The sequence below is a fragment of the Hibiscus syriacus genome, unplaced genomic scaffold (assembly GCF_006381635.1).
Source record: "Hibiscus syriacus cultivar Baekdansim isolate YM2019G1 unplaced genomic scaffold, ASM638163v2 tig00110745_pilon, whole genome shotgun sequence".
NCBI lineage: Eukaryota > Viridiplantae > Streptophyta > Magnoliopsida > Malvales > Malvaceae > Hibiscus > Hibiscus syriacus.
This window is the reverse complement of record NW_024062847.1, coordinates 1,245,823-1,317,911: the sequence shown is the minus strand read 5'-3', so window position 1 is coordinate 1,317,911 and position 72,089 is coordinate 1,245,823. Positions and strand designations below refer to the sequence as shown.

Below are 72,089 nucleotides of genomic sequence, written 5' to 3'. Positions count from 1 at the left end.
TTGATGATGAATTGCAAGCCCTTCTACTCATTAGTTCCTTACCGAAAAGTTGGGATACACTCGTTGTTACACTTAGTAATTCAGCTCCGGAAGAAAATCTCACCATGGATACCTTTAGTGATAGTCTCCTCGGTGAAGAAGCAAGGAGAATGGAACAAGGTGTGTCTATTCATCCTGAAGCTAATATTATTGAGAATCGGGGTATGAATGAAACTCGTGGAGGTAGCAAAAGCCGATATTTGTATCAATCTCGAGGTAGATCCAAGTCACGCTCGAAGATTACATGCTACTACTGTAGAAATATAGGCCATAAGAAAATAGAATGTAGATCCTTCAAGAGAAACCAGAAGGTTAGTAATGTTAAGCCAGACCAAATCAGCCTAACGAAGAAGCAAGAAGAGAATAGTACTATTGGCGTAATATTAAAAGAAGATATGATATATCACGTTGATGAAGGAGAAAGATCGTCGGGATAGGAGACATCATCCTGACAACAAGCACTGGATGCAAGCTTATCTAAAAGATGTGAGGCATGTTCCGACCATGCGTGTCAATCTTATCTCTGTTGGGAAGCTAGATGATGTTAGTCTTATAAATTACTTTGGTGAAGGAAAGTGGAAGCTCACCAAAGGAAGCCTAATAATGGCTAGAGGAAAAAAAGAGGGGTCATTGTATGTGATGCAAGCTAAGCTATGCAAAGAAGAGGTAAACATCACCACTGAAGATGTAGAGATATGGCATAAATAACATGGGCGCATCAGTGAGAAGGGTCTTCACATGCTCGCTCGGAAACAACTCCTACCTGACGTGAAAGGTAAACCACTTGATCCTTGTGCTCACTGTTTAGCTGGAAAACAACACAAAGTTGCTTGCCAAAGATCTTCTCCGCCCACAAGGAGAAAAAACATCCTAGACCTCGTGTCCGAGAGATCAATAGGTGGTGCATTGTACTTTGTCACCTTCATTGATGACCATTCAAGGAAGGTGTGGGTGCACCTGTTAAAATCAAAGGATCAAGTACTTGACGCATTCAAAGAATTCCATTCCCTAGTGGAGCGTGAGACTGGACGAAAGATCAAGTGTGCAAGATCTGACAATGGAGGTGAGTATAGAGGTCCTTTTGAAGCATATTGCAAGAAATATGACATTAGACTAGAGATGACTCCACCCAAGACATCACAATTAAATGGACTAGCTGAGAGAATAAATAGAACTATTGAAGAAAGAGTTCATTGTGTGCTCTCTCATGCTAAGTTACCCAAATCATTTTGGGGAGAAGCTATAATGGCAGTGGCTGACATTGTCAACCTCACACCATCAGTTCCCTTGAACGAGGGCATCCTAGAAGAAGTCTGGACTGGAAAAAGGGCTTCATACAATCATCTCAAGGTATTCGGGTATAGGGCATTTGTTCACATACCTAAAGATGAGAGAGCCAAGCTTGACGTAAAGACAAAGGAATGCATCTACCTTTGTTCACCTAAGGATGAATTTGGTTATCGACTTTGGTATCTAGTCAATAAGAAGGTTGTCTACAGCAGATACATTATTTTTCTTCGAAGACCAAACAATCGAAGATATCAAAAATTCAGATAGGCCAAGATTGAGAAGAAGCAAGAACATCGAACCTACTCCAGTTCGACTTGAGGATAATAATACACAAGAAAACAATGATGCTGAAGATCATGAACCTATGTTAGAGCAAAGTAACCAGGAGACTCATGATGAACTAGCTCAGGAAGAGCCTCATTATAGCTCTCCAACAACATCAGAGCCAAGACGATCCTCGAGAGATAGAAGACCATCCACTTGGTATAATACAGAAGAATATGTTATGCTCACTGATGAGGGGGATCCTCAAAGCTATAAAGAAGCACTAAGTGATAGTCATAAAGAATAATGGAGAAGAGCCATGCAAGAAGAGATGCAATCTTGCATGAGAATCATACTTATGAACTTGTGAAGCTACCAAAAGGGATAAGAGCCTTGAAGAATAAGTGGGTGTATCGGATCAAGACTGAAGATAGCAGCTCAAAGCCTTGCTATAAAGCTCGGTTGGTCGTCAAAGGATTTAGACAAGAAAAAGGTATAGACTTTGAAGAAATATTCTCTCCCATGGTAAATATGTCATCTATCCGAATGGTCATTGGCTTAGCAGCCGTACAAGATTTGGAGATTGAACAACTTGATGTCAAGACGGCATTCCTACATGGCGATCTAGAGGAAGATATTTACATGGAACAGCCTAGGGATTCAAAGTTCAGGCAAACAAAAACTAGTGTGTCGTTTGACTAAGAGTTTATACGAGCTTAAGCAAGCACCAAGGCAATGTGTTGAGTTAATCGATCGACAGAATCGGCCAAGAGGGGGGTGAATTGGCAATTAAAATTTCATGGAAGCTTTTGCAAAAAAATTGAAAGTAATTGCACAGCGATTTATAGTGGTTCGACTTTCTCAAACAAAGTCTACGTCCACTACCTTAGCTATCCACACTAAGGATTTTCCAACAAATTCACTAATTTGTTCTTTCTTTTGAGGCCAAAGAGATAACCTTACAAAATCCCTCAAGAGTATACCCCAACTCTTGAGAACACTCTTTTTCCCAAAGAGAAGATTACAAATTTGCAAACTTACAAGAAAACCTCACAAGGTAAGATGTTTGAACAATTCTAGAACAAGAAAAGAACACTCAAAGATAATTACAAATGAGCACAAATGGTGTTCTTAAAAGCAAAATGAATATTGAAAGGAAAATTGGCTTGATTTGCACAAACTTGGTGTTTGATGCTTTCTCTCTTGTTTCTCTATGATTTCTTGTTGATCAAGGGCTTCAGAACTTGTTTAAATACACCTTGAATCTCTTCTGAACGTTGGGGATGATTAGTGAAGATCATATAGCCATTTTAGTGTGAAAACAATTAATAAAACAGTTTGGAGCATGGGGGAATCGGTACCCCCTATGGGGAATCGGTTCCCTAAGTGTAAAATTCAAATATTTCGACCGTTGAACAGGGGGGAATCGATACCCCCTATGGGGGAATCGGTTCCCTCCGAGCATTATGGAAATCTCAGAGCCAAACCATTCAGGGGGAATCGGTACCCCCTTGGGGGGGAATCGGTTCCCTCTGAGCAATCTGGAATTTTTTGGCTTTGAAATGGTTCAAAATACTTTGAAAGATTATTTTGAAATTGTTTTAATATTAAAATTTAATTTTACACTTAAGTAAGGATTAAAAATGATTTTTGAAATATTTTGAGTAATGTTTTGATATTCGAATAATTATATCGAATATACTTAGAAAATCATTTTGGAAAATCTTAAAATTCATTTAACTTAATTTGTTATATCGAAATATCAAAATGTTTTCAACAATCTCCCCCTTTTTGATATAACAAAATATTTTAGTAATTTTAAGATTTTGAAATCAAGTTTTGAAATTACTCCCCCTTACTTTAACACTTCTCCCATTTATCATTTTAAAAACACACTTAAAACACACTTCTCCCACTTTTTGTTAAATCAAAAAGATTCAATTAAACGTGAAAAATATTAAGCCAATTGATTAGGTATATTTATGCATAAGCTACTAAGATCACAATTAAGAGAAACGTTAGCCATTAGTTCCGTAATCAATATTCATAAATAATGTGATATGGCAAAATTGATCATATTGCTAATAATGATGTAAATGATGCAATAATAAATAAATCACACCAAACATATAAGTTCAAACCATCCATAAATCCAAACAAATTCACAATCCTCAAATTCAAACATCCCAAAATATTCAAAATGTTAAAACAATAAGTTTGGAAAACAAAGTAAAACATTTAATCATATATCCGGATTAGGAGGAGGAAAACGAGCTCGCATAGCGGCCATTTCGTTAGTGAGGTCATTAATACGTGCGTTGGTTGCTTCATTATTTGCACGCATTTCCCGAAGAATTTCTAATTGTTGAGCTCCCATTGTGGATAAATGGAACTCTATAGAAATAAAGCGCGAATCCATGGTCGCATATCGGTAATCAAATGTCTCCATAAAAGATTGAAAATATGGAGGCATTTGAGTCGATTGTTGTGCTTGCTCTTCGGGCTGCTCCTCGGCCTGCTTAGGTTCAGCTTCAGCTTCATCGATGTCTCGCATTAGTTGCTCAAGCTCGAGATCTTCGTCAGCTTCGGGTGGAGCTTGTGAAGAACTAGCTCCCGAAGTAGTTGCAGAAGTTCGAACCCATTCCCCGGTTTCCTTATCCTTAATCCATCCCGCTCTTGTTAAGGAAAGAAGGTTAATTTGTTTCTTAAGAGGAAAAACGGCATCTAGACCAACTCTAAGCCCAGCTTTGGAAAATAGATTACTCAAAATACAACCGTAAACAAGAGATGAACAAAGTTTTTTTATTAGGAACAAGATTTACAGTTTCAACAATTTCAGCAAAAATAATCTGAGGTAGGTTGATTTTAATATTATTTTCGAAACAATGTAACCACCAAAGATCTAAGGCTCTAAGAGTAGAATAACGACCTCCAGATGGTCGAAACCACCAAGAAATCATTAGATGAAGAAAACGTTCATGAAGGTCTAGGACACTTGCACTATCCCTTCTTTTATAACGAGATACTAAAACCTGTTTTTCATTTGAAATCCCTTCATTATCTAATCCGAATGTATTGGCTATGTAAGCCGAGTCAATATATAAGAATTGTCCTAGAAGGTAGGAACGAATTCCTATGGTTTCGGTTTCAGTTTGGTCTTTAACACAAACGGCATTAGAATAGAAAATACGAACAAGTTGATGGTAAACGATGGGTTCAAGGTCAAAGAGTTTATCAAATTTCCACTCTTGTAAAAGAGGAAGATATTTAAAATTGATAGCTAACATAGCTTGACGAGAAGGAATACGTTCTTCCCGAATTTTGTAAGAGTCGAAATATTGATAATACCAAAAACGATGATTTCTAGGACCAGGATGATTGAAACACGAATTTTGGATAGTCAAATTAGGATCAATAGGATTAGGATTAGAAATTGGAATAGGTGGAGGATTTGGAGGTGGATTTGGTTGTCGGTGTGAACGACTAGATGAAGACCTAGCACGTTTAGGATTAGACATGGTGAAGGAAATCAGAATAGATTGGATAACCTGCAATTTTAAAAACAAATGTATGCAATTCAATTAATCCCAAAACTCAATTGAGTCCTCAATATTTCAAGGTTCTCTAAATCAATCCTAATGGGCAAAGTTTTTGAAAAAATTTTAAAAAATATGGTTTTGAGAAACAATATATGTATAGTTTTCATAACAATAACATAATTTAATCAAAACACAATGATTTGAAAAACAACAATTTTTTTTAATTTCGAAAATTTAAAATTTTTGGAAAATTTTTGTGTTTTTGATGAAATTAGTTGTAACATCTAGTTTCTAATCACTAAACAATCAATGCCCAATCACTATTTCAACCTATAACTAATTAAAACTAATCCTATGTTCAAAATCAATGAAATAGAGAGTTTAGAAAAATTTACCTTGAAAGATGAAGATTGAGGGGATTTAGATGTTGTTTGCACGATTTTAATGATGATTGCAAGTTTAGGAGATGATATTTGAAGTGATTTCCGATTAAAATCAATGATTTGAGGCAAGAATTGAGATTTGAGTGTTTAAGGGAGAGAAATGGCGGAATAGGTTTTGGGGTTTTGGGTGTTCTTGCCCGATTTTAACAGAACCCCAGGGGGGTATCGATTCCCCTGTGGGGGAATCGGTTCCCCTTCAAAGGGGGAATCGGTTCCCTCATGGGGGGATCGATTCCCTCTGCACCAAAATGCTAAAATCCGACTTTTAAGTACATAAAATGCTAAATTAATATTCTCTAGTGGTATAGGCAACTCATATATTGAAAAATAATTATGTTCAAACAATTAAATTAATCTTTAAACATTATTTGAACATAAAATTAATTTTCACTAAGAATCATAAACTCCCCCTAACTAATAGCAAGAATGCAATCAAAAATTATTATTATAAGCATTTTTCAGTATTTATTAAAAGTGCTAAATTATTTTAAACACTAAGTGAAGATAGGTTAGTTAAACCTAATTCTCTTCTAAGTGTCCAAAACCTTTCCTTGTCTAAGGGTTTTGTAAAGATATCCGCTAATTGATGCAAAGTATCAACATATTCTAGAACTACATCTTCTTTAGTGACATGGTCTCTAATGAAGTGATGTCTTATTTCAATGTGCTTAGTTCTAGAGTGTTGGATGGGATTTTTAGTGAGACAAATAGCACTAGTATTGTCACACTTGATAGGAATGGTACCTACTTCAATTCCATAATCAAAAAGTTGTTGTTTCATCCATAAAACTTGTACACACTTGATAGCAAGTACCGGAGGTGCTTTTCCTATCTAATTTGCATCCTCCATAATCCGCATCAGAAAAGGCATGCAAGCTAAAGCTAGAGTCTCTAGGATACCAAAGTCCTAAACTAGGAGTGTCCTTAAGGTATCTAAAGATTCTCTTAACAGCTAGTAAATGTGATTCTTTAGGACATGATTGAAACCTAGCACACAAGCAAACACTAAACATAATATCTGGTCTACTTGCGGTTAGATAAAGCAAAGAGCCAATCATTGACCTATATAATTTAACATCTACACGTTTACCTCCTTCATCTAAGTCAAGCTTTGTTGAAGAGCTCATTGGAGTGTTATGAGGTTTCCCATTTTCCAGTCCAAACTTCTTGAGCATATCTTTGACGTACTTAGCTTGATTAATGAAGATGCCATCTTTTCTTTGCTTGATTTGGAGTCCCAAGAAAAATGAGAGCTCCCCCATCATGCTCATCTCAAACTCACTTTGCATTAGCTTAGAAAATTCTTGGCAAAGAACATCATTAGTAGAACCAAATATTATATCATCAACATAAATTTGAACTACTAATAAATCTTTACCTTTTCTCTTTAAAAACAATGTAGTGTCAACCTTTCCTTTTAAAAAACCTTTTTCAATTAAAAAATTTGACAATCTTTCATACCAAGCTCTAGGAGCTTGTTTTAAACCATAAAGAGCTTTTGTCAATTTTAAAACATGATCCGGAAAATTTGAATCTTCAAAACCTGGAGGTTGTTCCACGTACACTTCTTCTTTTATAAAACCATTTAAAAATGCACTTTTAACATCCATTTGATATAATTTAAATTCATTGAAACATGCAAATGCTAATAACATTCTAATTGCTTCCATCCTAGCTACGGGAGCGTATGTTTCATCATAGTCTATGCCCTCTTCTTGAGTATAGCCTTGAGCAACAAGTCTAGCCTTGTTCCTCACTATATTACCACTTTCATCAAGTTTATTTCTAAAAACCCATCTAGTACCTACAGTAGATTTATTACTAGGCCTTTCAACTAATGTCCATACTTTACTTCTCTCAAATTGATTTAATTCCAATGTTCATCTTTTAATGCTTCTTTGATATTGTTAGGCTCTATGCATGAAATAAATGCAACATAATTACAGATATTTCTAAGAGAAGATCGAGTAGTTACCCCTTTCGATGGATCACCTATAATTTCACCATCCTTGACATAGTTGTACTCTCTTGGAAAAGATACTTCCCTTTCTTCACTGGTTGGATTCTCGAGGGGATCATGAGTTTCCTCATCTTTTGTTTCTTCCTTTGATGATGATTCTCCAACGTCATGTCTAACGTCATTTGCTTGTACAATACCTACATCATCATTAACAAAAGAATCCTTCCTCAGAAGGGGATTATCATCGAAAACAACATGTATAGACTCTTCTACAACTAAAGTTCTTTTATTAAATACACGATAAGCTTTAGAATTTAAGGAATAACCCATAAAAATTCCTTCATCACTTTTAGCATCAAATTTGCCAAGGTTTTCTTTACCGTTGTTTAAAACAAAACATTTACATCCAAAAGGATGAAAATAGCTAATGTTAGGCTTTTTATTTTTGAGAATTTCATATGGAGTTTTCTTTAAAATTGGCCTAATCATTACTCGATTTACAACATAACAAGCGGTATTTGTGGCTTCCGCCCAAAAATATTTTGGCAAATTATTTTCACAAAGCATGGTTCTAGCCATTTCTTCTAAAGTTCGATTTTTCCTCTCAACAACTCCATTTTGTTGAGGGGTTCTAGGTGCTGAAAAATTATGGCTAATACCATTAGAATTACAAAACTCAATAAATCCAAGATTTTCAAATTCAGTTCCATGATCACTTCTAACACTAGTGATAGAGTAACCTTTTTCATTTTGGATTATTTTTGAAAATGTGATGAAATTTTCTAATGCTTCATCTTTAGTACTTAAGAATAGAACCCAAGTGTATCTAAATAGTCATCTACCAAGACAAATGCATATTATTTTCCTCCCAAGCTAGTAGTTCTAGTTGGCCCAAAAAGATCTAAATGGATCAATTGTAATACTCTACTAGTTGATACATCATTAATAGATTTAAAAGAAACTCGTTTTTGTTTTCCTTTAGCACAAGCATCACAGATTTTATCATTATCAAATTTAAGCTTAGGCAACCCTCTTACTAAGTCTCCTTGAATTAACCGTTGCAAAACACTCATACTAGCATGACCTAGTCTCCTATGCCATAACCAACTATCATGCTCATCCTTAGCAACTAGGCATAAATTAGTCATATCAATAGAATCTAAATGCACCATGTAAATGTTTCCTATTATATGACCAACAAGCATAATCCGATTAGATGCAATGTCAATGACTTTACAACCATTAATTTCAAATAAGACATTGAATCCTTTATCGCATAATTGACTAATACTCAATAGATTATGCTTTAATCCATTCACATATAAAACATTCTTAATTTGTATGGAAGAGGTATTACCTATTGTACCAATACCTTCAATGTGACCTTTTGAATTGTCTCCAAAAGTCACTTCTCCTCCATTTTTGGCGTTAAGCTCAATGAACCGGCTTTTGTCTCCGGTCATATGTCTTGAGCATCCACTATCAAGGTACCATGAATTTGAATTCGTTTCCCGTGCCTTGTAGCAATGCTCCTTTCCCTACAAACATAGATTAATTTTTGATTTTTGGTACCCAAATTCTTTTGGGTCCATATTCATTAGTTTCCAAAATCCTAGTCCCCTTAGGTATCCATTTGTGTAGGATATTTTTATCTTTAGTAGTAATGAGTTCTTTAGGAACCCACATACTTCTAATGATTTTTCCATTAGAGGTTCTTTGGGGACCTCTATGATTGTAGTTTCTAAAACTTTTTCTAACAAAGTTGGATTTTGAATTTCCACCTTTTTCAAAATGTTTTGTTCCAACTTTATCAAAAGAAGTTTTAAGATCATCAATTTTCTTTTGATGATCATCATTGATCTTTGAAAGTAAATTTTGCAAATCTAAATTTTTCTTTTCAAACTCTTCTAGTTTGATTTGCAAATCTTTGATTTTACTTTCAAGATCGTTGTTGGTTTTGGATATGAGTTTGTTTTCATTTTTCAATTTTGAAACATCATTTTTATATTTTAAAAACAATTTCTTATAATCCGAAGCCAACCCATTGTACTCCTCAAATAACTCATCATAAGATAAATCATTAAAATCGGATGAGTTAGAGGTTACCTTAGAATCTTCCCCGAATGCCATCAAGCACAAGTTTGCTACTTCTTGTTCCTCTTCATCGGAACTTTCTTCATCGCTCCATGTAGCCACATGAGCCTTGTGCTTATTCTTTGATTGACCATTTTTCTTCAATTGTGGGCAATCATATTTGACATGCCTCGGCTTTTTGCATTCATAGCAAATGATTGGGTCCTTATCTTTTGGTTCATTTTTGAGGCCTTCGTTTCGTTTGAATTTTCTTCCTTGGTAAGGTCTCATCATTTTTCTGAACCGTTTGGCAAACAATGCCATTTCCTCGTCATCATCATCATTATTAGAATCACTCTCATCTTTTGTGGATTTGAGAGCAACTCTAATATTTTTCTTCTTCTCCTTTTCCTTTGGTGTCTCTTCAACTTTATCAAGGTCCACCTCATCTTCAAGCATCATCTCATGAGTGAGGAGTGAACCGATAAGTTCTTCAAGAGTTAAGGACGATAGGTCCTTAGACTCGATGATTGTCGTCTTCTTTGATTGTCATGATTTTGGGAGGGAGTAGACTAACTTCCTCACAAGCTTTTCATTTGAGATGATCTCTCCATATGATTTGAGACCATTGACAATCGTTGAAAATCTATCTGTCATAGCTTTGATGTCTTCATTTGGTTTCATCCTGAAATTTTCATAGCTATGCGTTAGAATACTAATTTTTGATTTCTTTACCTCATCTGTACCTTCATGTGTGACTTGAAGCTTGTCCCATATTTCTTTGGCGGTTGTACACGATGAAACTCTTCTGTATTCATCTGGTCCAAGAGCACAAAAAATAATATGGATGGCTTTGGAGTTGAGCTGGAACATTATTGTCTCTCCTTCACTCCACAACCTTGATGAGTGAGAGGTTTGATGTATCCTTCTTCTACAGCATTCCATGCTCCCATGTCACTTGCTTGAATGAAGTACATCATTCTATTCTTCCAATAGGCATAGTTAGCTCCATTGAAGAAAGGAGGCTTGTTGACGGGCATCGAATCGAGACCGGAGTCGAAGTTTGAAGCGGAGGCCATTGATGACTTTAATAATCGATATAACTCTTCCCGAATCGACTCAAGAGGTGATTAAACCTTCAAATGAGTTCGGCTCTGATACCAATTGTTGAGTTAATCGATCGACGGAATCAGCCAAGAGGGGGTGAATTGGCAATTAAAAATTTCGTGGAAGTTTTTGCAGAAAAATTGAAAGTAATTGCACAGCGATTTACATTGGTTCGACTTTCTCAAACAAAGTCTACGTCCACTACCTTAGCTATCCACACTAAGGATTTTCCAACAAATTCACTAATTTGTTCTTTCTTTTGAGGCCAAAGAGATAACCTTACAAAATCCCTCAAGAGTATACCCCAACTCTTGAGAACACTCTTTTTCCCAAAGAGAAGATTACAAATTTGCAAACTTACAAGAAAACCTCACAAGGTAAGATGTTTGCACAATTCTAGAATAAGAAAAGAACACTCAAAGATAATTACAAATGAGCACAAATGGTGTTCTTGAAAGCAAAATGAATATTGAAAGGAAAATTGGCTTGATTTGCACAAACTTGGTGTTTGATGCTTTCTCTCTTGTTTCTCTATGATTTCTTGTTGATCAAGGGCTTCAGAACTTGTTTAAATACACCTTGAATCTCTTCTGAACGTTGGGGATGATTAGTGAAGATCATATAGCCGTTTTAGTGTGAAAACAATTAATAAAATAGTTTGGAGCGTGGGGGGAATCGGTACCCCCTATGGGGAATCGATTCCCTAAGTGTAAAATTCAAATATTTCGACTGTTGAACAGGGGGGAATCGGTACCCCCTATGGGGGAATCGGTTCCCTCCGAGCATTCTGGAAATCTCGGAGCCAAACCATTCAGGGGGGAATCGGTACCCCCTTGGGGGGGAATCGGTTCCCTCTGAGCAATCTGGAATTTTTTGGCTTTGAAATGGTTCGAAATACTTTGAAAGATTATTTTGAAATTGTTTTAAGATTAAAACTTAATTTTACACTTAAGTAAGGATTAAAAATGATTTTTGAAATATTTTGAGTAATGTTTTGATATTCGAATAATTATATCGAATATACTTAGAAAATCATTTTGGAAAATCTTAAAATTCATTTAACTTAATTTGTTATATCGAAATATCAAAATGTTTTCAACACAATGGTACAAAAAGTTCGACTATTTCATGGTATAACATGATTTTAAAAAGATAGAAAGCGGTCGTCGTGTCTTCACGAAAAGTTATGCAAGTGGCGACTTTCTCATACTCCTGCTATATGTTGACGATATGTTAATTATTGGACAAGATCGCATGAAGATAACTGCTTTAAAGAAAGAAATAAGCAAGAGTTTCGCCATGAAAGATTTGAGACCCGGCTAAACAAATCCTTGAGATGCAAATAACTCGTGATAGATCAAAGATATTGTTATGGTTATCCCAAAAGAGATACATTGAGAATATGTTGGTAACACACCACTTGTTGGACACTTTAAGCTAAGTTCAAAGCAGAGTCCCACAAGTGAGAACGAAATGGAGGAAATGAAGAAAATTCCATACTCATCTGTAGTAGGCAGTCTCATGTATTCAATGATATGCACAAGACCAGATATCGCCTATGCAGTTGGAGTCGTGAGTCGCTTCTTAGCCAACCCAGGGAATGAACATTGGGTTACAGCAAAATGGATCCTCCGATATCTACGAGGAACTTCCAAAAGGTGTTTATGCTTTGGAAAAGGAAAACATGTGTTGGAAGAATACACAGATGCAAACTTGGCAAGTGATATTGATTTAAGAAAATCAACATCGGGATACATAACTACTTTTGCAGGGGGAGTTGTCTCGTGGTAATCAAAGCTGCAAAAGTGTGTTGCATTGTCCACTACTGAGGCAGAGTACATAACAGCTACTAAAGCTTGCAAGGAGATGTTGTGGATGAAGAATTTGTTAATGGATCTGGGAATAGATCAAGAAAGGTATGTCTTAAAGTGCGACAATCAAAGTGCAATTTATCTGGAAAAGAATTCAACATTTCATTCCTACACAAAGCATATAGACACTAGATATCATTTGATCCGATAAGTTCTCGAAGAAAAGTAAATACATCTTGACAAGGTTCACACAGATGAGAACTGGTCAAACATGATGACCAAGGTAATACCGACAAAGAAGTTCAAAGATTGTTGTCAAGGTGCCGGCTTGCTAATACCTCCCAATTAAGTTGACAGGGGGAGATTTGTTGGATCTCTCCTTAATTGGAGAGGTTCTAGAAAATTCTAGAACTTTCTGGAAAGTGTAGAATTTTCTAGAACATTTCGAAGAACTCTGGAGAAGTGTAGAACTCTCTAGAAGCTTGTGGAAGAGTGTGAAATCCTCTGGAATATTCGGGAGATGTATGGAACCTTATAGAAGAGTATGGAAGAATATGGAAGAGAGTGGAAGAGTGTAGAGCTTCTTAGAGTGTGTGGAACATTCTAGATAATTAATCTCCACCCTTGGATGTAAGTAATCTCCACCATTCATTGTGGAGGTGGAGTAGTTTAAATAGGGGTGAGAGACTTCATTCATAACCATTCAAAAATCAAGAACACTAAGAGAGTCCACTTCTTAGAGTGAGAAACTAGAGAGTTAGATAGCCTCTTTGAGAGAGAAGAGAGATAGCTTGGGAAGTCTTTATCCTTAAATTTGAGTGAGCCACCAAGTGTGAGTCAAATTTTGTGAGCACATCCTTGTAATCCTACTATTCTTTTGCATAGTGGAAGAATCTCCAAATTGGAGAATTATACTCTTGTGCTCTTTTATTATCCTTAATCTCTAAGTGTCTATCTTAACTTCACGAAGCGGGAAAGACCGTGATTCCCATCATTTTTCTTTGTCTATTTTTTTTAAATATCTTTCGAATCAAATCATGAATCAAATTTTATCATTTTTAGATACTTTCATTCGCTCTATCGTAATCATTTAGGGTTTAGAGAGTTTGGTAAAAATTTTAATAATGAATTTTAGGATTAGGAAATATTGGGATTCAAAACTTTATAGATAAGCTTGTAAATATCTTTTAGTTGCTTGAATTTTTCATGTTTAGATTAAAAGAGTTGGTACATTGTTTTCAACACACTATAACATAGTTTAAAAAAAGGTATTATCCTAAGTTGAATGTACATTCGATATCCTTTTAGACGTTAAAAGTTTTCAAGTTTATTTAATGAGAGATTTTATCTTCGAATTTTTAAAATCATATCGTAATCGTAGGATTTTCGGACTTTGAGGAATATTTATGAGCTTTCCTAGACGTTAAAGAATTTTGAGATGTTTTAAAGAGTTATAAATTCTGACTTCTAACTTGAGTCATAAAGATCAAAGTATTTTTTTAATAAGGCAAAGTTCTAGATATTCTCCTAGATTTTGGGGAATGTTCGAGATTACTCATTAAAGACTTCACTTTCAAAATTTTAATATAGATTAACATATAAAATTTTAGAATATTTGAGTTTAATTTTGGTTCTCTTAGTCATTTGAGAATTCAGGATTATTCTTGAGAATTTAAAAATAGTGTATTAATCTAAAAGCATTAATTTCATTCATTAGTCTAAACAAAAATATTTGTTATTAAGTAAGCATCGTTTTTACGGGCGATGTGGGAGTGCTAATCCTTCCTCACACGTAATCGTGATTCAGAACTCAATTATGGTATTCACAGACTTAAACATTTTTTATGATCCATTCACACATAAATTGATGGTGATGACTTACGTCATTTTTAAAAGTATGTAACTATATTTTTTATTTCACGGGTAAAAAATGGTGCGTACAGAGATGTTAACATATCACATAAATTTAACTATTTATTTTGTTAAGTCAGTAAGATTTTGGGTCATTAGAAAGTTGTAACTAACCTTGGTTGTTGTAACTATAGGTGTGTAAATCTGGGTACCCGGGTTTTCGGGTACCCGAAGTGTCGGGTACCCGGATCTTCGGGTAATTGATTTTTCGGCCCGTGTCCCGACCCGGATGTTGCGGGTACCGGTAATCGGGCACCCAGATTTTACGGATACCCGGTTTTTTTCTAATTATTAATTTAAAAGCCACACAAATTTAAATGTTCGAAACTTCGAATTACATAGTCCAACATCCAAACATAAAATTTAAAAGTTTGAAATACAAAATCTAATAATCCATAATATAAATAAACATAAAAGTTCATAGCTAAATATATGAGTAGATATCTTGATACTTGAATCATGATCGTGATCATGGTTACGCTTCTTCATTTGTCATTCTCCTTTCCTACAAGCAATTCTTTTATTAGATATAAATAAACCATAAGTTTACAACAACCAATATCTTACGAAAATGCGAAACGAAAATATAACTAAACTTTCATCATAACAAATATCAAGTAAAAAATTCTTCAATGAAAATATAACTAAAATTTAATAGTTTATCAAAGTTTGGGACTTATGGCCTATGGGAATTGTTCTTCATACGTGACATCCGGAACTTCACTTGTTTCATCAATGATAATTGTTGGTTGCCCCGAAGTTAAATCTTGCATTTATATATTAAGTATTTAAAGTATGCAATCATTATAATATATTACGTATATTTTAAAATATAAACATTTAAATAGCTAAACATGAAATTGAAAACTAATATTCTTCCATATTCTCCAATGCTAGCAAGCTCTCCTCTACCATAATAATATTATGAGAAGCACGTATCCAAGCGTAGATTTTTCGGTTCCTCCTGATTGTATCTTACAAGTCCATGTGAAGACAGCCACATATCAAATCCAGGAGGTAAATGACTTCCTGGAGCTTTTGTGAACCCTGCGAAGAACTGTTTGGTTGTTAATAGCAAAAGAAGTTTGGATGATACTGTAATAAGTTGGCGTGATGAGGGAGATGATGATCTTCCTGTGAAAAGCATGACCCTTAAGGAATTGCAGATGGAGGTTTGGTATGCTGCTCTTCATGTCATAGAATGAGTGCTTGTTCATAGTTGCTTCTATTATTTATTATCTTTTCTTTTGGTTTGCATAATTACGGTTAAAGATAGTTTGTCTTGGAATCTTCTCTCAAAATCTTAAAAGCATGATTCATCCATACTAAATGACAGTGAAGTTTAGAATTAACTAAATGGTCATTGAAGTATGAAAAGCATAACATGAGATGCTAGCAAGTCCAAACAGCAATGGTATTGAGTAGTAATGTCTTTTATTAGTTCCCAATAAGACTCAACAAGTGTAAACATCATTACTCTTGTAATTTCTGTGTTTTATGCTGTAGTGGCCAATTTTGTTCTTTTAGTTGTCTTGTAGTTTTGAAGGATTTGTAGTTAAATTGGAGTGCTCATTGAATTCATTCAATGATTCTTTATCTCTATATATATTGTGCACATTAGTTCTTGTGATTTTGAACATATATGTTGAAGTATGTCACAAATAGATTATATTTTAAAATTTTATATTATAATTTTGTTGGGTGATTTTACTTACCAGGGTGTCTGGGAATAGTCTTATATGTACTTCAGAATTTTTTAACGTGAATGATGGAGAGTCGTGATGTTGTAATGAAAAGTTTTGTTCTTATTAATTTTACCAACTCTTGATATCATATTAACCAGCGGTACTTTTTCCCCCCTTCTAATTCGTAGGTAGTTGCACATGCACTTGATGCTCTGGGTTTGGACAGAGGATCTGCAATCGCAATCGATATGCCAATGAATGCCTACTCTGTGATTATCTATCTTGCAACTGTTCTAGCAGGCTATGTAGTTGTGTCCATTGCTGGCAGTTTTGCTCCACCTGAGATATCAACAAGGCTTAAAATATCAGAAGCAAAAGCCATTTTTACTCCGGTTGTTTTCCTTTTTTCCTTTCAGCAGATTATGGAACATTTTAATTCCTGTATTTACAATCACTCCTGAATATCTGCAACTTGTGTTTTTGCAGCTCACGCTCTTATCGTGCTTACATGACATTTGTTAATTTGAATTAGTTATGTGCAATGTAGGGCTTGATATGTACTTTTTTATCGGGATAGAGCGTTGTAAAGTCACTTAGATGACCTTTACATAGAAGCCTAATGTTTCGGATCATAAATAGCATTATGAATAGTGACTCCTTGCTTTACATAGTAGTCCTTAACTAGATTCAGGGAAATACTTTCAGGAATCTGAAATGTGTGTGACATTCATTGATCTAATTAGAGATTTCATCAACAGTGTGTGCTAACTTCTGCTGAACGGGCATGCATATCGGTGGCACCAAATTGATGGTTCTTATGTGACTAAAAGCTCAAATTCTAGGTATATTCTAAGGAACTGTTTTAATCAAATATCAATTTTTTTTGGTATTGGGAAGTCCGACCAACATGCTCAAGTATTTTAGTTAGCAACTCTTTTCCCCTTTATTTTGCCTTTTTTTGTTTTATCTCTTGATTATTCATCTTAAACGATATCTTTATTGATGCTATATCTAGCACACTTTCCACAATCTTGTCTAATATTATTACTTTGTGCCCCTTCCTTTAGGGAATCTCTTATTCCTGATTTACTCCTTCAATTAAATACATTTACTCGGTGTTCTCAGTTTACTTCTTTGGTGGATCTATTTCAGGATCTTGTCATTCGTGGTGAAAAAATACTACCTTTGCATAGGTCAAGTTCTTTAAACTTTGTCCTTAACCATTTAAGGCAGTGTGTTCTTTATATTTATATTTCTAATTTCTAATGAAAAAAAGTTCTCATAATGTAGCTTCCATTCTACAGTAGAGTTGTGGAAGCTCATGCACCAATGGCCATTGTTATCCCAGCCAGAAGCTCTACTTTCAGCATTAAGTTTCTTGATGGAGATATTTCATGGCCTGATTTTCTGGAAAGAGTAAAAAAATTCAAGTAATCACTCTTTTGCTACTGGCTAAAAATCATCCGTTGTCATTCTCTGTATCCCTTTACCTTCATTTTTCTTGAAGAGAATGTATGAAAGTTTGCATACCTTGCTTTGAAACCATATCTGATCGACGTCCATGAGATATCTTTCATTTTCTCTATTGCAGAAGTGATATGTTTTTTTTGTCCTAATTGGAAGGAACCAAGACTTGTATCTTTAACAGTGGTGGATGTTTTAAATAGTTACTTTAATAGTTACGTGTTGGAGAATACACCTAGATGGGATGAAATAAAAAGTTTGTTGGGCTTGGGTAGTTATACCGTGTGCCTTCATAGCAATCTTCAGAAGCAATGGCCATATTTGGATGTTGATGAGTAGCTTCTTGAAACTCCATTTTCTAATGTTCTTCAAATTATGGCATCTCAAACACTCAAAATAATGTCATTAGAAAAGCTTAACTTTTGATATTATAATAATTGGTATTTATTGAGACGAAGTAGACGAAATTAACCAAATTCTTGGCTACTTTTCATATTGTTCAATTAACTGGTTGATATTATTGTAACATCTAACATGCAATTGTATTTATCGGAAAGTCACATGATTATCAATTTCTTCATTTGATTGCACATAAAAATCTCTGCAAGACTTTAAGTTGTATCTTCCCTTTGTTTTTCTTTTTGATCTCAAATTGCAGGGGAGATGTGTTTAAGGAAGTAGAACAACCGGTAGAGGCATTTACAAATATCCTTTTCTCATCTGGAACTACAGGTAACCTAAATAACTCTTCTTATTTCTTTCAAACAAAATGGTATTTCATGGGAAGGAGTGGCATAAAATCATGGTATACTTATAGTGTAGTTTTCAGTTCTTGAACTGAATAAAGTTAATTCAATTAAAGAAATACTATCAATGTTCATTTTAGCATAGTGACATCAAATATTTGTGATAGAAAGTTTCCAGATGGGTCATGGTATGAGAAATAAATGGTGTCGTTATGTTTGGAGCAGTGTCCCAAATGTAAATTTGTAGAAAATAGGTTTATTTGTGAAAAAGATAAGTTTTATTTACCATATCATCTAATCGAATAGATACAGTAAGTCTTTGTATAAGAGATGTACAAGAGTAACTTTATCCTTAACTACAAAAGAGGTTAGAGTTAGGGATAAACTAAAACACTGATATTTATAGGATAATCCCAATCTTTATCTAGAAGCATTAGATAACTTACACTCCCCCTCAAGCTGGACAATAAATATTATAAAGATCCAGCTTGTATGTGATCTTGTCGAAAGTAACTCTTGGAGTGAGAGAGATAGAGTCGTAGAGAGAGAAAAGTTGAAAGGAAAGTCTTCTTCCGAGAAAAATTGGATGACTTTTGTTGATAATCTAACCAGGAGAGTGTCACGACGAGCGTTAAAGGAATTGGATAAAAAAAGATGAGTGAGAGAGATAGAGTCGTAGAGAGAGAAAAGTTGAAAGGAAAGTCTTCTTCCGAGAAAGTTTGGACGGCGTTCGTTGATAATCTAAGCATGAGAGTGTCACGATGAGCGTTAAGGTAATTGTTTTCAATCCAGGGTCATGTAGAAAGAATGTTCATTCCTAAAGAAACAAGAAATCCGAAATACAAATTCTCTATATTCGCCTTTGTACAATTCGATAATGAGGCAAGTCTGAAAAGGGCAATAGACAACTTAAATGGTTCATTGATTGATGGAAGGAGAATTACAGTTGGAACTGCAAGATACAAGGAAGCTCGTTCAAGGTCAGTAGGGAAGAACAGTTCGTTGTTTATTACTACAAAGCCGAATACAGAAGATACATCAAATTCAAAAGAGAAAGATGTCATTAATCAGAGCTTAAGGGATGATAGATCTTATAAGGATGCTTTACTGTCAAACAAATTGAAGAGCAATGTATCAGATTGTAGGGAGATGTCAAATAGAGGTGTTCACAGGGGAAAAGGAATGAAAAACATTTGGGAAATGCATATTCCCTCTAAGAGCTCCAGTTGGGTTAAGAGGTCATTAACGGGGATCATTAAAAATTCTTTCGAGTTAGAGTTAGTTTAGAAGGCTCTAGTTAATGAAGGTTATGATGTCTAGATTGTCAGATAGGGTTATGTTTGGAATTCATGTGTAGTAACTTTTAAGTCGATCGAAGTGATGATGGAGGCTTGGTTGAAGAAAAAGGATGAATTATTTTTCTGGTTTGAGAGGTTGGCACCCTTGTTGAATGAAGATGGTATTCCAATGGTGTAATATCCCAAATATCAGACCAGAGACTATATTGAAAAGATTTGAAAAATTAAGATTTAAATTGAATAAGTAGTAAAAGATGAGAAAAAGGTTTGGAATAGTGTTTAGACTAAATTGTATCAATAGATAAGTTAAGAGGACATTTTAGTCTTTTAAGAGTAAATGAAATTAAAAAATAGATAGGGAATTTAAATAGAAAGAAAGAGGAAAGTAAGGTATTTTCTACACTTCTTCTTATTCTTATTCACGTGGGTGTTCTCTCCTCCCTAGCATAAGGTAAATTCTCATTAGCTAGTGTTTTCTTTAAATTATGGGTTGCTTTGGTAACGTTAAGTGATATATGTGCATAAGCAAGGATTAGATATGATTAAAATGAAGAGATAAAGGAAATAATGAGATGTTATAAAAGGGGTTTTGAAAGGATATGGTAATATAGGAGTGTTTATGGATGTTTTATGGTAAATTTGACTTGTCACAGAGGAAAATGAGAGATTAGAAGCATTAGATAGGATTAAAAACACATTACAAAAAGTGGTGTGATTCTTAGAACTTAGTGTTCTTGATAGATGTTAGATGTTTTATGAAACAAGATGAAGGAAAATTTGTATGGATAAGTAGAGAAGAGTTAAATATCAATGTTGGGTGTAAATATAAAGAAATTTGGCCCCCTTTGGCTAATAATCGGGTTAAAAATTGGAAAATCTGGGCAAGGGTATCGGTACTGATAGAACAGTACCGATACTATAGGCAAAAAGGAGATGAATTTGCTGAATAGTATCGATACTGATTCAATCAGTATCTATACCGTTGATGCAGCATCGATACCATTGGAAGGGTATCGATACCAAGCAAATATCGAATCTAATTTTATTATCAATACCGTAAGGGGATATCGGTACCATAGTATGGTAGTATCGATGCCATGGTAAGGTAATCGAATACCAGGGAACATCGAACCTAATTTTGGTATCGATAACCTGAGAAAGTATCGGTACCATAGTATTGAAGTATCAGTACCATGGTAGTAGTATCGATACTATTGAGCTTGGAACGGTCAATTAGTTTGTAATTATTATAGAAATTGAGATAATGATATTTTGAATATTCTTAAGGTGCCAGGTTAAAGAATATACTAGCATTGGTATGTTATGTGTACTTAATGGATAATGGTGTAGATCAAAATCAAGCTCCTGAATCAAGTAAAGTAAAAGGAAAAGGCCAAGTCCCGGAGTAGCAGTTGGTGAGTTTTGCATATCAAAGCAAGGTAAGCCAGGTGAGTACATTTATTGTATGCAATCTAGATGATAATGATTAGAAATTTTTCAATATGTAATATTTAAATGTTAATGTATGTTTTACCGTAATTACTATGTTTTATTGAATATGTGGAAATGATATTGTGAATAGGTTTCAGAGTATGAACTGCTCTAAAATGAATGAAAATAATAATGCATATGGGTGCATTATCGGCATGAAAGGATGCCATAATTGAAATGTATATGGGTGCATTATCAACAGAAATGTATACTATAGTTGAAATGCATATGGGTGCATTATCAACATAAAAGTAGGTTATAGTTGAAATGCATATAGGTGCATTATCAACATAAAAGTATGTTATAGTTGAAAAATGCATAATGGTGCATTATAAATATGAATGGAGGTTATAAATGAAAAATAAAAGAATAATGATCAGTGATCATGATAATTGTGAATAAAATACTTATGTATACATAAGGGTTACTTACAATATTATGACTCACTAAGTAATATTTAACGTGTGTATTTCCACGCGTAGGTAACAGTAGAGAAAAATCAAGTAAGTAGTGCAGTTGTAGCATCATATATCATCCACTAAGGTTGGCTCATTAGTAAAATTAGGACACTAGAAATCATTTTGGAAACTTGTTTGGCATGTAATTAAATTTAACACAATATTTTATAATAGGTCTTAATGAATACTTATTTATTATGATTATTTATATGGAAATTAAGTTTGCAACAAAATTTTAAAGACTTTACAAAAAAATGAATAAACAGTTTTTAAAGTAATGTGACATTTGTATTAGTATACAGAAACGTATACGGGATATGAGTGTTACATTTGTTGATATCAGAGCTACATGTTTAGCCGATTCTCAGTCAAATCTAGTTCTATTTTAGAACAGAAAAAGGATTACATGCCAATAAGGTTGTCAATGTTACTGAGATGGTGTCATTAGGGGGTGATTGATAATACTCCTTACTAGTGGTATTGTTATTATGATGAATGTTTTATTAGATGTCAGAATCCTTAAACTCACGAAGAGCGGGGGAACAAGAAATGCAATAAGGAACGGGGAGTGAAAGTTATGAGGATAATAGTGCACCACCTCTTCCTTCTGAAAATGCAAGTGCGCTTACACCTCGAGGATTCTGATGCTTGAGTTTGGAACTTTAATGCAAGCCCTTGATGCTATAATGACTCAGTTTCAACCTCCCTCTACTCCTCCAGTGCCTAGAATGATGATTCCAAAGGAGCTGAAAAGTTTGGGAGCTCCAGAGTTCCGAAGAGATGAGGGTAAGGGTCCTATAGAGGCCGACATGTAGCTAAATGATGTGATGTTAATGCTTGAAAGCCTACAATGCACAGATCAGGAAAAGTTGGGAGGGGTTATATCCTTACTTAAAGGATCAGCTCGAGTATGGTGGTCCAACACTACAATGTATGACCACCAGAGCAAGTCACCTGGCAATTTCCAGGAACAAATCAAAACAAGTATGTGGGTGAACAGTTTAAACGAGAAATGTTGTTGAAGTTCCTTAATTTAAGGCAAGGTTATCGAGTCGTACATGAATTTGAGGTTGAGTACAACAATTTGAGCCATTTTGCCACTGAAGTTGTGTCAAATGACAAGGCAAGACGTGATTGGTTTATTGAAGGTTTAAGGTCGAAGTTGAAAGAGATAATATTGGCCTTGAATTTGCCGAGTCTACAAGAAGTTATAAACAAAGCCAAAGCTATTGAAAGAGCTCATGAGGAAACATTAGCGTCGAGCAGAGTGTTCTAACGGGGAAAAGAGTGGGAATACCTTCCACTCTCCATCATGCTAAAAGAGGCAAAGGCTCGAGTTCCAGATTCTCTGAGAGAGATAGTTTTGTAGCAGCTTCATAGAAAAGTAGACAGTCCAGTCCTTTACTGTTAGCTCGGCTAGAGCTTCTGGGGAAAGGAATCCATGTCAAACCTGTGGCAAATTACACCTAGAAGTATGAAGATTTGTCAGTGGAGCTTGTTTTCTATGTGGAGATATGGGTAACTTTTCCCGGAACTTCCCTAAGAAATTTGGTAATAATTTGGCACAGTATGAAAGATCAGTGGCAGCCTCAAATAGAAGCAGAGGAAGGGGTAGATCCAAGAGACACACTGATTTAATTATGAGACAAAAGACTCAGTGATTCACTAGAATTTACAACATTAAGACCACTGAGGATCGGGATGACCTTGAGATCATAACAAGTATTTTCCATCTTTTCGATGAACCTGTATTTGTTTTAGTCGACCCTAGTTCTACACATTCATATATTAGTACAAAGTTGGTTAAAGCTAGAGGAATTCCTTTAAAACCAATTATGAGTGAAATGATAGCGGTAAATCCTATGGGTCACAGTGTGAAAGTATCTAGAGTATGTAGCAAATGCCCTATAAAGATCCAGGGGATTGTGTTTATGGCTAACTTAATGGAATTGCCCTTCAATGAATTTGAAATTCTTTTAGGCATGGATTGGTTGTCTTCACATTATGGACGGGTCGATTGTTGTAAGAAACATTTGTTTTTAAAGAATGTCGAAGGTTCAGAAATTGTAGTAATCGGTGAAAGATCAAAATCATCCTCGAATGTGATATCGGCCATGACTGCGAAGAAGATGATGTCAAAAGGATGTATAGCTTTTCTAGCCAATGTGATAGATACTAGAATTCCGGAAGTTAGAATAAATGAAATTCCCACGGTTATAGAATTTTCGGATGTATTTCCTGAGGATTTACCGGGATTGCCTCCAGATCGCGAGGTAGAATTCAGGATTGAGATTTATCTGGGTACTGAACCTGTTTCTATGGCTCCGTATAGAATGGCTCTGAATAAACTACGAGAATTGAAAGTTCAAATGCAAGAATTACTCGATAAGGGGTTCGTAAGACCTAGTGTTTCTCCTTGGGAGCACCTGTTTTGTTTGTGAAAAAGAAGGATGAGTCTATGCTATTATGTATCGATTATCATCAGTTGAATAAAGTCACAATAAAGAACAATATCCTCTTCCTAGGATTGACAATTTTTTGATCAATTGAAAAGAGCATCGATGTTTTCTAAGATAGACTTAAGGTCGGGGTACCATCAGTTGAAAATCAAAGACGGTGATATTTCAAAGATAGCTTTTCGAACTCGGTATGGGCATTATGGATTTGTAGTGATACCATTTGGTTTGACTGATGCACCAGCGGAATTCATGGACTTGATGAACCGAGTATTTCAATCATATTTGGATCAATTCGTGGTGATATTCATAGATGATATCTTGGTATATTCCAAGTTAAGAGAAGAACATGATTTTCATCTTCGAGTAGTTCTTCAGACGCTTCGCGAGAAGAAATTGAATGCAAAAATTTTAAAGTATGACTTTTGGTTAGCCGAGGTTACTTTCCTCGGTCACATAGTTTCCACATAAGGTGTACGAGTAGATCCAAGAAAGATTCAAGCTATAGTGGATTGACAATCTCCAAGGAATGTTTCTGAGGTTCGGAGTTTCTTGGGACTTGCCGATTATTATAGACGATTTGTGAAGAACTTCTCAATGTTAGCATTACCGCTAACTAAGCTGTTGCAAAAGGATGTGCCTTTTGTGTGGACGTAAAAGTGCCAAGAAAGTTTTTAAGGGCTCAAGAGAATATTGGAAGAGGCCTATGTACTGGTACAACTTGAGTCCGTATAAGACTATGCGGTGTTTAGTGATGCATCTCATAATGGACTAGGGTATGCGTTGATGCAAGATGGTAAGGTGGTGGCTTATGCTTCAAGATAATTGATGAATCATGAGAAAAATTATCCAACTCACGATTTAGAATTGGCAGCAGTTGTGTTTTCATTCAAAATCTAGCGTCATTATTTGTATGGGGAACGGTGCCATATCTATACTGATCACAAGAGTTTGAAGTATTTATTAACTCAGAGAGAATTGAATTTGAGGCCAAAAAGGTGGATTGAGCTTCTAAAGGATTATGATATAATTATTGATTATCATCCTAGAAAGGCGAATGTAGTAGCAAATGCACTAAGGCGAAAGATTTTTGCATATTTATGAGCTTTGGATGCACAAATGTCATTGAAAGAAGATGGTGCCTTAATTACAGAGCTTAAGTTAAATCTGATGTTCTTGGATCAGATTAAAGGGCTACAAAGTAAAGACGAGAAATGCTTGATGAGAATGGAACAAGTCAAAAAGAATAAGATTAAAGACTTCAAAGTAAGAGAGAATGGATGTCTTTATTATAGGGGAAGAATTTGTATTCCAGGTAATGATGATATGAAGAAAGATATTCTTTATAAAGCACATTATAGTCCATTGACGATGCATCTTGGAGGTAATAAGTTGTATCAAATTTTAAAAATTCGTTATTGGTGGTCTGGTATGAAAAGAGCTATATCGGAGTTTGTGGCGAGATGTTTGACTTGTCAGCAAGTGAAAGCTGAACATCAAGTACCCTCTGGAATACTTCAACCGATATCCATTCCATAGTAGAAGTAGGAGCGAGTTACCATGGATTTTATTTCGGGGCTACCTTTATCTCTTAGTAAAAAGGATTCCATATGGGTTATTGTAGATCGATTAACCAAGTCAACTCATTTTATTCTAGTTTGGGTAGATTACTCGATGGATAACTATGCGGAGTTGTATATTAAAGAATTAGTGAGACTACATGGAGTACCTATATCAATAGTATCTGATTGAGATCCCAGGTTTACTTCAACGTTCTGGAAGTTGTTGCATGAGGCATTGGGTACTCGATTAAACTTCAACATATCTTTTCATCCACAGACAGATGGACAGTCAGAGCAATCCATCCAAATACTTGAGGATATGCTAAGGGCATGTGTGTTCGACTTTAAAGGATCATGGGAAAGGTATTTACCTTTAGCAGAATTTGCGTATAATAACAGTTATCAGTCAAGTATTAAGATGTCTCCGTATGAAGCATTATATGGAAGAAAGTGGCGTACACCATTAAATTGGTTTGAATTGAAAGACCGAGACATTATTGGGCCGAAGTTGATTAAAGAGATGGAGGATAAAGTAAAGATTATTTAAGGGAATCTCAAAATAGCCTCCGATCGACAGAAATCATATGTTGATTTGAAAAGAAGAGAAATCAAATTCCAAGAGAGAGACAAAGTGTTCTTAAAGGTGTCACCTTGGAAGAAAGTTTTTAGATTTGGGCGAAAAAGAAAGTTGAGTCCGAGATTTATTGGACCTTATGAAATTTTGAAAAGAGTCAGATCAGCAGCATATCAGCTAGCCTTGCCTCCGGATATGGACAAAATTCACAATGTTTTCCATGTATTGATGCTCAGAAGATATCGATCCGATCCATCCAACGTTATTAATCCAGAGGAAATACAGGTCCGAACAGATTTAACTTATGAAGAAGAACCAATGCGGATCTTGGCTAGAGAAATCAAAGAGTTGCGAAACAAACAAATTCCTTTAGTTAAGGTACTTTGGCAAAATCATAAGGTGGAAGAGGCTACTTGGGAAAGAGAGAGGACATGAGAATCTAGTTTCCCTACCTTTCTGCTTTAGGTATTTATCTAAATTCGAGGACAAATTTTCTTAAGGGGAGAATTGTAATATCTCAAATATCAGACCAGAGACTATATCGAAACGATTTGAAAAATTAAGATTTAAATTGAATAAGTGGTAAAAGATAAGAAAAAGGATTTGGAATAGTGTTTAGACTAAATTGTATCAATAGATAAATTAAGAGGGCATTTTTATCTTTTAAGAGGAAATGAAATTAAAAAATATATATGGAATTTAAATAGAAATAAAGAGGAAAGTAATGTATTTTCTACACTTTTTCTTCTTCTTATTCACGTGGGTGTTCTATCCTCCCTATCATAAGGTAAATTCTCAGTAGCTAGTATTTTCTTTAAATTATGGGTTGCTTTGGTAACATTAAGTGATATATGTGCATAAGGAAGGATTATATAGGATTAAAATGAAGAGATAAAGGAAATAATGGGGATTTTATGAAATGGGTTTTGAAAGGATATGGTAATATAGGAGTGTTTATGGATGTTTTATGGTAAATTTGACTTGTCATAGAGGCAAATGATAGATTAGAAGCATTGGATAGGATTAAAAACACGTTAGAAAAAGTGGTGTGATTCTTAGAACTTAGTGTTCTTGATAGATGTTAGATGTTTTATGAAACAAGATGAAGGAAAATTTGTATGGATAAGTAGAGAAGAGTTAAATAGCAATGTTGGGTGTAAATATAAAAAAAATTTGGCCCACTTTGGCTAATAATCGTGTTAAAAATTGGAAATTTTAGGCAAGGGTATCGATATTGATAGAACAATATCGATACTATAGGCAAAAATAAAATGAATTTGCTGGATAGTATCGATAGTAATTCAATCAATATCAATACCGTTGATGCAATATCGATACCATTGTAAGGGTATCGATACCAAGCAAACATCGAATCTAATTTTGGTATCGATACCGTAAGGGGATATCGGTACCATAGTACGGTAGTATCGATACCAAGGTAAGGGTATCGATACCAGGCAACATCAAACCTAATTTTGGTATCGATACCCAGAGGAAGTATCAGTACCATAGTATTAAAGTATCGGTACCAAGTAGTAGTATGAATACTATTCAGCTTGGAACGGTCAATTAGGTTGTAATTGTTATAGAAATTAAGATAATGATATTTTGAATATTCTTAAGGTACCATGTTAAAGAGTATACTAACATTGGTATGTTATGTGTACTTAATGGATAATGGTGTAGATCGGAATCAAGCTCCTAAATCAAGTCAAGTAAAAGGCAAAGGCCAAGTCCCAGAGTAGCAGTTGGTAAGTTTTGGATATCAAAGCAAGCCAAGCCATGTGAGTACATTTATTGTATGCAATCTAGATGATAATGATTAGAAATTATTCAGGATGTAATATTTAAATGTTAATGTATGTTTTACCGTAATTACTATGTTTTATTGAATATATGGAAATGATATTGTGAATGGTTTTAGAGTATGAGCTGCTCTAAAACGAACGAAAATATTAATGCATATGGGTGCATTATCAGCATAAAAAGATGCCATAGTTGAAATGCATATGGGTGCATTATCAATAGAAAGGTATATATAGTTGAAATGCATATGGGTGCATTAACAACAAAAAAGTATACTATAGTTGTAATGCATATGGGTGCATTATCAACAGAAAAGTATACTATAGTTGAAATGCATATGGGTGCATTATCAACAGAAAAGTATACTATAGTTGAAATACATATGGGTGCATCATCAACAGAAAAGTATGCTATAGCTTAAATGGATATCGGTGCATTATCAACGGAAAAGTATGTTATAGTTGAAATGTATATGGGTGCATTATCAACATAAAGGTATGTTATAGTTGAAAATGCATAATGGTGCATTATAAATATGAATGGAGGTTATAAATGAAAAGAAAGAATAATGACCAATGATCATGATAATTGTAAATAAAATATACTTATGTATACATAAGGGTTACTTACAATATTATGACTCACTAAGTAACATTTAACGTGTGTGTTTCCACGTGTAGTTAACAACATAGAAAAATCAAGTAAGGAGTATAGCTGTAGCAGCATATATCATCCACTAAGGTTGGCTTACCAGTAACATTAGGACACTAAAAATCATTTTGGAAACTTGTTTGGCATGTAATTAAATTTAACATGATATTTTGTTATAGGTCTTAATGAATACTTATTTATTACGTTTATTTATGTGGAAATTAAGTTTGCAACAAAATTTTAAAGACTTTACAAAAAAATGAATAAACATTTTTTAAAGTAATGTGACATTTGTATTTGTATACGGAAACATATACGGGATATGGGTGTTACAAATGGCTTTTTGTCTGGTAGAGTTATTTGGGTTCCACTTTTATGATGGCAGAACTCATTTCTGGAACGTTAGCAAATAAAATATACTTATGTATACATAAGGGTTACTTACAATATTATGACTCACTAAGTAACATTTAACGTGTGTGTTTCCACGTGTAGTTAACAACATAGAAAAATCAAGTAAGGAGTATAGCTGTAGCAGCATATATCATCCACTAAGGTTGGCTCACCAGTAACATTAGGACACTAAAAATCATTTTGGAAACTTGTTTGGCATGTAATTAAATTTAACATGATATTTTGTTATAGGTCTTAATGAATACTTATTTATTACATTTATTTATGTGGAAATTAAGTTTGCAACAAAATTTTAAAGACTTTACAAAAAAATGAATAAACATTTTTTAAAGTAATGTGACATTTGTATTTGTATACGGAAACATATACGGGATATGGGTGTTACAAATGGCTTTTTGTCTGGTAGAGTTATTTGGGTTCCACTTTTATGATGGCAGAACTCATTTTTGGAACGATTAGCAGGAAGATGGGGAACGATGAAAGACATCCATGAGACTACAAAGAACAGGGAGGACCTCTTGATGGAGAGGGTTTTGATTAGGGTGGCGAGCCCTTATGATGTTCCAGAGGTGATCACGCTTGGATCCTATAGAAGGTCTTTCAAAGTTAGTATTAAGTTGGGATCGACACTTGAGAATTCCTCATTTTTTCCTCATAAATCGCTGGTGGGTGGTTCTAATGGAAGACAAGCTAGAGAGAAGGTTTCTGAAGAGGAAGATGATAGGGTTTGTCAGATAGCGGGGAAAGTTCTGAACGATCAGTAGAGAAAAATAGACAAAAGGTAGACACATGGTTTGACCAAGGTGCTTATACGAGTTGGGTTGGAGTTGGTGGGGAAAATCACTTTCCAATGTTTAACAAATATAGGAAATACATTAATAGAGGGGTGTCAGAATTTCAGAATTTTGGGAGAAACAAAAACGGGGAGCATGCAGGGTTGGGTTGTTAAATTTCAAATTTTTCGCCTGATGGATCTCAAGCCTAATCAGTAGAAAATAGGTAGTTTGGTTTTACAGTGCTTACGATTGTTCTTGCTGGGCCAGCAATTAAGCTAAATAGGTTTGGAAAATGGATCAGAGTCAAATTATGGCTGATCCAGCCAACAAAGAGAAAGATGATAATGGAGGGATTTCTAACACCTGTTCGATAGATCGTAGTGTAGATATGAATCAAACAGTAGATTTAATGTTGGTTGAGTCTAATGTAGATTATAAAGAATGGATTTCTAGGGGAATATCGATTTATTGGTTTAAATCTACATTATTTACTAAGAGTGAATCGATGGAGATGAGAAGAATTTGCAGTTACAAAAGCGTGTATAAAAGGTCTAGGGAAAGAAGACACTGGTTCGATAATGATCAAATTGTTATTTCGGAAAAAGAGGGAGCTTTAGATAGGCACAAGGAGAAGGATATGGACTTAAGTTCAACTCATCCAGTCAATGTAGTAGCAGAATATAATGTGGAAGGTTGTGTGGAGTCTACTATGGAGAGACAAATAGTTGACAGTAGTTTGGATAACATGATTGAAGGGTGGCTTTCAGAAGGAGACAATTATGATTTTAAATCTAAGACTTTCAACAGAAGAGCTAAAAGATCATTGCTAAGGGATACATTAGATCAAGTTAGCACAACAACAATTTCTTCAATAGCTTTTTTGATTCTCTTGGGGGAAGCACTAGATACTTGGGAATTAGTAAGCTATTGGGGGGTTTCTTTTAAGGAAGAGAAGTCAACCTGTTTGGAAAAAATTATAAACTTGGAGAAAGATTTGAGGTAGGTCTGAGGTTTTGTTCTTTTGGGGTGTTTGGGTTTTTGATTAATAAATGTTAAAAATAAGTTAGCCATTATTACATGGAATGTTAGGGGATTGGGAATAAAGGAAAAACAGAGAGCTGTTCAAAATTTGGTTTTAAATAACAGCCCTATAATTCTTCTGCTGTAAAAAATAAAATTAGAGAAGGTACAGAGATATTTTTTAAGAATGAGTGGATTGAATACTCTTCAAGGGTTTGTAGAATCTCCAACAGTGGGTTCCTCTGGAGGTTTATTGAGCTGTTGGGATGAGAGTTCGTTTGAATTGGAAGATCATGTTATAAACAGAAGATTTATCGCCATTTTTGGGAAATTTCGAACAAACCAACTTAGGTGTGGTTTTATTAATGTTTATGGGCTGCTATTGAGGATGAAAAATCCAATTTTTTTGAAGAGCTAGCTGATTTCCTTAATAGACAGAGTATCCCTCTTTGTGTGGGAGGAGATTTTAATGTGTATTTATCAGAAGTAGAGAAGGTTGGGAGGGATCAAAACAGAAATTCAATGGGGATTTTCATTCATTTTGTTCAGTAAATAAGATTAATTGATTTACCTTTGAATGAAGGTAGGTTCACATGGTGCAACAATCAGGATATCCCCACTTTTGTTAGATTGGATAGGTTTTTAGTTGATGTTGATTTCTTAGAAGAATTTCCTGAAATTGTTCAAACTTTGCTTCCTAGGTCTGTGTCAGATCATAATGCTATTTTTCTTGAGAATTGAGGAGTTAGTTGGGGTAAAAAACCTTTCAAACTTTTAAATTATTTGATGGAAGAGGATGGCTTTGAGGAACTAGTTGATTCTACTATTCAAGACTGCAAGAGAAAACATAACAGAGTTGGTATTCTGGCTATCCTGAAAAAAAAAACAAAATTGGCAATCAAAAACTGGGTGGGGAAGAGAGACCAATTTCCAGCTGCAGAGATTACTGAATTAGAAAGAAAAATCCACAAGGCGGAGGAAAATTATAACAGTTTCAAGATTTAAGTGGAAGAGAAAAAGGAGCAGAATTGTCTTATATGATATCATAATTATGAAGGCTTTATAAAATTGAGGAACATATTTGGTTTCAAAAATCGAGATCGAAATGGGTGGAAGAAGGGGATCGCAATACAAGATTTTTTCACACATGTGCTTCAGTCAGGAAGAAGAGGAATTTCATGAGTGCTCTGAATGTTAATGGTGAGTTTATTCAAGATCCGACTACAATAAAAGCTAGTGTCAGGGGCCATTTTTTTAGAAATCTATAACACCAGGTCTACCTTGGAAGTTGAAGATATGAAGCTGAATATTTCCAAAATTTCAATGGATCAAAGTCTTCTTTTAGAAAAAGAATTTTCGGAGGAAGAAATTTGGGAGACTAAAAAATTGTGTGATAGCAACAAAGCTCCCGGGTCGGATGGTTTAAATATGGGCTTTTTAAAAAGATTTTGGTCTGTCCTCAAGGTAGATATCCTGAAGTTCTTTCACTATTTTTATATGGGGAAAGATTGGGAACATGGAATAAATCACACTTTCGTTACTTTAATCCCGAAGGTTTCTAACATTAGTGGTTTAGATGATTATAGACCTATAAGCCTAGCAGGAGGGTTATACAAGATTCTTTCGAAGTGTCATTCGAGGATATTAAAATACTGCATTAGTGATACAATCAGTCCCACACAGTTTGCCTTCATCCCAGGTCATTAAATTTTGGATTGTTCTATTATAGCTAATGATGGGGTAGACTTTTGGAGGAAAAATGACTTAAGGGATGTGTGTTTAAGGTGGATTTCAGGAAGGCCTATGATACATTGGATTGACCTATACTATTTAAATTTATGGAGAAAATAGGCTTCGGCTTCAAATGAAGTAGTTGGATTAGACTATGTGTTACAATAACTTCAGTTTATGTTTTGGTCAATGGGGTCCCTTCTGAGGAATTTTCAATGGAAAAGGTTCTCCGTCATGGTTGTTCTCTTTCTCCACTGTTTTTCAATTTATTTGGGGAACTTCTAAACCAACTGCTTCTAAAAGCAATCTTTGAGGGGTTGTTTTATGGATTACAGATTGGTAGGAATGAGTCTTCTATTGATCTCTCTCATTTGCAACTTGAAAATGACCTTATAATTTTCTGTGGTGCTTCAAAGAAGTAGATTTTAAATGTCATAAGGGTTCTAAGAGTTTTTGAAGTCATGACTGGATTTTAACTGAACCTAAAGAAAAATAGATTATTTGGTGTCAGTACGACTCAAGATGAGGTTAACGAGTGGGCGAAGACTATTGGTTGTATTGTTTGGTGTGTTCCTTCTAATTACTTAGGGCTTCCTCTTGGTGTAAAAAGGAATTCTTTATAACTTTTGAATCTGGTTGTTCAAAACTTCTACAACAAACTTGCTGGTTGGAGAGTTGCACTCTTTCATTGGCAGGGATGTTAGTCTTGGTTAAATCGGTTTTTTGTTCACTTCCAACCTATTATTTGTCTCTTTTTAAAATTCCCTCCTTGGTCAATTCTAAACTTAATTCTATTATGTCTAAGTTCTTATAGAGAGGAGAAATGGAGAAAAAAAGATTAATTGGGTTAATTGGTCAACTGTGTGAAAACCTAAGAATGAGGGAGGTTTGGGAGTGTTGAATCTTATTAATATGAACAAAGCCCTTCTGAGGAAATGGTCTTGGAGGTTTGCTAATGATAGGAATGTTGTTTGGAGGATGTTGAAATGTTCTAAATACAATATTGACTCCTCCCTATTATTGTTTAATAGCAAGGTTCCAACTCAAGCTTCATGGATATAGAGTTTAGTGGTCAATAATCATTTTAAAGAAGACTCATTTGGCTCTAAGTTTAATACTACGTATAGAATTCAAGTTGGTAATGGTGAGTTGATTCGGTTTTGGCAAGACCACTGGGAGATGGACTGCTCGCTCAAGGTTTCTTTCCCTAGAATGTTTTCTATTTCTTCTAATAAAAGTGGAAAATTAATTGAGTTCGATGAGTTCAGTTCAATGGGATGGATTTGGAATATTCAAATGAGAAAGAATTTGGCAGATTGGGAATTTGAACAATGGACAAATTTGATTTCAATCATTTCTAATTTCTGCCTTTCTAAAGAGGCTTATAATGAACTGATCTGGAAAGCTAATAGGGATGGTGTTTACTCTGTTAGTTCATGTATTAAGGTGTGTTCATCGGGTTCCTAGAAGATTCATTTTTGGAATAACATCTTGTGGGAAAGATTGGTGCCTCCAAGAATAGAGTATTTTATATGGTAGGTGGTCTTTCAAAAACTGCCAGTAAAGTCAGAATTGGTTAAAAGAGGGGTTATGGGTATTGAAGATGTTTCTTGCCCTCTTTGTAAATCGGTGGATGAATCTTCTTCTCATTTATTTTTTTCTCTCGTTCTGTTATGCGGTCAATTTGGAACAAATTCTTGCAGTTCTGGAGTCTAAGTTCGGCTTTTCATGTCAATGCTCAAAGCTTTCTCCTAGCGTGGGAATATTTGAATTTTAATTCTATTATTTGGAATTTTATTCCTGGTGTTGTTATTTGGACTATTTGGAAAGTCAGGAATTCCATTGTCTTTGAAGGCGGGAAGTTAGACCAGATTGACTTATTTTTCTTAGCAAGATTTAGGCTTACTTTCTGGTTCTTAGATAAGTTTAAAGATTCTTCTATTTCTAAGGACTTTTTTATCTGTGACCCCTCCTTAGGGGATTCTTGTTATCCCCACAACAAATCAATTATCACTACGATCCCTTGGTCCCCTCCTCCTAAGGGGTTTGTCAAATTGAATGCGGATACAACTACCAGTGGTGATTGGAAAAGAAACGGAATTGTTGGCATTCTAAGAGATGATGCAGGATTGTTTTTAGGTTCTTTCAATGAGGGTTCTGGATCAGGTGCACCTACTTTGATGGAGCTAAAGGCTATTCAGAAGGGATTATCTTTTTTTGATTCCTTGCGAGGAAGTATTAAGGGTCGATTGATTATTGAAACTGATTGTAAAATGACAGTGGATTGGGTTAAGAATGGTGTTATTTGTTCTGATATGTATGTCTTAATCGTCAGGGATATAGCTTATAGGTTGAAAGAATTGGAGGGTGTAATTAGATGGGTTTCTAGGACATCCAATATAGAATCAGATGGGTTGGCTAAGGCTGGTATATGCTAATTACAATGTGGTTTTTAGGGGTACTTTATTTTGGGGTTTTGGGTTATTTGTAAGGGTTTTATCTTGTTGTTTTAAATCTTATGTATCTTTTCTATTAATGAAGTATAAGACACTCTTTTCCTCCTTCCTCTGATTAAGGAAATCATTTTGAGTTCCTTTAATCATGAAGGGGTTTTTTATTGAGTCCTTTAATTCTTATAAAAAAACTCTTGGAAGTGCCTTGTCAGGATCTCTGCTAGCTGATGTTTGGAAGAGACATAATTAAGCCTTATTCACCTTCTCGGAAATAAAACACATGTCAATTTCTACAAGTTTTACTCTGTTGTGATGAATTGAATTCTTAGCAATGCTTATGAATGACTTGTTATCACTTTAAAGTTCAAAATGATTGCTATCACATAATTCTAACTCAGTTAAAAGTCTTTAGAACCAAACACCTTCATAGGTATCAAGTGCCATCACCGTAAACTTTGCTTCAGCACTACATCTGGAAACTACGACTTGTTTCTTGCTCCTCCAAGTCACCAAGTTTCCCCAAACAAATGAACAATAACCCATAGTTGACCTCATGTTCGTTAGCTCTCCAGCCCAACTAGAATATGAAAAAAATCCTTATTGCTTTATCTTCATGTTTTCTGAAAATTAGAACGTGTCTTGATGTCATTTTCAAATACCTTAAGCTTCGATTCACAGCTTCGAAGTATTATTCTCTTGGACCATTTATGTACTAGCTCACAGTGCTGACAGAAAAAGCTATGTCTGGCCCAATGAGTGATATCTAAATGAGCTTACCTATTATATTCCTTTCATAGCTTCACGTTTTCTTTCATGGGAGTTTCTGAGGGTTTCCAACCCACTACAAGAAATTTCTACTATTGTGACAAATTTAATTTTTTCAAAATTAATTTATCACTATTAGTAGTTTTTTGGTGACAAAATAAACAATCGTTGCATTAGATTAAAAAAAGATATACAATTATGACAAAAACTAAAATCGTCATAATAATTTGTCACAATTAGCAAACATGTGTAACATATGGTGACAAAATAAATTTTATTACGAATTTTTATCACAAATGTTTCCCTCTAATTTTTTACGCCAAATTGAAGGCATATAGTGACAACTTTTGTAACTAAAAGTTTTAGTAACTATGAAAGAAAAAATTGTCACAACAAATAATGAGATTTATATTTATTGTGACAAATTTTGTTTGTAATTATATATTTTAATTATAGTGACAAAATGTATAGTCACAAATGATTGTCTCCACAAAAACAAAATCATATAGTGATATGTTTTGTAACTATAAGCTATAATTATTGTTACAAAAAAATTGTCAGAACAAATAATGAGATTCAAGTTTTTAGTAAAAAGCAATGTTTGTCGTTATATGTTTTAATTATAGTGACAAAATATATTGTCACAAAGATTTCCCTCCATATTTTTTTGCGCCAAAAAAGTCATATAGTGACAAATTTTGTAACTATAAGTGTTAATAATTATTACAAAAAAAATAATGATATTCACATTTTTTTGACAAATTATATTAGTAGTTATAAATTTTAACTATAGTGATAGCATATATTAATTGTCATAACTATTTTTCTCCACTTTTTTGTTTCAAAAGTTATATTGACAATTTTTATAATTATAATTTATAGTTATCTTTATAGAAAAAATTATCACATAAAATAATAAAATTCAATTTTTTTTGTAATAAATTATTTGTGTACTTATATATTTTAATCATTATGAAAAATATATTATCAAACCACTTCTCCTTATTTTTTAATGTCAAAAATGATATATAGTAACAAAATATATTGTAATTAATAAAATTTAAGTTTTTTGTAATTAATTATTATTGTAGTTATATATTTTAATCATTATGAAAACATATACTATCAGAAATATTTCTCCCTATTTTGTGGCGCAACAATGTTATATAGTGACAAGTTTTGTAACTATATGTAATAGTTATTGTTATAGAAAAATTATCACAAAAAATTGTTTTTTATAAATTAATAAAAGATTCAAGTTTTTTTTATAAAAGAAAATTACGTTTGTAGTTATATATTTAATTATAATGATAAAATATAATTATTATTATAAAAAAGTCCAAAAATTTTAATTTTTTCTGATAATATATATATATATATAATTAAATGACATTTTCAAATAAAATATAATAACAAGCTATATTATCAAAAAGTTCAGGGGCTTGTTTATTTATTAAAAATCATTATTCTAAATTTAAAATTTAAAATACACAAAAAAATAAAATATAAAAAATAGTAAAAATGAAAATTAAATTGCTAAAAAATTGAACAATATATATATATATATTGAATTGGGAATGAACAAGTTAACTTAAGCCCTCAGGTAAGGCGGTTCGTGTAAGTCTTGAACAATATATATTAACCATAGTTGGGTAAATTTCTTATTAAATTTTTTACATTAAGTTTAGGTAAAGTTTACTTCCGTTTATCATGTTATATTCACTATAATACTCTTCTTAGTTGTATAACTATTTTTAATATTTTTTATTATATAGTTTCATAATCATTAATGATAGAATCTTTTGGTTAAAGGGTCATGTTAATTGTTTTTTTCCTAAGTTTGAGGGTCGCATTGAATGCAACAGTAATTTGATGACCAAATTGAATTTTTTAAAAATGTACAAGAGCCTTAGACATCTTTTTTTTCTTCTGAAAATTAATATATATTAAATAAATATTAATCGGGTATTCGATGACCCGCATATTACTGGTTGAGATGTAGACCGAATTTTTGACACCCAAAAATTTCAAATACCTGAAAAAGCGAGTACCTAGATATGAACATCCCTAATTAATACGGATGATAAAAAAACATGTATTAAATTTATTACGATTATTTTTATTAACTATAACACATCAAAGTTTAACCATAAATTATTTTTAATACACGAATTTTATATACAATTTTTATCATTTTTATTAATAATTAATATTATTATAATTATTGATTTATTTTATATTTTAATATTATATGAATCTCTTGAGAACCATCATGTTATGAAGATTATACTTTTATTATTTTAAACAAAACAGTGAGCCATTATCAGAAATAGTAAAGAAACATTTAGTGACCAAATTGGAAGAAAGTAAAACAAGGGACTACATATAAAATACGTGAGACTATAAGGAATCGTATCCTAATTAGACCAAAACGTTTAGGAGAACACTTGTGCGCCGCATCTCTCTCCTCCCCTCTTTCTTTTATTTTTTACCATTTGCAAACCCTAACCCCAAAAAGATTAGAACACTCTCAAGTCTCCCTGTACTCTCCACGGCTTGGACTCCTACAATCTCCGATTCACTGGCGTCAAATCCTTAATTTTCTGTGACAAATTAGGAATTTTTATCAATGACTACCTCGAAGAAATACTACGAGGAGAAAATTGCTTTCTTATTCAATGCTTCATTTTCTTTAAACATCGTGAAATTGCATCTTTGATGCGATATTTGTCCTTAAATTTCGATAATTTAATGGACTTGAGAAGGAAATTAATTGTGCAGGGAGGACAAAGCCGAAGAACCTGAGGAACCGAAGTACAGAGACAGAGCTAAGGGACACATCTGACCTCCAGTCTACGATAGGGGAAACTAGTTCGGTGGATAATCATCGTGTTCTGGAGTTGCGGTCTCCAATTATTGTTAAGGTATAAAGAATGTCTAGTTGCTATCGAATAATTATGCTTTGTATGTGAAACAATAATACGGTATAACCTTTGCAAAAATCATATTAGTGCAAATACATGAATGGTTGTATCAATATATTTTCAAACATTGATGTTGTCTGTTGAACTATTAGCGCATTGCGCATTGAAGTGAAATGCCTACCTTACTGACATTCTTTCAGTGGTTGAATTATCGTATTACTCTATTTCTATTGATCAGATTGTTTGCTTAAGATAAGCTCTTTCTTGGAGTAAATGTTTGATATAAGTCCTAAAAGGATTTTTAGACCCTTTTCACTCAAATTTTGTTCTTTGTTGTCTTTTAAATGTTTGATATAAGTCCTAAAAGGATTTTTTTTGGCCGCTGCATAGCATTAGAACTGCTCATTGATTCCTTTTTACTCCATGAATATTAAAGTTCGAGTAATTGTGGTGTGGGTTTCCTCAAATTTGGTGATTCCAGAAGCCTAAGCTTATAGGAAAGGGCCCAACAATACGTTTATGTTCTGACAGGTTCAAGTAACTTCATTTAGGTTAAATGTGGTTCATAGTACAGAATGCTTTAGTTGGTTGTGTTTATACAGCGTGTGAGAAAGGGGCCATCAATGGCAAGGTGAGCATGAATAAGAGATGAGCAGGAAGCTATGTAAAGCTTTAGAACTGAATGAATATTGTATCTATTAACATATGCAGAATTCTGATAACAGAAAGTATATTATTTACAATACATCAGCTGGCATTATATACACACTTGCACAGCTAACAAAGTTGTAACTACTCAGCAGTTCTAACAGTCTTAACAACCTGAAACTAACAGCCTAACAGATTACTAACACTGTCAACTGCCTCACGCATTCATTCATACTCATCACACTTAACATACACTAATAGTCTAATATTCTCTGCTTTCTCAACCTTCTTGATGAAAAAAGATGAATTGCCTCCTTCCATTCGACTTGAATCGGAAGTGCCGATGCTTCATTCCGTTCGACTTGAATCGGAAGTGTCGATGCTTCCTTCCGTTCGTCTTGAATCAGAAAGTGCCGATGCTTCCTTCCGTTCGACTTGAATCGGAAGTGCCGATGCTTTCTTCCGTTCGACTTGAATCGGAAATGCCGATGCTTCCTTCCGTTCGACTTGAATCGGAAGTGCCGTTGCTTCCTTCCGTTCAACTTGAATCGGAAGTGCCGTTACTTCCTTCCGTTCGACTTGAATCGGAAGTGCCAATGCTTCCTTCCATTCGACTTGAATCGGAAGTGCCGATGAAATCACAAACCTCTGATTTATCTTCAGACTTAGATTCATCGGATGAGATCGCGGAAGAGCTCCAAATATAATCTTCTTTGAAATCAATACTCTCTTCCTTAACAGTGACATCATTATATCCGTAAGCTGTCATGTTATTGTGACCATCAGTCATGGACTCTACATCAGAATCCCGATAAAGATGGTTGAACGGATTTTGTAAGTATATTATATAATCTGATAGAAGGACGCTATAATCCAGTTGCAAAAACTCCCTTAAGATGTGGAACTTCAACCCAAAAACAGCATGATTGCCTCCTTTTCTCCCAACGGCATCAATACCTGCATCCGAATCCCTCTTGTACACTGGGACATCATTTGATTTGCAGAATTCTTCAATATTGTCATCTAAAGCTATAACTAGGTACTTCAGTATACCAACTCTCTTGATGTTAGAAACTTGAACCTCCAACATCTCTTTCACATTTGAATTTGCAAGCACAACTATAATCTCTTTCTGAACAACAACTTTCTCCAAGATCGCAGCCAATCTTGGGTTCACAGATTCATCAGGGACAACAGTCGGGTTAGTCCGCAAAACTTTGACAGTACCAAAAGGTCCAGCTTTATGCTGCTCACCCAAAACCAGAAACTGCTTTTGGGCGTTATCTTTTCCCTGTTCGGCCAGTTGCAGCTTCTCCTTCAAATTCCTGACCTGCTTCTTTAATTCGGAATTCTTTTCTGATAGTGATACGATTTCAAACTTCAGCATCTTACTCCGCTCCGAGGATTCACACGACGAAGAACCAATCTGGAAACTTGATTTGCCAATTCGACGGTTTTGAATGGAGGTAGTGGGATTGATGAGGGCGTGAGGGAAAAAGAAAGCGATGAGACATTAAAGAAGAACTCCGATCACAATGGCTATGGCGATTCGAGATCCACAAAACGACTGCTCTTTGTCCCTGCGATGAAGTCTACAGTAGCTACAGCTTGAGGAAAAAAAACTCAATCGTCAGTGCAACAGCGAATGATACCATGTGAGAAAGGGGCCATCAATGGCAAGGTGAGCATGAATAAGAGATGAGCAGGAAGCTATGTAAAGCTTTAGAACTGAATGAATATTGAATCTATTAACATATGCAGAATACTGATAACAGAAAGTATATTATTTACAATACATCAGCTGGCATTATATACACACTTGCACAGCTACAAAGTTGTAACTGCTCAGCAGTTCTAGCAGTCTTAACAACCTGAAACTAACAGCCTAATAGATTACTAACACTGTCAACTGCCTCACGCATTCATTCATACTCTCATCACACTTAACATACACTAATAGTCTAATACAGCGGGTTTGGCAAACTGGTCAAGAGAAGAATGAATTCATTTAATGAGCTGAAATCTAGGAGATTTTGATTGTTCGTATGTATTTTTATTATTTAATTCTAAATGCTTGTTATGCTACTCTTGTAAGCCTCAAATCATAGTTAAATGTGTATATTCTCGAGTTCGCTATCAAGTCCAGTATCATAAGGGTAATGGCAGTCCATACTCCATAGTTTCCCTGAGTAGGACTAAGAGTACTGTAATTATTCGTGAAGTTATCAAAAGTAGTAGAGTGAGAAGCGGGAAGCATAGCTTTCTCCTCCTATGAGTGGACCCCAAGGAATCAAGCTATCCTGAATGAGTGAGATCAATTATGATAAGTATCAATATCGAGAGGGATGGAGAAAATATGCATGCTAAAATAGGATGAATATTTGATCATTTTGCTGTACAATTATTCCATCCTTAGGGTGAATTACCATCTAGCTGGTGGTAGTGCATGGCTAAGGAAACAAATTCTAAATTGTTTCTCAGAGCAATTTTTATTTTCTTGATTCTTCTTGTGTTGTTGTGTGCATTATTTCACTTATATGTTTGATTCAACCCCAAACTGATTCTCCCTGTGTCGATTTGTAGAGAACTAGAATGATTTGGTTACCAGTGGTTTTTAGTTTTGTATTGTGCAAGTACGTTTTTGACTTTACTAGATAAATTACTTGAATGAGCTAAAGAATTACTTGAATTGGCTGCATGCTTGTTTACTTGGTTTAGTACTTTGTATACTATACAAGGTTAGGGCTGTAATACATTAAGTGGGACCATATATTACTGAGCGGAAATGCTCTTCAAGGCTATTTTATCCATGCTTCTTTAAGTTTGATAGTTCCTATTAAAAATCTAAATATTCTTAAGACAACGAATCCAAAACTAGGTCGAAATCAGTAACGGAAAAGAGAATACAACAAATCGAGTCTGTTTCTAGACATTATTCCCTATTTATGACCAAATCCTCACTCTGCAAAGTGCAAACTTGAAACAATTGCTTCAAAGATTTGGAGGAAACACATTTGATTGAATAGTCAATGTAATATTATAATTTAATTTTTATTTCATATGTTATTTTTTAAAATATTTATTAAAAACTTAATATAATTTTAACTTGTTTATTTACATGTAGGTGTGGAAGAATTTATGGATCTTCACGGTGGATTTTAATTTACTTTTATTTATAGGGAGGTCTTTATTTTTTTACAAATTTATTATAAACATTTTATGTTTATTTTAATGATATTTAATATTAGTTTTATCGTTATAAGATTTTAAAATATATTTTTAGTTATCATAACAAATTATTTTAGTTATAATAACAAATTTAAATAAAATGCTATTTTGTAACATCAAAAAATTATTATAATTTATTTAGACAAAATAAAAAATTAAAATTAGTTGAAATAAAAAATTATGTTAAATTTATTTAGTCAAAATATTTTATCAGAATAAAATCTTTTGACAAATTTATTTAATCAAAATAATAATTTATAACAAATATTAACTCCTCAATATAAAAAAAATTGTGACAAGTAATGTTCTTTCACAATAACAAATTGTAATAAAATGATTTAGTCACAATAACACATTAAATTTAATCAAATTAAAAAGTTATGTCAAATTTATTTAGTCATAATATTTTGTCAAAATAAAAAATTGTAACAAATTTATTTAATCAAATTAACATTTTATAACAAATATTAATTTCTCATTATAAAACTTTGTGACAAATAATATTGTTTCACTATAACAAATTGTAAAAAATTATTTAGTCATAATAAAAACTTATAAAAATATTTAGTTACGAAATAAAAGTAGCGATAAAATAAATTTTGTTGTAATATTTTTTGTCACGAAAACTTTTTTGTTTGATGTTATAATTTAAGTTAATTGTGACGAAATTTACTTTTTGTGATAAAATAATTATTTTATTTTAACAAATATTTGTCTCTGTAACTTACATTTAGTGACGAAAGTACAACTGTGACAAAATAATTTTTGTCGCCTTATTTATTTTCGTCACAAAAACTCTTTATATTTTATGTTTAAATATAAGTTAGTTATGACAAAATGTACTTCTCGTGATGAAATAGTTAATTGATTGTGACAAATATTTTATTGTGATAAGTTAATTATAGTAACAAAATTTCATTGTTATAATAAATATTATACAATGGTAACAAACACAATTTTGTCACAATTTACTTTACATGACAAGGTTATTGTAACAAACATGGTAACAAATAAAATTGGTTAGAATAAATATATCGTGACAAATTTAATACTTTTAGTGATAAATGATTTTGTTGAAACAATCGAAATTTCTTGTAGTGACCAGTCATTCCATTCTCCGAAAACAAGTCTAGAATGTATTTCTTTTGGTTGCTAACAATTCACTCTCTCGACCACTTCCATGCCCAAGAAATATCGCAAGGTCCTTAAACCTTTGGTTTCAAACCCTCTCGCCAACAATTTCTTCAACATCTTTATCTTCAATAAGTCATCACATGTGATGATGATATCATCAACGTAGACAATTAAATTGTCTATTTCTTGTTCAGTGCAATCTTTACAAATAGAGCGTGTTCATATTGACATTTTTTGTAGTTGTCTCGCAAAAGCACCTTAGTGAATTATCAAACCAAGCCCTAGGAGACTGTATTAGCCCATATAAAGATTTCAACAGTTTGCACACTCACTGGTTTCTTGATTTTATTTGTACTCCCAATGGAACCCCGCATATAGACCTCATCTTTTAGATTACCATTTATAAAAGCATTCTTGACATCTAGCGATGAATCACCCAATCATATTCACTATTAAGGATAGTAACACTCTTACAGTGTTAAGTTTTGCTACAAGAGTAAAAAAGTCTATTAGTAGTCCACTTCATAAGTCTAAGTAAAGCTTTTTGCCACAAGTCTGACCTTATACAGTTCAATGCTACCATTTGCCTTGTACTTTACGGTAAAGACCCATATGTAGCCAAGTGGTTTATTGTCTTTATGGAGATCAACAATAATCCAGTTTTGTCCCTTTCGAGTGCCAAAAGTTTTTCTACCACCTTCTTTCATTTTGGATTTTTTAACGCTTCTTTCATTGTGTCTAGAATGTGAATACTATCCACTTTGATTGTAAAATTCTTAAAATCAATCATTAGTTTACCATAAGAAACAAACTTATTAATAAGATGGTTTGTGCTCCATCGTACTCCCTTTCGCTGAGCAATCAGTAATTCACTAGTATCAACCATGAAATCCAACTTATTAGGTAAACTCTGATCACCTTATTCACTGTTTAAGGAATCCAAACCTGGTTTTAGCTCTTGATAGTACATAAGTTGGAGACTGCTAGGGTATGTTTTTTCATTCTTTTGTACACAAGGTTTTTCTCTTTCGGTTTGGGAAATCACCGGTGAAACGGGTAGATTTGGTGTTTTAGGAGATCTTGGAATTGGTGGATTTATGGTTTGGTGCAGGTTTATATGGTTATCAAGGTTTGGTATTTTTGTGGTTGTCAAAGCTTACTGGCTAAACTTTTGTATTCTCGTATGCAACAAAATAATTAGCCGTTCGATGTTTACCAGAAAAGGCTGAAAGTCAAACTCACTTACTTGCTCCCCTTGGATTTCAGACTTAGAGATAAAAGGTTTACATTCAAGAAACTTATCATCCATAGAAGAAAAAACCTTCTGAGTTTGAGGGCAGTAACATATATAACCTTTTTTTTTTATGAGAAGAGTGCCCAATAAAAACACATCGGATTGCTCTATGATCCAGCTTAGTCTTAGAGTTGTTATGATTGTATACAAAAATAGTGCAACCAAAAAAGTTGAAGAGGAACACGAGTAGTCAAAGGTTTAAAATAAGGACAATATTGAATAGTGTTGACGAAAACGGGTAAAGAAAATAAAAGAACACGAGAATTTTACGAGGTTCAAGCAATGCTTGAACTTGTCTGTCGTAACTGGCTTAGTGAACATATCAGCGGCATTTTCATCAGTATGTACCTTCTGAAACAAAACCTCTCCAGATGCAACCAACTCTCTGATCTTGTGGAACCTTACATCAATATGTTTAGTTCTAGCACGATACACCTGATTCTTAGCCAAGTGAATAGCACTTTGATTATCACAAAGCAACTGAACTCCACCTTGTTGAACACCCAACTCCTTCACTAAACCAGTAAGCCATAAAGCTTCTTTTGCAGCTTCAGCCGCTGCCATGTACTCAGCTTCAGTTGTAGATAGAGCCACAATAGATTGAACAATAGAAATTCCAACAAATAGGCCCTCCACCAAGAGTAAAGACATACCCTGTCGTAGATCTTCTATTATCCAAGTCACCTGCATAGTCTGAATCCACATATCCTACAACCAAAGGATTATCCCGCTGACTCCCAAAAACAATTCCATGTCCCACAGTACCCTTTAAGTACCGAAAGATCCACTTGACTGCTTCCCAATGTTGCTTACCAGGTTTAGACATGTACTTACAAACTTGACTAACAGCATGAGCTAAATCAGGACGAGTACATACCATCGCATACATCAAGCAGCCAACAGCATTAGAATACGGAACCTTTGCCATATCTTCAGCTTCCTTATCTGTCTTGGGGCACTGTTCTGATGAGAGCTTAAAGTGATTCGCCAATGGAGTGCTAACTGGTTTTGCGCTGCTCATCGCAAACCTTTCTAGCATTTTCTCAACATAACCCCGTTGAGATAGCCGCAGTTTCCTTGAGTCTCTGTCCCTGCAAATTTCCATTCCAAGAATTTTCTTTGCAGCACCTAAATCTTTCATATCAAATTCCTGACTCAATAAAGTTTTCAAACCGATAACATCATCCATGTTCTTCGCAGCAATCAACATATCATCAACATACAGTAATAGAAAAATAAAAGAACCATCATCAAGGCTCTTAACATAGACACAACAATCATACTCACATCGGTTGTAGCCAATCTTGATCATATAGGAGTCAAACCGTTTATACCACTGTCTCGGAGACTGTTTCAACCCGTACAAAGATTTCTTCAATCTGCAAACTAAATGCTCGTTTCCAGGTTGAGTGAAACCTTCAGGTTGCCGCATGTAGATCTGCTCCTCTAAATCACCATGCAAAAAAGCAGTTTTAACATCCATCTGCTCTAAATGCAAATCCCAACTAGCCACCAATGCAAGTACTGCTCGGATTGAAGTGTGCCTGACTACAGGAGAAAAGATTTCATCATAATCAACTCCTTTCTGCTGTGAAAAACCCTTCGCTACCAAACGAGCCTTGAACTTCTCCCCCTTTTTTTCTGTTACTACTGGTTTCTTCTTATACACCCATTTGCAACCAATCGGCTTCTTACCCTCAGGAAGGGGAACTAACTCCCATGTGCGATTGTGATTCAAAGACTCCATCTCCTCAACCATGGCTGCCATCCACTTGTCGTTTTCCTGACTAGTAACGGCATCATGAAAAGTAACCGGATCATCACTGCTAACAATAAGTGCAAAAGATACCAAGTCTTCAAAACCCAATCTGTTCGGAGGCTTTATATTCGTCCGTCTCACCCTGTCTCTGGCGAGACTATAATCCTGCAAATCATCCGTAGTGGAACCACCAGAAGTCGGTTGAGAAGTTTCTGGTTTCTCAACTGGAAACTGCTCGAAATCCACCACTGTCGTGTCTTGCTTTTGCTGCAACATGGATTGTTCATCAAAAACGACATCTCTACTAATCACAACTTTCTTCGCAACTGGATCCCAGAACTTGAATCCTTTGACACCTTTCTTGTAACCCAGAAAAATGCACTCCTTCGATTTTGCATCAAGTTTGGATCTCTCATCAGCAGGTACATGCACATAAGCAGGACAACCAAAAATCCGTAAGTTATCAAAACTAACATCATGACCAGTCCATACCTCTTCTGCAACTTTCCCAGCCAGTGATGCCCTTGGCGATCTGTTGATAAGGTAACACGCCATGTTAACAGCCTCAGCCCAGAAGTGTTTGGGAAGCCCCGCATTCAACCGCAAACATCTGGCTCTTTCATTCAACGACCTGTTCATTCGTTCTGCAACACCATTCTGTTGTGGTGTCTTGCGCACTGTAAAATGCCTCTGAATCCCATGCTCCTTACAGAATTGTAGGAACTGTGAATCTGTGTACTCCGTACCATTGTCAGACCGCAAACACTTGATTTTTCGTCCTGTTTGGTTTTCTACCTCAGCTTTCCACAGCTTGAACTTCTCAAAAACTTCAGATTTCTGTTTCAAAAAATACACCCAAACTTTCCTTGAAAAATCATCAATAAAAGTAACATAGTACCTAGATCCACCCAAAGACGATGTCGTGGAAGGACCCCATACATCAGAATGCACATAATCAAGAATCCCTTGAGTTGTGTGCTTCGCAGTCTTGAAACGGACTTTAGTCTGTTTACCAAGAACACAATACTTGAAAATCGAGCTTACAGCTTTTGACACCATGCAACAAGTTTCTCTTGTGTAATTCTGCCATACCACGTTCACTAAGATGAGCAAGGCGCATATGCCACAATTTTTCGTATCATCACAGGACTCAACAGAGTGAACTCCACCTGCAACGGTACTCCCTAACAATCTGTAGATATTCCCTGCAGTCATCTTGCCTTTCATCACAGTCAATGCTCCTTTAACAATCCAAATGGTTTCCCTATCCTCGTCAGCCTTAGGGATAAAACCATTCTTGTGCAAAGTGCCCAAGGAAATCAAATTCTTCTTCAAGTCTGGGATATGTCGAACACCACTCAACGTCCGAACGGAGCCATCGTGCATCTTAATTCTGACATCACCAATACCAACAATATTGCAACATCGATCATCACCCAAATAAACCGAACCAGAATTAACCGGCCTGTATGTCGAAAACCATTCCCTATTTGGCGTGATGTGATAAGAACATCCAGAATCAAGAATCCAAGCATCCGTCAATTGTGTCGTTGAAATAGAAAGCATATCACCCTCACTGCAATCAGAATTATCATCCTCGACCACGTTCACAGACTTGGATGAGCCATCACGCTTCTCATCTGTCTGCTTTTTCAACTTCGGACAGTCTCGCTTCATATGTCCCGCCTCCTTGCACTTGTAACAGTGAATCGTCTTCTTATCCCTGGATTTAGATCTGGAATTCCGCTTCCCGGACCCTGCCTTCTCTGGCTTCCGTCCACGATCTCGATTACCCTTGACATATAAGCTATCGGCTTGAGAGCTTTCCCCTGCATTCTGCTTCCGCTGGTTGTGAGCCAACAAGGCTGCAGTAATCTCCTCAACATTGATAGTCTCTTTCCCATATGTAAGAGTAGTCACCATGTGTTCGTAAGAGGAAGGTAACGAACACAACAGAATCATCGCTCTGTCTTCATCCTCAATTTTCACATCAAGCCGAGCCAGATCAGAAACGATTTGATTGAAGACATTCACGTGTTGCGCCAAATCGTGATCGTCCTGCATCTTCAGCCCATACAGCCGCTGCTTCAGATACAGTTTTGTTTGTTAAGGATTTGGACATAAACTGACTTTCCAACTTCCTCCAAATTTCGTCTGGAGACGATAGATGCATGACGTGATACATGACCTCGTCCGCCAAGCATAATCGTATGGTTCCTGCCGCTCGCTGCTGTAATTCTTCCCAATCTTCCTCATCCATCGACGCCGGCTTTGTAGATCGCAAAGCCTTCAAGATCCCTTGCTGCGCCAATAGATCCTTCACCCTCGTTTGCCATAATCCGAAGTTACCCTGACCATCGAATTTCGCGACTTCGAATTTTGCTCCTGACATCTGATACCAATTGTTGACGAAAACGGGTAAAGAAAATAAAAGAACACGAGAATTTTACGAGGTTCGGCAATGTGCTTACGTCCTCGGTGCCTAGGCGGCGCTAGAAGTTTTTATTCAATGATATTTTAGGTCTAGGTTACATCTCTATTTATAATAGAAAACCCTGGTACATAATTACAAAATTAACCCTGTACCGTACCGCGGGGCTGTGCCCCCGCACCCCCAACCCACATAATTCGTAACCCCACAACGAGACTTTCTTTGTAAGGACAGTTGATGTTCGCTTCGCTCACTCCGCTCCATCTCCTGTCCTCTTTACTGGTATATTTATGAGTCATACCTAACAAATAGAATTTCCCTAGGACACTGAAATCGGAGGACCTTACCAGGCATACAATTAATTAAATAAGTAGAAGTTAAGAGAGTCTTTCCCCCAAAGTACTTACGGGCATTTGTAGAAAAAAGAAGGGACCTAGTAACCTCAAGAAGTTTTTTTGCTTTTTCAATCAGTAACCCTATTTTATTGAGGCAAATTGACACATGACGTGATATGAACAATTCCATTTTTGGTAAAGAAAAACCCCAATATGTGGGAAAAATACTCACTTTCATTATCATATTTAAAAATATCAATAGAACTCTGAAATTGGGTTTCAATCATTTTGTGGAATCTTTTAAAAATATCACTATTCTTAGATTTATTTCGCATAGAAAAGTCCATATAGTGCTAGAATGATCATCAATAAACTAAACAAATCAAACGAAGCCCATTTAAACTTTTGACACGAGAGTTGAATGATAGCAAAAGGTTTGGAAGAATGGTATGGAGAAAGATGATATGTACTTTTGGGTTGTTTGGCAAGGTAACAAACAACACAAGAAAATGATGAAGGATTTTTATAAATGAATAGCTTGGAAACAACTTTTCTTGATAAAAGAAATTAGGTTGGCCTAACCTAAAATGCCATAACAATATATGGGCAGAAACTGGAGGTGGAAAAAACATAATAATCACATATAAAAGAAATGTACTGATGTACTTACAGTGGAATAGGTTTTGGTGGGCATTTTTATATATAAATAAGTGGATATTAGTAGTTTATTTAGAGTTGGGATATATATATTTGAACTACTTAGTAAGTTATATAACCCTTATATTTATTCGGTTTAAAAAATTTCTTCTTTTGTGCGTTGTTCTTCTATTTCTTCTGCCCTTCTCCTATTTTCTATTTTCTTCTGTTTTCTTTTACACTTCTTCTTTCTCTACTTAGTTTATCTTTTTCGCCAATCCTCCCCCACCCTAGCAAAGGTGCAAAAAGCGCAGCGCCTGCGCCGGAAAGCTCCAAAAACAGAAGAAGCGCACGCCTGTCGTATTGCGCCTCGAGCCTCGCCTATTCCGTCGGAGGCGATTGTTCCGGCGCCCGGTGCGCCTGGGCACGTTTTTTAAAACTAAGGGAGGAATTAAAACAATTATTTGGACAGTTGAATACTACCTCACCAACTGCGTCTTTGATTCCTGCCGGTAGGGTTTGCTTTGCTAATCTGGCTAACACAACCGATATTCCTACATGAATAGTGGACTCCGTGGCAAGTGATCATATGACCGGTGATATTCGACTATTTCAGACTTTTCAAATAGCACAATCTGCTTCTCATATCCGAACAACGGATGGTTCTCTTTCTAGTATTGCATGCCATGGATATATTCGAATAAATCCGGATATTCTCTTAGAATTTGTTCGCGATGTTCATAATCTCGCTTGCAATCTGCTTTCCGTTATTAAGTTGTCTATTGATTTGCGCTGTGCTACCCAATTTGACTATGGTATTTGTGAATTTCAAGATTCGAGCTCGGGAAAGGTGATTGGTAGTGCTAAGCTTCGTGGCGGACTTTACATTCTTGAAACTTCTCTTCCATTTCAAACACAAGGAAACTCTAGTTTTTGTCTTCTTTTGTTTCGATCTCTTCACCATCATAGAAGCATTACATAACTTACAAAATTAATGGTAACTCGTGTTTACCTGATGTTCAATCAAGCAACCTCACCTGACACTTATATATGCGGGTATATACCTATAAAGTTCAAGAGACCAATTTCCTACTTTTGATTGTAGTAGAGACGATAACTAGGGAAATAGTACCACTGTGTCTTCGAGTTATTATCGGGCATGGTAGTTTTGAGTATTACAACCGATATTTTTTTCTTCCTTTTCTAGATGACTGCACCAATCACTTTTTTGCAGCATCTCGCACCAACTGCCAAATTTAGGGCTAGATATCAAGAAAGGAGAAGTAAAATAATGTTAAAAGTTTAGTCAACCGTTAGTTATTCTACTGTCAAAGTTGTTAAACCAAAGAACAAGTAGGATAGAACCAAGAAGTTAAATTCGCATTTTTCCACTAAATTTCAATAATTTAAAGATGGCTGAAGGACGGTAATTGAAATTGATGGGCTAATTGAGCCTATTTCTTGTGCAGGTGAGCCTAAGCCAATTCCATGGACTAATGCAACTCCTTTCAAAGCTGCTGCTGATGCATGGTGCCATATGGACATCCGCAGAGGCGATATTGTTGCATGGCCTACAAACATTGGATGGATGATGGGTCCTTGGTTAATGTATGCTTCATTGTTAAATGGTGCTTCAATGGCACTATATAATGGATCTCCCCTTAGTTCTGGCTTTGCCATGTTTGTACAACTATAAATTTATTGTAAATATTGTCAGAATGGTCTTTTTCACAGTTTTCACTAGAGAATAACAAACCTTGACTTGTATAATCAGCTTATAGAATCTTCACACACACACACTCCAAGGGAGTGCTTATGCAAGAATTTATATAATTATTGTCTTGGAATTTACTTATATTCACTAAACTTCCTAGGATGCAAAAGTAACAATGCTTGGTGTCGTCCCTAGCATTGTTCGTACTTGGAAAAGTACAAATTGTATTGCTGGCAGTGATTGGTCATCCATCCGGTAAGTTTTCATAATTACTGATTATTGTTTGCTTCTTATGATCAAATCACTAGCGACAATGTAAGTATTCACTTTCTGAAACTGCAGTTGCTCTAGGTTTTTATTAGAAAGTTGACATGCTCTAGGTTTTTATCCTATATTTATTCTTCCTGGCCATATCTGCTGTTTTTTCTCAAACTGGCAGTTGCTTCAGTTCCACTGGTGAAGCCTCTAATGCAGACGAATACCTATGGTTGATGGGGAGAGCTTACTACAAACATGTCATTGAATATTGTGGTGGCACTGAAATCGGCGGTGGTTTTGTTTATGGATCATTTCTACAGCCCAATCATTAGCTGCTTTCAGTATACCAGTTATGGGTTGGCACTTATTTATTCTTGGCGATGATGGCCATCCTATTGTAAGCCCCGATCTAACCCTTGTTATTGAAGTACTTTGTGTTGGGAAATAAACGAGTAATTTCCCTATAACCAGATTAGTAAGAATACAAATAAAAGAGGAAAAATAATACCCGAAATTGATAACGGAGTTCAGCCAATTTTGCCTACGTCTCCGGACTACTGCAGATCTTTTACTAAAGAGAGAAAATTTACAGGTGTTTACAAAACACTCACAACTCACAAGAAAACTCTCTAAACTCTTTAGTATTGAGAGAAAGAAAAGCTAAATGAGCTAGGATATTTATAGTTGAAGCTTAAGGACTAATCTTATAAGTACCCTAAAGTTTGATGACTCAATTTGGTAATTATTCCTTTGCCAATTTCAAAAATATTGGCTGCCCACTTTGAAAAAAAATGTTTATCCAATTTGATCAGTCGACCATCTAGAATCATGTAACAACTGTCAACAATCTCCCACTTGAAGACTGATTTTAATCTGTCTTCACACCTTGATCAATGCAGCAACATTTCTGGTCTTGTTATTCTAGCATGCTAACTAAAGCTGAACACAACTTCAGCTCGTTCATATTCACCGTCTTTGTCAACATGTCTGCTGGATTTTGAGCTCCACTAATCTTTTCAAGTTACAAAATCCCATCTTCTAGAAGAGACCGGATAAAATGATATCTCAATTGTATGTGCTTCGTCCTGGAATGAAAAGACGGATTCATTGCTAGATGGATAACACTTTGACTGTCGCAATACAAGACATTGTTTTCTTGTTTCTTGCCTAACTCTTCCAAGAAACTTTGGAGCCAAACCATCTCCTTGATGTCTTCCGTAACAGCGATATATTCTGCTTCAGTTGTGGAGAGAGCAACTATCTTCTGTAGTTGAGAAACCCAACTCACTTCGGTTCCTCCTAGAGTATAGACATACCCTGTAGTGCTCATTCTAATATCAATATTTTTGGCTAAGTCAGCATCTACATAGCATGTCAGTATCGTATCTCCACCTTTGAAACAAAGTACTTTGTTTGTGGTACCCCGCATATATCTGAGGATCCATTTAATTGCTTCCCGGTATACCTTGCCCGGATTATTCATGTACCTGCTAACAGCTCCCACTGCATGAGCAATATATAGTCTAGTACAAACCATGGCATACATCAGACTTCCAATTGCTGAGGCATACGACACCTTCACCATTTGTGCACGTTCTTCCTCCGTCTTTGGTGACTGTTCTTTGGAGAGTCTAAAATGAACACCTAAAGGTGTACTCACTAGTTTAGCATCTTGCATGTTGAACCTGGAGAGTACTTTATTGATGTACTCAGTCTGTGATAACATCAAAGTCCCCGAACTTGTGTCTCTCTTAATCCTCATCCCAAGAATCTGCTTCGATAATTTTTGCTTCAAGTTTATAATCTCTTGCATGTCTGAGCCTGCAATGAGCATGTCATCAACGTATAACAATAAAATAATGAAGTTGTTGTCGAACCTCTTGATGTAGAAACAATGATCTGCTTGGTATCTACTAAAACCACTGCTACTCATGAACCTATCGAACTTCTTGTACCACTGTCTAGGAGCTTGTTTTAAACCATACAAGCTTTCTTCAACCTACATACCAGGTTTTTCTTGTCTGCCTCTATGAAGCCTTCTGGATGCTTCATATAGATTTTTTTCTTCCAAATCACCATGAAGGAAAGTTGTCTTCACATCTAACTGCTCAAGATATAGATTCTCTACAGCTACAATTGTTAACACCAGTCTAATTGTAGACAGTTTCACGACTGGAGAGAAAATTTCATTGTAGTCAATACCTTCTTTTTGCTGAAAACCTTTGACAACCAATCTTGATTTGTAGCGTTTGCTACCATTGTGCTCTTCTTTGATCCTGTAAATCCACTTGTTGTGGAGTAATTTCTTGCCTGGTGGTAATTCAACTAATTCCCACGTCTGATTTGACATAAGCGAGTCCATCTCATCTTTCATGGAAGACTCCCACTTGATTGAATCCTCCACATGCATTGCTTCATCATAGCACTCTGGTTCACCATTGTCAGTCAGCAACAAGTAGTGCAAAGAAGGCGAATAACGTGGGTTGGTTTAGGGATTCTAGAGGAGTATCTGTTTCTTCTTAGACTGCTTCAGGACTGATCTAAACATCATTTCCAGAAATATCATCGAACTCAGTAAATTCTTTTGTTTCAGCTTCGGTATTGGAGCTGCTTAATTCTATGGTTGACCTGTCTTTGTACATCACATTCTCATTGAAAATGACATATCTGCTTCTGATGATCTTTCGATTTTCGTAGTCCTAAAACCGGTAACCGAACTCATCACCACCATAACCAACAAAGACACATTTGTTGGACTTGGTGTTAAGTTTACTTCTTCAGTAGAATTTACGTGTACATAAGAAATACAACCAAACACTCTTAAGTGTGAAAGGTTTATTTCTTTCTTGGTCCAAACTTCCTTTGGTATTCCACCATCCAAGGGAACTGAGGGCCCATAGTTGATCAGGTAACCTGTAGTGTTGATAGCTTCAGCCCATAGAAATTTGGGCAAGCCAGTATGTATCCTCATACTTCTGGCACGTTCATTCAGAGTTCTGTTCATGCGCTCTGCTATGCCATTCTGCTGCGGTGTCAATGGGAACTGTTGTCTCCATCTTGATCCCATTGTTTGCACAGAAATCTCTGAATCTCCTATTTCTGTACTCTCCTCCATTATCAGACCTCAACCGCTTGACTTTCAGACCAATCTAATTTTCCACCATGGCCTTCCATTTTCTAAAGGTATCAAAGACTTCTGATTTCTTCTTCAGAAAATAAACCCACACCTTCCTCGTAGAATCATCGATGAAGGTGACATAATATAATGAGCCTGCAATAGATGGAACTGGAGATGGTCCCCATACATCAGTATGAACCAACTCTAATTTTTCAGCCTTGGGTGTTTTGCCAATCTCTGCAAACTGACTTTCTTTTGTTTGCCAAAGATGCAATCCTCACATAGTCTGACATCTACATTCTTTAGATCTGGTAGCTTCCCTTTTGAGAAAAGTGTCTTCATCCCTTTCTCGCTCATATGGCCAAGCCTTTGGTTCCATAGGTTTGATTTTCCATCAGCATCTTCTACTGCAATGATATTCTCTAAATTTGAGGTTACATAGGGAGTACCAGTCTTCTTACCACGAGCAATGACGAGTGCTCCTTTGGTAATCTTCCATTCACAGCCTGAAAAGGTTGTATTATATCATTCTCCATCAAGCTGTCCTATAGAAATCAAATTTCTTTTGAGGCTTGGAATATGTCTCACTCCTTTCAACTTCCATGTGATCTGGTTTGACAACTTTAATCAGATGTCTTCTTTTCCGACGATCTTCAAGGTTTCATCATCAGCTAGATGAACCTTCCCAAAATCACCACTGGCATAATTTTCCATGATTTCTTGGTATGGGGTGGAGTGGAAAGATGCCCCTGAATCCAAGATCCATGATTCAATCGAACTGTTGACGCTTAGAATCATGGCATCACCTGTATCCTCTGTCATGTTGGCTTCCTATGCGCCAGTATCTTTCTTCAGTGATCGACAATCTCTTTTAAAGTGACCCTTCTTGCCACAATTATAACAGGTAAAATCTTTCTTTCCAGTTCTTGATTTTCCCCTTCTGGATTTCGATCTGCCACGATTTGAATTTCTTTCTGAAGTTCTCCCTCTAGACTCCGTGTGCAAGGATGAGGAGCTTGATGCTTCACCAAATTCTCTCCGTCGAATTTCTTCGCTCAATACCAGATCTCGAACATTGTCGAATTTCAATTTACTGTTTCCCGACGAGCTGCTAGCTGCTGTAACAGTAGCATTCCAAGTGTCTGGTAGAGATGATAAGAGAATTAAAGCTCGAACTTCATCATCAAATTCAATTTCCACGGAACTCAACTTAGTTGTGATTGTGTTGAGTTCATTTAGGTGTTGAGCCATTGATGCCCCTTCCGCTATACGCAAATTGAATAATCGCCTCATCAAGTGAACTTTGTTTGAGGCTGATGGCTTCTCATACATACTGGATAGAGCCGCCATAAGACCCGCCGTGGTCTTTTTCTTTGCTTTGTTGAAAGCAACATTGCGGGGTAACGTAAGTCAGATAACTCCGAGGGATTGTCTATCGAGAAGAGCCTAGTCTTCTTTCTTCATGCCTTCTGGTTGCTTTCCTGAGGGAGGTTGATATAGATTTTTCTGGTACAGAAAATCTTCAATCTACATCTTCCAAAAGCCAAAGTCCGCACCATCGAACTTTTCAATTTTCACATTCCCTTCGTCTGCAGCCATCTCTCCCACTCGAATCTGGCTTAATTTGGATCGTTTCTGACAATTCTTGCGAACCACCGTGTATTAGAACACCTCCGTCGACAAATTCGTATCGCCGACAAAATTTTTACTATTCACAAAATTTACTATTCACGTAAATAGTAATGAATAGCAACATCGCAAAAAATTGACAAAATTCACAACCAAAAGCTCTGATTACCAGTTGTTGGGAAATAAATGAGTAATTTCCCTATAACCAGATTAGTGAGAATGCGAAATAAAAGCGGAAAAATAATACTCGAAATTGATAACGGAGTTCAGCCAATTTTGTCTACGTCTCCGGACTGCTGCAGATCTTTTACTAAAGAGAGAAAAATTACAGGTGTTTACAAAACACTCACAACTCACAAGAAAACTCTCTAAACTCTTTAGTATTGGGAGAAAGAAATGACTTGGGATTATTTTGAAGCTAAATGAGCTATGGTATTTATAGTTGAAGCTTAAGGACTAATCTTATAAATACCCTAAAGTTCAATGACTCAATTTGGTAATTATTCCTTTGCCAATTTCAATAATATTGGCTGCCCACTTTGAAAAAAAATGCCGTCCAATTTGATCAGCCGGCCATCTAGAATCATGCAACAATTGTCAACACTTTGTGTGGAAGTATACATGTTTAAGTACAAATGTAAAATAAAATGCAACTAATTTCTTGAACTTGTTTAATTTTAAGCCTGAGGATGCTCCAGGGATGGGAGAACTGGCCCTAGGCCCTCTAATGTTTGGTTCTTCAAGCACGCTGCTAAATGCCAGTCACTATGATGTTTACTTTAAAGGAATGGCTACATGGAATAAATTGGTGAGAAATTTGTGGTTCTCAACATTTTTTTAAATTTTATTTTGGGTGCATTATCATCTGTATGATCTGTAGTTCTAATGTAGTCTAAATGGTGCAAGATTATTTGAAATGCTCGACCCAGTGCAATGAGAAAATGCTCTGATTGTACATGTACTTTATAGTCGATGGATTTCGGAAATGTAAAGGGTAAAACCAATCTATGTTTGGAGGATTATATTCCCCCATATTTACATCTGAGTGTGACATACACGTGGAATATGAATGCCAAAGAAAAAAAAATGAAGAGTTCAGATAATATATGAACGAATTATCATTACCTTACATCCGTTCATTTTACTGTATTTTCTTGCATGTAAAACCTTTGTATCTGAGTTTACCTATTCAGGTTCTCCGAAAGCATGGGGATGTGTTTGAGCGCACCTCTAGAGGATACTATCGCGCACACGGTCGTGCTGATGATACAATGAACATCGGGGGTATCACGGTATTTTTGATCCTATGGAATATAACCTTGTGGTTTGAGCTTTAAGTATTCCAACTATATAAAGATCCCCATTTATTTTCACCACGTAACCATCTCCATAGTTCACATTACCAAACATACAGGGATTTGGTCATCGCTCTTGCATACCTCCAGATCTCGGTTATTACAAGTATTGGTTACTAACCTTGCTATAATTATTTTCATCGGAGGCTGATAATTTTTTGTTGCATCACATCCGTTATGAAGCATCGTCATGTTTTGGGTGGATGAGCTTGTTCTAACGGTTGTCTTTCTAGAAAAATTTCTTACCAGTCTTTGCAATCTTGATGCTCAACTGGCTAATCGGTTGAACAGGTCAGTTCGGTTGAGATTGAACGCATCTGCAATGCAGCCGATAGCAGTGTTCTTGAGACAGCTGGTGGCACCCCGAGCAACTGGTAATTGCAGTAGTGTTCAAGGATCCCCAGAACTCAAAAACAGACTTGGATCAATTGATGGCAAGGTTCTGACATTTTTACAACAATGGGATTTTGCAATGTATAAAATGAGCAGTTTCTTAAATTCAATAATGAACTTTGCTCTCAATGTATAAAGTTTCTTTAAATATGTTATCGATTTTAATTATATTTAAACACGCTATTAATTTTAGTTGTCTTTAAATATATTATTAATTTATTTTTAAGGGTGCAATTGAACATCAACGATGATTAAAATTCATTAATGTAATTACATGCATTATTCTCAAATTTTTCAAGTAGACCTGTAAATGAACTGAATGTTCAGCGAACTGTTCATAAATCGTGCGGCGGGAATTTCGTTTATGTTAGTTTATTTATTAAATGAACGAACATGAACAAGATTTTGTGTTCGTTCATTTACGTTCGTAAACGTTCGGTTATATGTTTGTTTATGTTCGTTCATTTTTGTTCATTTATGTTCGTTAGGTTATGTTCGTTCATTTATGTTCGAACAGAGGGCAAGTTGAATATGTTACGAAGATTATTGAAGTTGTTTGGATTTCAAGAAGATTGTTTTGTTGAACAAATTAACTTTAAGACTTTATTATGTTCATATAGCTTATTTATGATTTATGTATGTTTTTATCGTATTCGAACAAATTAACTCTAAAGTTGCAGGTTATATTAATGAATTTTAAATTGTTATTCTTGTTGTTTACTTTTTTTACATTCATTTGTTGTGTTCGAATAAGTTTGTTTTTTGTGTTTGTATTGTTCGTTTATGTTCGTTTATATTCTTTCGTTTGTGTTCGTTTATTGCTTTCGTTTATGTTCGTTTATCGTTTAAATGAACGAACATGAACAAGCTATATTTTCTTAATGAACGACCATGAACAAAAATATTTTGTTCATTTATGTTCGTGTTCGTTTATTTATTCGGTTAAAGTTAAATGAACGAACATGAATATACCTCCCTTCGTGTGCGTTCGGTTCGTTTACAGGATTATTTTCAAGCTTTACAAGAGTCAAAAAGTGTATTACTCTTAATTTGGTAAGATTAATTAAATATAATATGAATATAATTTAAAATATATTTAAATAATGATGTGTTTGGAAATACACCAAGTAGTTAGATTTGAAATTATACTTATATCACAAATAAGTACCTAAAGTACATCATCCTTTTCATTTAAGTACTTAAAGTATTTTATGTCAAAATAGATAGCTAAAATATTCAATCTTTTTCATCTAAGTTTTATAAAAGTTGACATTTGATATTAATTAAATAATACTTTAGGTACTTTGATGGAAAAAATTGAATACTTTTAAGTACCTATTTTGACCAGAATAAACTTTAAGTACTTATTTTGAGAAAAAATACTTTACTTGCTTAAATAAAGATAAAAAAAATAATATACTTTAGGTACTTATTTATTATATAATAGCTTTTAATTACACAAGTTGACATTGAGTTAGTATTTTAATGTGTGGGTATCATTTAAATCTTTTTAAAGGGAAATACAAGAATTATAATAATTACACGTGCAATTAAATATAATAATTTTAATGTTTTGATTATTATTTATTTAAAGAAAGAAACATTGTTTAGAATAATTATACGTGTAATTAAAAATAATAACCGTAATATATCTATTCAATTTTTTAGTCCGGTTTAATTATGTGCAACATGGTTAATCAACACAAATCAAACGATCTCAGTAGTAAAAGAATTACTATTATTCCTTAATGCCCGAGTTCAAACACAAATAATATCAGGAGTGTGAGCGTTCAATATTAAATAATTTAAAGTTATCTTTAAATAAATTTTACTTTATTTTTACTCAGATTAATAAAAAAAAATAACATTGTCGACCAGACATGATACATATTTTAAAGTTTTCCAATTTTTTTTATAATAATTTAATACTTCACATGCGAATTGTGCACGAAAAAAAGATGAAATCTGACTTCTAAAATAAAAAGGGAAGATGAAATCATGCTGGCCTCCCAACGATGTCATCTCCATGATAGTTCATACAATGCGGGAAAAAAAAGTCAACTCAAATTGATAATTTTCACGTGATACATGTCGACTCAACATTAGATTTTTGGTTTCAAGTTGTACATTGGAAAACACCATCATCCGTTAGTCGCCGATTGTTTGCCTCTCTTTTCTTTTCCTTACTACCTTTTCAACATTCCTCTTGGGTCATCGCAAGAGCAAATTCTAATGAAAATTACAAATAAACTTGCGAAGACGAAAGAGAATTTACAGTAGTCACTCCAAATCCCTCTTATACAACAAACAGAGTGGTACATCTCCAACGGTTGAAACAACGTCACGCCACACACAAGGGTGCATTCAAATCGCTGAGCAATTCAATAAGTAATAATTGTAACGCTTTTCCAATAACAACTTTATAACAAACAAAAATGATAGGCTGAAATTTACACTAAAGTGATCCAAAATAATACTTACGGCCATCATTTTAGTATATACTCTGCCCCATCATTTTTAAACTCATAAGTTATTATTACTTTAATACAAGACTAGTTCCATTACTATCGTGTTTCAGGAATAAGAGTAGTTAGTCGGAAATTTATCTGACAAATATGTTTGAATTTTTTTAATATTTGTATTTACAATATTTTTAAATATTTAAGTTTTTAAATAATTTGTAGACAATTATTTTCGTCCCGATAATTATATCATTTATTATTATTATTATAATTATAATTATTATTTATTTTATTAAAATTTACATTATAAACCCAGTATCCAAATACAACATCCCAAAATCGGGCCCAGTTACAAGTAAACCTGGAGCCCAACAAGTCACCCAACCGACCTAAAACCCTTCAGCCAGGCCTATTATGGAGCCCAAACCTGGTTAGGGTTTCTCCCTTTTGTCCCAGCACAACCATCCCTCAACCGTTGGATATGTGAGAGATCCAACGGTCCAGATCTCCCATCAACTAGGGTTTTACCCTAAGCAAGAGTCGTCGCGTAAGCCGCTGATCAAGCCGAAGCTGACTCCTCAGATTCCAGCCACCGTCGCAGTCATTTTCGGACCGCATCAACCAAATTTAAAAGATTTGGGTGCATTAAATACACCTAGCTAGAAATCGATGTCGCCCTTAAGAGAGTCACCGTCATAACCCGATGACTCAGAGGGTTTCTCTCTCCGATCGGTCAGAAGGGAGAGCCATGGGTCCCTATAAAAGGAACCCACCTGCAAGAAAGAAAACATAAGGGAGAGAAGAGAAAAACAACAACTATTCGAGAAAAAAAATACCACAGAAGACCAAAAAACAACAGAAAACCAACCTTCAATCGAACAAAAACCGAAAACGAGAAGAGACCAAGGAGAAAAAGTTTACCTCGCTATCACCGAAGCCTTCAAGTGTCATCGGAGAGTCATCGATTCGAAGGTATTTCCCTAGATCTAGGGCGTTCATAGAGGTTTTAGGCTTATGGGTGTTTGGTTTCAGGTTTAGAGTGTGGAGGGTAACTTAGGATTCTCCATCCGCCGTGTGCGGCGGTGGGGAGCTTCGACGGAAGGTGGCTGGAGTTTGACGGCCTCACTCCGGCGAGGGAGGGAAGAAAAAAGCCAGAGAGAAAATGTTCTCTCTTTTTAGAGAAAGAATGAAAGGAGAAAAATGAGAAGATTGAGGCCATTAAGGGTCGGTTTAACGGCATTTATACCCTCTCCCATACGACGCCATTTTAGGGGATGATTGTCTGTGTTTCAGAGTTTGGCTAAATCAATCCCAGGTCCCTCTATCTTTGTAAACTTCTGATTTGGTCACTGAACAATAGTTTCAATTTTTATATTTTAAGCTCTATATTTTTCTAGCTTTATATTTTAATCACAGTGTGTATATTTGATGTTATTTGGGTAAATATTTGATTTAGTCCTTAGATTTTAATGATTTTCATTTTAATCCTAGATATTGATAATGGCTAAATTACGATTCAAGTACCTAGATTGCGTGATGTTTCTATTTATGATCATTACTTTTGCTTGGTTTACAGTTTAGTCTTCAAATTTTAATATTTTTATTATTTTCTCATGAATGAATGAAATTAGGTTATTTACAATTGTAGTACCTAACATATAAAATATTTGCAATGGTTACCTTTATTTCTTGTTGATTGTTTAGTATAATCCCTAAATTTCCTATTTTGATCCATCATTTATTTATTTGCTAATTTATCGATAGTTGTAATATTTTCTAATATTATATAACTCGAGGAATTTATAGAAACACGCCTTAAATGACAAGGAGTGTGTTTCCAAGAATTGTTCGAACAAAATAATGTATTCTATATTTTATTGTGTTGAGTTAATCGATTGATGGAAATGGCCAAGAGGGGGGTGAATTGGCAATTAAAATTTTGGTGGAAGCTTTTGCAGAAAATTGAAAATATTTGCACAACGATTTAGAGTGGTTCGACTTTGTCAACCAAAGTCTACGTCCACTACCTTAGCTATCCACACTAAGGATTTTCCAACAAATTCACTAATTTGTTCTTTCTTTTGAGGAGAAAGAGTAACCTTACAACTCTCTCAAGAATTATACCCCAAATTCTTGAGCACACTATTTTTCAAAGAGAAATACACAAATTTGCAAACTTACAAGGAAAACCTCACAAGGTAAGATGTTTGCACAATTCTAGAACAAGAAAAGAACACTCAAAAATAATTACAAATGAGCACAAATGGTGTTCTTGAAAGCAAAATGAATATTGAAAGGAAAATTGGCTTGATTTGCACAAACTTGGTGTTTGATGCTTTCTCTCTTATTTCTCTATGATTTCTTGTTGATCAAAGGCTTCAGAACTTGTTTAAATACTCCCTCAATTGATTCTGAACGTTGGGGATGATTAGTGGAGTCAATGGAGCTGTTTAAGTGTGAAAACCATTAATACAATAGCTTGGAGCATGGGGGAATTGGTACCCCCTCATGGGGAATTGGTTCCCTAAGTGTAAAATTCAAATATTTCGACCGTTGAACAGTGGGGGGAATCGATACCCCTGGGGGAGTCGGTTCCCTCCGAGCATACTGGAATTTATCAGAGCCAAACCATTCAGGGGGAATCGGTTCCCTCTGGACAATCTGGAATTTTTGGCTTTGAAATGGTTCGAAATATTTTGTAAAATCGTTTTGAAATTATTTTAAGTTTAAAACTTAATTTTACACTTGAGTAAGGATTAAAAATGACATTTGAAATATTTGGAGTAATATTTTGATATTCGAATAATTATATCGAATATACTTAGAAAATCTTTTGAAAAATCTTAAAATTCATTTAACTTAATTTGTTATATCAAAACATCAAAATGTTTTCAACAATCTCCCCTTTTTTGATATAACAAAACATTTTAGTAATTTTAAGATTTTGAAATCAAGTTTTGAAATTACTCCCCCTTACCCTAACACTTCTCCCTTTTAAAAACACAAACATTTGTCCCCCTTTTTGTTAAATCAAAAAGACTTTTAAAAGATTTTAAACAAGATTTTGAAATCATTTAGCCAATTGATAACTAAATATAGCGTACGCTGCTAAGATCATAATCAAGAGAAAGATTAGCCATCAGTTCCATAATTCAATATTCATAAACAATGTGAAATGACAAAAATTGGTCATAATGCAACTAATATGTAAATGATGCAAAAATAAACATTAAGCTCAAAATGAAAGTGAAAATCAAACCAAATATATAAGCATGTAAGTTCAAATATTCAATTATCCAACAAATTCAAACACCCAAAATAAAACAATCCATGAACATCAAAATGTTTCACAATTAAAAGTTCTGAGTTCGGGACGATAATCCCATTGACCCAAAGACCGAGTTTGATAAACAAATTACTAAGGAGACAACCATAAACCAATGTTTCTATATTCTTGGAAGGAACAATGTTTATGGAAACTCACTAAAGATGATCTGTGGCAGATTAATCTTTTTTTATGTTAGATACAATATATCCACCATATATTTATGTTCCTAAGGGAAGAGTACCTACCTCCGGATGGTTTAAACCACCAAGAGATCAAATAATGAAGGAATCTATCACGATGAGTTCTTAGGGTACTCTCACTATCCTTAGACTTATAGGGTGAATCCACAGTCTTTTTTTCATTAAACCTGAGTTATCTAGTCCAAAATGGGTAGCGATTGTGAAGGAGTCAATAAAAATGAATTGTCCTAAAAGATAGGATCGAATTCCTATAATTTCATATCGGCGCTCGTTTTGGACACATACCACATTGGAATAGAAAAATGCGGACTAATTGATGATAAACCAAAGGTTTGAGTTTAAAGAGTTTATCAAACTTCTAGGATTTAAGAGTAGGAAGATATTGGAAGTCCATATCTTCTATAGCTTGAATCGAAGGGATATGTTCTTCCCAGATTTTGTATGACTCAAAACAAGTATGGTACCTATGATATAGATCTTGTCCACAACCAGGTACGCTGACACAAGAGTTCATAATGGTCATATTTGGGTTATTTAGATTGGGTGGAGGAATAAGAAGTTGATTTTGACTTGAGCTACTAGACAATGTCCTAGGTCGTTTAGAATTTGACACGGTTTAAGAATCAAAATAGAATATGTAACCTGCAAATTTAAACACATGTATGCAATATAATCAAACCCAAAACTCAAATGAGTCCTCAATATTTCAAGATTCTCTAAACCGAATCCTAAAGGGTAATATTTTGAAAAACTATTTGGAAAATAATCTTTGAAAATCATAATACGTATAGTTTTTATGAAAACATAATTGAATCAAAAACATCAATTAAAACAACAATTTTCGATTTTTTTATTTCAAAATTTAAAGATAGTTTTGAAAAATTGAGTGTTTTTGATGAAATTGGTTGTAAAATCATCATATAACCAATGCCCGATGTAATGTTCATCTTAGAACTAATCAAAACTAGTCCTAAGTTCAAAAATCAATGAAATAGAGGATTTTGAAATATTACCTTTAAAATTTGGATTTTATGAGAATGTGATGTTGTTTGCAAGGATTAGAAATTGAAGAACGATCTAATTCCGACTTGCATTTGATGATTTTGGCAAAAATGGAGATTTAGAGAGAAAGAGAGAGTAGATGACGTTTAAGAAAGAAGGGAGGATTTGAGTAAATATTGGGTTCTGCCCGTGTTAAAACCAGAACCCCATGGGGGTATTGATTCCCCTACATGGGGAATCGGTTCCTATTCAAAGGGGGAATCGATTCCCTTATGGGGGTATCGATTCCCTCTACCAAATATTTAAAAAATTTGTATTTTAAACATCCAATAGTGCTAAAATAATTAATCCTAGTGGTATTGCCAACTCATATTTTGAAAATTAACTATGTTCAAACAATCAAATTTGTCATTAAACATCATTTGAACAAACAATTAATTTTCACTAATAATCATAAACTCCCCCTAACTAATAACAAGAATGCAATCAAAAATATTATTTTAAGCATTTTTCATTTATTCTTAAAAGTGCTAAAAATTATTTTTAAACACTAAGTGAAGATAGGTAAGTTAAACCTAATTCTCTCCTAAGTGTCCAAAATCTTTCCTTATCTAAGGGTTTTGTAAAAATATCTGCTAATTGGTGCTTAGAACTACATCTTCCTTAGCACTAGTATTGTCACACTTAATAGGAATAGTACCTACTTCAATTCCATAATCAAAAAGTCGTTGTTTCATCCATAAAACTTGTGCACAACAACTACCGACTGAAATGTATTCCGCTTCAGTGGTAGATAATGCAACGCAATTTTATTTCTTTGAAAACCAATAAATCAACATATTTCCAAGGAATTGGCAAGTACTGGAGGTGCTTTTCCTATCTAATTTGCATCCTCCATAATCCGCATCAGAAAAAGCATGCAAGCTAAAGCTAGAGTCTCTAGGATACCAAAGTCCTAAACTAGGATTGTCCTTAAGGTATCTAAAGATTCTCTTAACAGCTAGTAAATGTGATTCCTTAGGGCATGATTGAAATCTAGCACATAAGTAGACACTAAACATAATGTCCGGTCTACTTGCAGTTAGATAAAGTAAAGATCCAATCATTGACATATATAATTTAACATCTACACATTTACCTCCTTCATCTAAGTCAAGCTTTGTTGAAGAGCTCATTGGAGTGTCATGAGGTTTGCCATTTTCCAGTCCAAACTTCTTGAGCATATCTTTGACGTATTTAACTTGATTGATGAAGATGCCATCTTTTCTTTGCTTGATTTGGAGTCCCAAGAAAAATGAGAGCTCACCCATCATGCTCATCTTGAATTCACTTTGCATTAGCTTAGAAAATTCTTGGCAAAGAAAATCATTAGTAGAACCAAATATTATATCATCAACATAAATTTGAACTACTAATAAATCTTTACCTTTATGGTTTAAAAAAATGTAGTCTCAACCTTCCCTTTTGAAAAACCTTTTTCAATTAAAAAGTTTGACAATCTTTCATACCAAGCTCTTGGAGCTTGTTTTAAACCATAAAGTGCTTTTGTCAATTTAAGAACATGATTTGGAAATTTTGAATATTCAAAACCTGGAGGTTGTTCCACATATATTTCTTCTTTTATAAAACCATTTAAAAATGCACTTTTAACATCCATTTGATATAATTTAAATTCATGAAAACATGCAAATGCTAATAATATTCTAATTGCTTCCATCCTAGCTACGGGAGCGTATGTTTCATCATAGTCTATGCCCTCTTCTTGAGTATACCCTTGAGCAACAAGTCTAGCCTTGTTTCTCACTATATTACCACTCTCATCAAGCTTATTCCTAAATACCCATCTAGTACCTACAGTAGATTTATTACTAGGCCTTTCAAATAATGTCCAAACTTTACTTCTCTCAAATTGATTTAACTCTTATTGCATAGACATAATCCAATGTTCATCATTTAATGCTTCTTTAATATTCTTAGGCTCTATGCATGAGATAAATGCAACATAATTACAAATATTTCTAAGAGAAGATCGAGTTGTTACCCCTTTGGATGGATCACTTATGATTTCACCATCCTTGACATAGTTGTACTCTCTTGGATAAGATACTTCCCTTTATTTAATGGTTGGATTCTCAAGAGGATCATGAGTTACCTCATCTTTTATTTCTTCATTTGATGATGGTTCTCCAACGTCATGTCTAACTTCATTTGTATTTAAAATACCTTCATCATCATTGACACAAGAATCCTTCCTCGGAAGGAGATTATCATCGAAAACAACATGTATAGACTCTTCTACAACTAAATTTCTTTTATTAAATACTCGATAAGCTTTAGAATTTAAGGAATAACCCAGAAAAATTCCTTTATCACTTTTAGCATCAAATTTGCCAAGGTTTTCTTTACCGTTGTTTAAAACAAAACATTTACATCCAAAAGGATGAAAATAGCTAATGTTAGGCTTTTTATTTTTGAAAATTTCATATGGAGTTTTCTTTAAAATTGGCCTAATCATTACTCAATTTTCAACATAACAAGCGGTATTTGTGGCTTCCGCCCAAAAATATTTTGGCAAATTATTTTCACAAAGCATGGTTCTAGCAATTTCTTCTAAAGTTCGATTTTTCCTCTCAACAACTCCATTTTGTTGAGGGGTTCTAGGTGCTGAAACATTATGGCTAATACCATTAGAATTACAAAACTCAGTAAATCCAAGATTTTCAAACTCAGTTCCATGATCACTCCTAACACTAGTTATAGAGTAACCTTTTTCGTTTTGGATTACTTTTGAAAACGTGATGAATTTTTCTAATGCTTCATCTTTAGTACTTAAGAATAGAACCCAAGTATATCTAGAATAGTCATCTACCAAGACAAATGCATATTGTTTTCCACCCAAGCTAGTAGTTCTAGATGGCCCAAAAAGATCTAAGTGGATCAATTGTAATACTCTACTAGTTGACACATCATTAATGAATTTAAAAGAAACTCGCTTTTGTTTTCCTTTAGCACAAACATCACAGATTTTATCATTATCAAATTTTAGTTTAGGCAGCCCTAGAACCAAATCTCCTTGAATTAACCGTTGCAAGATACTCATACTAGCATGTCCTAGTCTCCTATGCCATAACCAACTATCATGCTCATCCTTAGCAACTAGGCATAAATTAGTCATATCTATAGAGTCTAAATTCACCATGTAAATGTTTCCTATTCTATGACCAACAAGCATAATCAAAATAGATGCAATGCTAATCAATTTTGTAAGCACTTAATTTAAAAATAAGACATTGTATCTTTTGTCAAATTTATCTATTTGAATTATGCTTTAATCCATTCACATACAAAACATTATGCAATGTTGATTATCGAGATTAAAAGCACATTCATAAAGTTTTTGAAAATGTTATGCATTAAAAAAATCTATGCATAAACATTAAGAAAAATTTAAGGTCAAAATTTTGTAAAACCAAAGTTCTTGAAAAATTGATATCAATTGTTAAAGAGATTTCAATTACATTTTAAAAACCAATTTTGACCCAAAAAAATTTAATATGATGAACTAGAGTTTATAAAACATTACCAAAAATTATTATGTTCATCATACAATATTTTTCAACATACATGAGATAAAACATAATAATTTAGAATTATTCAACATTTAAAACCTCATGCATGCATAAACTAAATGAGCAACCAAATAAAATAAAAACATTAAGTTTAGAGGTTACCCATTCATTTTTCATGTGTGGCTAGAGCATCTTGAATATCATCATCTTCATCACCATTGCTCCCACACACCTACAAGAGATATTTAAGTAGATTTGGTATCCAAATTGCTTTAGATCCTTTAACATTAGTTTCAATACCTCTTGTTCCTTTTGGAACTCATACTTGACTAATTTTAAATCGTTTTCCTTTCTTTAAAGGACAAGTATGTTCCTTATGACCATGATAATGACAATGTGAAAATATTGTCATTATTGAACTAGATGAATTATTTAAAATGATCTCTTTTTCTTTTGTTAAGCATTCAAGCTTAACTTTCAAATCTAAGTTTTCATTTTCAATACTTTTAAATTTCATTTTTGAAAGCTCTAAATCCTTCTTCAAGATTTCATTTTGATTTTCAAAATCCATTTTCGTTTCTAGAAGAAGTTTGTTTAATTTGAAAATTTCTTTTCAAAGTTTTCAGATTTTATTTTTGAAAGATCTAACTCCTTTCTCAACATTTCATTTTGATTTTTCAAGTATGTTTTAGCTTTCAAAATAAGATCATTTTTAGCAATAAATTTAGAAATCAGATTTTTATATTTGGAGTTCATGGTCTCAAACTCCTAAAGTAATTTATCATAAGCATCTTGTAACTCATTAAAAGATTTTGAATTTAATCTATTTGAGTTAGAAGATACCTTTGGCTCTGTGAGAGCTAATAGAGACATCATCTTTATTGGTTCTTCTTCTTCCTTGTCTCTATAGATCTCCTCAAGCTTATCCCACATATCCTTGGCATTTGAACAAGAAGAAACTCCTTTATATACATTTGGATCAATTGCACAACACAACATGTACATAACCTTTGTGTTTTGTTGAGCTTTCTTCCGTTCTTGATCACTCCACTTCTTTGCCTTCTTTGTAGGAGAAGAATATACTTTCTCGATCATCATCCAAGCTTCCATATCAAATGCTTGGATAAATATCATCATAAGCTTCTTCCAACGACGATAATTTGTTTCATTGAAGTGTGGAGGCACGTCAATTGGTATGGATTCTTCCATGGAGAATAAACCGGAAGCGGACGCCATCTTTATCGATTTAACTCTTCCCGGATCTACTCAAGAGGCGGTTAAACCTTCAAATGAGTCAAGCTCTGATGCCAATTGTTGAGTTAATCGATTGATAGAAATGGCCAAGAGGGGGGTGAATTGGCAATTAAAATTTTGGTGAAAGCTTTTGCAGAAAATTGAAAATATTTGCACAACGATTTAGAGTGGTTCGACTTTCTCAACCAAAGTCTACGTCCACTACCTTAGCTATCCACACTAAGGATTTTCCAACAAATTCACTAATTTGTTCTTTCTTTTGAGGAAAAAGAGTAACCTTACAACTCCCTCAAGAATTATACCCCAAATTCTTGAGCACACTCTTTTTCAAAGAGAAATACACAAATTTGCAAACTTACAAGGAAAACCTCACAAGGTAAGATGTTTGCACAATTCTAGAACAAGAAAAGAACACTAAAAAATAATTACAAATGAGCACAAATGGTGTTCTTGAAAGAAAAATGAATATTGAAAGGAAAATTGGCTTGATTTGCACAAACATGGTGTTTGATGCTTTCTCTCTTGTTTCTCTATGATTTCTTATTGATCAAAGGCTTCAGAACTTGTATAAATACTCCCTCAATTGATTCTGAACGTTGGGGATGATTAGTGGAGTCAATGGAGCCGTTTAAGTGTGAAAACCATTAATACAACAGCTTGGAGCGTGGGGGAATCGATACCCCCTCATGGGGAATCGGTTCCCTAAGTGTAAAATTCAAATATTTCGACCGTTGAACAGTGGGGGGAATCGGTTCCCTCCAAGCATACTGGAATTTCTTGGAGCCAAACCATTCAGGGGGAATCGGTTCCCTCTAGACAATCTGGAATTTTTGGCTTTGAAATGGTTCGAAATATTTTGTAAAATCATTTTGAAATTATTTTAAGTTTAAAACTTAATTTTACACTTGAGTAAGGATTAAAAATGACATTTGAAAGATTTGGAGTAATATTTTGATATTCGAATAATTATATCGAATATACTTAGAAAATCTTTTGGAAAATCTTAAAATTCATTTAACTTAATTTGATATCGAAACATCAAAATGTTTTCAACAAAATGAATTTATTTTTTGATATATTTAATAGATGTATTTTATCTAAATTAGGGTAATATTATTTTGTATGTGAAATACATAAAAATACTCCCTTAACTGACAAGGAATATATTTTCGAAAATTGTTCATGCAAAATAATATCCCTTTTAATTTTTCTAAAAAGGATCATAATTTAAATGATATCAAAATTTTCCAATTTCAATATTTAGATGGTGTATAATCGTTTATGTACCAATTTTGGGCGTTGTGGGGGTGCTAATCCTTCCCCACATATAATCGACTCCCAACCATTTTCAAAATGAATCTCTGGTCAAACACAGATCATTTTTTATCTTTTAAAATTGTTTTTCATAAATTTATTTTAAAAGGTATTTTTAGGTATTCGACCTACCTAATCCAAAAGTCGATGGAGACTCCAAAAATATTTATTTGTTTTATTTTGAAACCCAACATTTTCCCAAAATTAAGTTGAATCGATCTTTGCCATAGCGCTAAAATGCTTAAAGACCGTTCCGATAACTTAGCGACTCCAATGGGGACATTTTTTGGAGAGTCAAGCTGTAATCGATTGTACAT

At 34.6% G+C, this 72,089-nt stretch overlaps 2 pseudogenes; one reads left to right on the top strand and one right to left on the bottom strand.

Moving 5' to 3' along the window:
* Nucleotides 1–15,361: 15,361 nt before the first annotated feature.
* Nucleotides 15,362–58,696, top strand: LOC120139408 (annotated as a pseudogene).
* Nucleotides 39,504–44,428, bottom strand: LOC120139443 (annotated as a pseudogene).
* Nucleotides 58,697–72,089: the final 13,393 nt, after the last annotated feature.